The sequence below is a fragment of the Erinaceus europaeus genome, chromosome 13 (assembly GCF_950295315.1).
Source record: "Erinaceus europaeus chromosome 13, mEriEur2.1, whole genome shotgun sequence".
In the NCBI taxonomy this organism is placed as follows: domain Eukaryota; kingdom Metazoa; phylum Chordata; class Mammalia; order Eulipotyphla; family Erinaceidae; genus Erinaceus; species Erinaceus europaeus.
Genome location: NC_080174.1, coordinates 80,645,425 through 80,717,513, shown reverse-complemented (window position 1 = coordinate 80,717,513; position 72,089 = coordinate 80,645,425). Strand labels below are relative to the sequence as shown.

At 41.9% G+C, this 72,089-nt stretch overlaps 1 long non-coding RNA gene across 1 annotated transcript; it reads left to right on the top strand.

The window, feature by feature from the left end:
* Positions 1–44,597: 44,597 nt before the first annotated feature.
* LOC132542561 (uncharacterized) lies at positions 44,598–67,042 on the top strand. Its single transcript, XR_009553559.1, has 3 exons — positions 44,598–44,861; positions 61,686–61,782; positions 66,364–67,042. It is a non-coding gene; the product is annotated as an uncharacterized LOC132542561 (long non-coding RNA).
* The last annotated feature ends 5,047 nt before the right edge of the window (positions 67,043–72,089 follow it).

Here is a 72,089-nt window from a genome sequence, read left to right as displayed (position 1 = left end):
ATTATGCTATCTCCCCCACGTCTCTATTTTTAAGAAAGGAAAAAGTGTCACACCGGCACCAAACTCTAGTAGTAATCGTGGTGGCTATTGGTGAAAGAGGAGGAAGAGATGGAAGAGGAGGAGGAAGAGAAGGAGGAGGAGGAAGAGAAGGAGAAGGAGGAGGAAAAGGAAGAGGAGGGGCAGGAGCAACAGCTAGTTTTGTGGGCCACAATGAGCTCCAAATCTATCAAACACCTATTACCTTTGCATGAACCCACCATAAGTATGGTGGGTGACATAAAAATACACCATCCAACATCACCTAATGATTGCAGCATTCTCTTTACATCATGCTTGTTGTCCTGTTAATAAAATTGTAGAATAAGATGTTTTTGACTCTATGTGTGCACGGTTTCAGCCTCAGAGCTGCTTTTTTCCATTCAGGTGGAGGGGACAGAAACACAGGAAAAAGGAGAAACATTACCTCCAGTGTCATAGCACATCCCCTGTGATCCAGGACTTGAGCTGTATGTGACAAAGCACACGCCCTACCCAGATGACTATCTCTCTTGGTCTGTAGTGTAAATTTTAAACCCAAAGCTGGTTGGGCTAGTCGAGAGAGAGAGAGAGAGAGAGAGGGAGATGACCCAGGAACCAAGCTTGTGGAGGCAGGACAGTTCAAATCTTTATTCATCCGAGCTTCCCAGTGTCGAGTGGTAGCATATCTGGTTAAGTCATGTGGCGCAAATGGCCAGCATCAGCCTCTCTGTCTGCCTGCCCACCCTCCTCCAGGTTGGGACACAGAAGAGACAAGACAGAAATGGAAGTGGCTTGACAATACCATACATGGTTAGGAAGAGGGTGGAGAAAGGCAAAGGGGGGCAGGAATGGTATGGACCTCCCCAGCATTTGTTGCTAGGGGTTAAACTGGCAGGATTAGCAATACCCTGCAGGGAATTAGGAAGGAGACCTTTAGTCATTTGTAAGACAAAGCAGAAGACTGATATGTACATAATACAGAAGGGACATAGTATCAGGGAATGAAGGGTGGAGCAGGGGGAGCTGGCTTAATGTTTTAAGGAATGCCGGGCTCCCAGAGGCGGGAAGATGCAGGATGTTTTTGTGGGGGAGGGAAGACTTACATGGCCGCCAACCTTTTGAGGTTCATGATTCCCCCTTTTTGTTCAACCCCTCCACAGAGAGAGACACTTACCAGGTGAGCTCACCTCTCAGGTCAATCCCTGCCAGGCTCCACCACATCCCCACAACCTCCCTGCAGAAGCACCCTGTTCAAGAATGATAACTTGATCATGAGGATTAGGAGAATACATGCTAAGGTTTTCTATCACCCACAAGAAATCCCAGAGTGGTTTTTCCTGAAAGAAATTACAATCTGGGGGTCGGGTTGTAGCACATATGGTTGAGTACACATGTAACAAAGCACAAGGACCAAGGTTCAAGCCTCCAGTCCCCACCTATAGGAGGAGAGTTTTGCAAATGATGAAGCATGGATGCAGCTGTTTCTCTTTCTCCCTCTCTATCTCCCCCCACCGTCTTTATTTCTATTTGTCTCTATCCAGTGAATAAAGGTAATAAAAAAATTTTTTTAAAGGAAGTTGCAATCTAGTTTATTGCCCTATGGTCTAGAAAGATGGTGAAAGGAAGGAAATGGAACCATTCCCTTCAGAGTGTTTGTTTGTGTCTTCAGTGGTCTTCCAGTCTAAGAAATGAAAATTACTACTAAGCATTCTTGAAATGTATCAGTGAATCCCAACTGTGCAGCAAAACATCTTGAAGTCACCTACCTATTTCTCTCCAGTCACATATATCACACATTTAGGACTGCCTCCTCTTAATTTCCCACTTTCTGTTTCCTCCAAACCTTCTGGGACCCAACTGCAAGAGTATTTGTCTTTTTACTCCCAACTCCCTCTCACCTCTTCCTGGATTCCTGGATCTGTTTCTCCTGTGGCATTGATCTCTCTCTCTCTCTCTCTCTCTCTCTCTCTCTCTTTCTCTCTCCTTCCCTCCCTCCCTCTCTCTCTCCCTCTCCCTCTCTCCCTCTCCCCCTCCCTCCCTCTCCCTCTCCCCTCCCCCTCCCTCTCTTCCTCTCCCTCTCTCCCTCTCCCTTCCCCTCCCTCTCCCTCTCTCCCTCTCCCTTCCCCTCCCTCTCCCTCTCCCTCTCTCCCTTTCCCTCTCCCTCTCCCTCTCCCTCTCTCCCTCTCCCTCTCCCTCTCCCTCTCTCCCTCTCCCTCTCCCTCTCTCCCTCTCCCTCTCCCTCTCCCTCTCCCTCTCTCCCTCTCCCTCTCCCTCTCCCTCTCTCCCTCTCCCTCTCCCTCTCCCTCTCCCTCTCCCTCTCCCTCTCTCCCTCTCCCTCTCCCTCTCCCTCTCTCCCTCTCCCTCTCCCTCTCCCTCTCCCTCTCCCTCTCCCTCTCCCTCTCCCTCTCCCTCTCTCTCTCTCTGCCTCCAGGGTTATCACTGGGACTTGGTGCCAGCACCATGAATCCACTTCTCCTGGTGGCCATTTTTTCCCATTGTTATTGTTGTTGCTGTTGGATAGGACAGAGAGAAATCAAGAGAGGAGGGGGTGACAGAGAAAAATAGACACCTGCAGACCTGCTTCACAGCTTGTGAAGTGACCCCTCTGCAGGTGGTGGTGGTGGGCTCGAACCAGGATCTTTGCTCTGGTCCTTGTACTTGGCACTATGTGCACTTAACCAGTTGCACCACTGGCCAATCCCCTCCCCCTCCTTTTTTTAATGTTTTATTTATATTTATTTATTTTGGATAGAGACAGAAACTGAGATGGAAGAAGGGAGAGAAGGAGAGGAAAAGAGAGACACTTGCAGCACCGCTTCACCACTCATGAAGCTCTCCCTCCTTTTAAAGTAAATGAATTTTACTTTATTTATTTATTTATTTATTTATTTATTTATTTATTAGCTAGAGACAGAGTGAAATTGAGAGGGTAGGGGGAAGATAGAGAGGGAGAGAGACAGAGAGGCACCTGCAGCATTGCTTCACCACTCGTGAAGCTGTCCCCCTACAGGCGGGGACCAGGGGCTTGGACCTTTGTCCTTTTGCACTATAACATGAGTGCTTAACCAGGTGTGCCTCTGCCTAGCCCCGAATTTTACTTTGTAAAGCACCTTTCCAAACAACACTCCTATATTTTTGTGGCAGAAATTTAATGGACAGAATGGGGTATGGGGAGAGGCTTCACCAAGGTTGGAATACTCAGGAGAATGATTTGTTTTCCATGGCTTCTGAACAGCAGGCACTTTTAGCCCCTGTTGGCAAAGTCTCTTTCTGGTGGCTCCAATATTGTAAGCACTGCTTACCCTAAAACAGAAGTCTTCCTTTCTGTTATCTTCCCTTATCAGAGAAGCTTACTGCAAAATGATTTCCACATGCCTGTTTTTCCTTTCACTGATCTATGGCTGTTTTCTCTTATTGAGGGACAGGATAGGGAACAGGGGATCCCAGAAAGCAGGGACTCTTTGCATGGACACTGAGTTTGCACACGTGGAACTGGGATATACTGCACTGGGAACATGGGATCAGCGCAGAGTGGGAGGAGTTTGAATAAGGTAACCTCACCTGTTGGCTTCCTTGCGCCAATGGAAGCTGGCCCAGCTGGGAAGGAAGAGAAGATCTAAAAGAAGGGAACAATATGCATGGCAAGGCCCTTTTTGGGGGACATTATTTCAAAGGCCCTCTGGGAGCCTGTCCCCTGAGCTTTTAACTCACTAATTTCACTTCTGCAGGAATCCTGCTTTGGAACCTAATAAAAGTAAAATTTTAGAAATTGCACATCTGTCACACGTGTTCTTTTGAATCCTTTTCCAGAAAACCAGGGTGGGACCCTCAGAAAGGAACTCTCTCTCCCTGCTCCTCCATATTCTCTTTTAGTCGCAGAAAATTTGAGTCTCCTTTGCTTTGCTCACCCCGTGTGATTAGCAACAAAGACAATTTTCATTTATTTAGTGCTGTATTCTCTACCTTCCCAAGGACAAGTGTCCTGGACCATTAGCGCTACTCCCTGGAAAGCGGAATATCCTCTCTCTGTATTTAATATCTGTTGAAATGAGTCATCTATGAGAATGAATCCCTAGAAACTGTATTAATCCCTCCAACCAAGGATCAACTAGGTATCACTGAAGTTATGAAATCAAAGATGAAGAAATGACCAGGAAACAATCTTCCCCTGGCTGCAAGCAGATCTTTTGACTGCAGAAGGAAAAATTGGGAGAGGGGGTGAGAGACCATTCAGTCTCTCTTTACTTTGAAGGAACTGACCAGATGTGATTGGTCAGACTCAACCCCCAAACACTGAACAGCTAATCTGGCACTTGAAGAGTTAATCTGCTGCCACCTAGTGGCTCTCATCCAGCCTGCGAGGACCCCCTCATTCACAAATAAATAAGTAAATAAATAAATAACTAAGAGCCAAGAGTGAAGACAGCTGGGGTGGAGTTTCCTTGGTGAAGGAAACAAGGTTCCAACATGCTTTGTCTTTCCAACCCGGAGTACTAGTTAGGAGAGCTGGCTTTTTTTTTTTTTTTTTTTTCTTGAAAGTAGATTCTCTCTTTCTCTCCTTTAAAACTGGGGCCTGCTTCCTGGAGGCCGCAGTTCCTGAGGCAAAGCAGTAAGTAGTACAAGCTAGGATTTCTTGCAAGTTTTCCGCTGTGGGGTGCCACAACAGCTGTGACCCTGGCTTGATTTTGATGTTGACTTCAAGGGCACCGTCCCCGGCGGGGGGGAACATTTTTACCTCAGGAGCCTATTCACATTGGTAGCCTTGGCAAGGAAAGTTCCAGAAGCTTTGATTACACAAATACCTCTGCTAGGTACAGGCCCCCGTCTTGGCAACCTGGGGAGAGAGAATGTGCACATGGACTGATTAAACCAAACGACCCGTTTCCTTTGCTGGAGCTGAGGGCTGAGAGAGGGGGGTGCTGGGGGTCTTCAGCTTTGGAAATGATTTCCCCCCCCTTGGCTGTGTTGCCTGGAAACTTGGAGGGTTTAATTAGGACTGGGGAGGTTTTTGGCTTGGCAGCTGCCTCTGCTCTCCCCCAGGGTAAGAGAAAGAGAGATCCCTGCCCCGCAGGCCAGAGAGATGTCTGGAAAACTGAATTGTGTACCATGGCAGATGTGACTCTTTTGATTTCAGTTGATTTCAGTTAATAACTTTTAACCTTGTGAACCACAGAAAGCCTGCGTGTGGTTTACGAATCGTGCCTTGGAGCCTGGACAACTTACTACCTCATTGCCTCCATCCACTAAGGACTTCTCTTGGGAAGCTTTACTAAATATCCTTCTCCCAAGCAAGTACAAGAAGGACAGTTCTGGGTCAGTGTCTCCACGACTCTATGAGATTCAAGGAAGCAGTGAGACTGGACTATTCCAAGGCAGCACCTTACTCTATTAGGAAAAAATAGCAAGCAAATGAAAATGCAATATTTGTAATCCTTTACTAACCTCATTATCCTTGATATTATTTTTTTATATATATTTTATTTTGCCTCCAGAATTATCGCTGTGGCTTGGTGTCGGCACTACGAATCCACTGCTCCTGGCGGCCATTTTCTTCCATTTTATTCCGTAGGACAGAGAGAAATTGAGAGGGGGGGGGAGGAAATTGAGTAGGAGAGAGAAAGACACCTACAGGGGGTCCGGAGGTAGCACAGCGGGTTAAGCGCACATGGCGCAAGGACAGTCGTAAGGATCCCGTTTCGAGCCCCCTGCGGTGAAGCAGGTCTGCAGGTATCTTTCTCTCCTGTTCTCTATCTTTCCCTCCGCTCTCCATTTCTCTCTGTCTGACATCAATAGCAACAACAATAATAGCTACAACAATAAAACAACAAGGGCGACAAAAGGGAAAGTAAATAAATAAATTTTTAAAAAGACACCTACAGGCAGGATTCATTGCTTATGAAGCTTCCACCTGCAAGGGCCGGGGAGGGGAGCAGAGGGTTCAAACCCAGATCCTTACACAGGTCCTTGCCCTCAACTGGGTATACTACCACCTGACCCCTCATTATCCTTTATTAACCTCAACAGTGCCAATTAGTTTTTCTAACGTTCAAAGGTTTTGAAAGACAGAGGAAGAATTTTCTTTAACAGGTGTATATATGTTTGTATTTATTTATGTATTCAACTGCAAATATAACACATAAATGGGTTCCAGCTGTGAATAAATGACTCCATGGCAGGGTTTTCGACTGGTGGCAAGGTATATATGTCAGTCACTTCAATCCTTCTGTCCTTCCATTCCTTCTGTTCCTTTCTCCCTGCTTCACAAACGCAGGGCTTTCCTTCATAGAATGCATGGTAATGAACCATTGCATACTATGTGCATCAGTTCTCAAGGACTTCCATGACAGAGTAGGACAGATGAAAACAGCTTAGGAAACAGATATGTGTCTCACACTTTTGAATGTTAGACGTCCAGGACCAAGGTGTTCCCAGAGTTGATGTTTGTTTTTGTTTTTGTTTTTTGCCTCCAGGGTAATTGCTGGGACTCAGTGCCTGTACTACGAATCCACTGTTCCTGGAGGCTATTTTTTCCCATTTTTGTTGCCCTTGTTGTTGTTGTTGTATTTATTGTTATTGTTGTCATTGCGGGAGAGGACAGAGAGAAATCAAGAGAGAGGAGGGGAAGACAGAGAGGGGGAGAAAAAGATAGACACCTGCAGACCTGCTTCGCTGCTTGTGAAGTGACCCCCCCCCCCGTCCCCCACAGGTGGGAAGTCTGGGTATTGAACCAGGATCCTTACATCAGTCTTTGCGCTTTGCGTGGGCTTAACCAGCTGCGCTACTGCCAGGTCCCCGAGCTGATGCTTCTAAGGTATGTGAAGGAGGCGGTTGTGCAGAGGGAGCAGCTAACTGGATGATTCCCCAGATCCCTCCCATGAGTATTCTAGACTGAGAATCACAAGAGAGCCAGTCATGTTTCAAGGAGCTGAGAATTTATTAGGAGAAAGAACAGAAAAGAAGAAGAAAGTTTAAGCCATGCAGGCATGTAGACCCCCTAGAAAGAGAGATAAAGGTTCTTGCCTCCCAGGTCTTCTGGGTTTTATTGGTCCTTCAGAGGTCCCTAGCACTGCAAAAATGGTATCATCTGTTTTCCATCTACACCATGCCTCGGCCTCGCGTGAGCTTAATGTGCAGCTTGGCGATACGAGAATCCGGCATGAAGCCCAGCCAGTCTATCTTGGCGTTACTCTCGATCGCACTCTGTCATTTCACGAACATCTCATAAAAACTGCAGCAAAGGTGGGCGCGAGGAATCACATCATTGCAAGACTGGCCAGCTCCTCATGGGGTGTGAGCGCTTCCACACTATGATCATCATCTCTGGCATTATGCTATTCCACTGCAGAATACTGTGCCCCAGTATGGTTCCGTAGCCCCCATGTCCACTTGGTCGATTCCAAATTATATTCCTCCATGAGGATCGTTTCTGGAACCATCCGTTCCACCCCGGTTCCATGGCTGCCAGTTCTTAGCAACATCGCCCCGCCAGATATTCGTCGGGATGCGGCATCATCTAAGTTCATTTCCCACGTCTACGCTCGACCGGACCTGCCAATATACGCGGATATCTTCGCCCACCCTGTCCGACGCTTGATGTCTCGTCACCCAATCTGGTCCCCTACGCCTACACTGAACTTCTCTGTTCCAGTCTCTTGGAAACAGAGTTGGCAGTCAGCTGAGGTCAAGAACAAACACCTCATCACAGACCCCTGCAAGCGTCAACCCGGCTTTGCCCTAGCACGTTATGATCGGGCCCTCCTCAATCGCTATCGAACAGGCCATGGCCGGTGCGCCGCTATGTTCCATCGCTGGGGAGCCAGAGACGACCCGAACTGCCCCTGTGGCTCCAGACAGACTATGACCCACATAGTCAACGACTGCCACCTCTCCAGATTCAAAGGAGGTCTCGGAACTTTACATCAGGCTCAACCTGACGCTGTTGACTGGCTACGGAAGAAGGGCAACGCTAGAAGAAGAGTAGGAAGGGCAGGCCCTCAGGGCATGTGTTTCAGCCTTTGTTTTCTGCCACTCCATCAGCATTTTGTGACCTTTGCGATCAAAGGGAGGGACTTGCCTCTGTCCTTCTGGATTCCTGCAGGGTGCAGGCAGGGAGGGGTGCTGCTTTCCCTAAAATGCCCTTCAACAGCTCCATGCCTCTCCCCAACCTTTATTTATTTATTTTAATCTCTATTTATTTGATAGAGACAGCCAGATATCAAGAAGGAAGGGAGAGATAGACTGGAAGCTTTACCCCTGCAGGTGGCGACTGGGACGTGAATCCAGGTCCTTGCACATAGTAACATCTGCGCTCAATCAGATGCGCCATCACCCGGCCCCCTCCCCTAACTTTATGTGGTTTCTTGACACCCTTTGGTGCTCCTTGGCTTACAGAGTCTTCAAACCAATTGTCACCTTCATCTTTATAAGGCATCCTGTCTGTATTCAAATTTCCTCTTATTGTAAGGATCCTGATAATTTTGGGTGAAGATAAGCATATTAACCTTATATTAAGTTGGTTACACATATAAAGATTCTATCTTTAAATAAGGTCATATTTTGAAGTACTTTGGATAATTCAACCTTTAACATCACGTAAAGCAACAGTTATATGTATTTATTATTGTGTGGCACCCAGGAGGGAGTATCCCCCCAAAAAAACAATACTGAGATATATCATAGTATATATCATAGTATGATAGATCTACTTTCTTCTTTTCCTTTCTAAATCCACTGCTCATTTTCATTAATGTTATAGAAACACATACATGGGTGCCAGGTGGTGGTGCACCTGTTAAGCACACACAAGGGCCCAGGTTCGAGCCCTTGGTTCCCACCTGCAGGGGGAAACCTTCACAAGTGGTGAAGCAGGACTACAGATATTTCTCTGTCTCTCTCCCTCTCTCTCTCTCTCCTTCTCTTTCCCACTTCCCTCTCAATTTCTCTCTGTCTCTATCCAATAATAAATAAGTGAAAATTTAAAAAAAGAAACACATATATGAAACAGTCAAGTAACTTTATAAGACATATTGTGAAAACCACCTCCAGTGTGTCTTTCTCTCTTTGTTTCTTTCTTTCTTTTCCTTAATAGGACAGAGAGATTAAGAGGGGAAGGAGAGCTAGAGAGGGACAGAGAAAGAGACACCTGCAACACTGCTTCATGAAGCTTCTCCTGACAGCTGAAGACTCTGGGCTTAAACCCAGGGCTTTGCACATGGTAATGTGTGCTCTCAGCCAAGTGTCCAGACCCTCAAAAAATAACCTCTTTCAGCTCTTCTAATGCTGCAAATATTTAGCTGTAAATCTCCAAATAAATTTTATGTTCCTACATATTTTATTAGGGATTTAATACTGACCTACAAAATTATGAGATAATAGGGTATATATAATTCCACACTGATCCCACTACCAGAGTTCTGTGTCCCCATTCCCTCCATTGGAAACTACAGTAGTTTTCGTAGTTTTCCCAAGGTCACAGATATGGGTTGCCATATATATGCCCATTTTTTTTCCTATGGTCCTGCCTTCACTTCCTAAGTCACACCTATTACTTCTTAGTGTCCCTCCACTTTTGCCACCCCCCCACTTCTTTAGGGTTCATGAAGACAATGGATAGTTGTTATCATCACATTATTTGGTAACTGGGGGGACAAAAGGAGGACAAGCTCAGGGATTTGGTGAAAAACAATGCAGGGCTGAAATAGGGGGACAAGGGGAAAGGGCTTTACAAACAGGGAGAAGCCCCTCAAGTTCTCCTCCCCTCAGTTGCCACACAGCCATGTGACTCTTGTCTCATTGCAGTAAATAACAGCAGAGATTCATATTCATTTTCTAGAGAAAATATACAAAGGATTTCTAAACTGGATATGCCAGAGAAAGTCGAGACATTTGAGGACACTGTACCAAAGACTGAGGGATTCAAGGAATATTGATGGGCTAACTAAATATTTGGGCTCCAGAGTTCTTCCCATAATGGACTCTGAAAATACAGTCACCAAGACACTTTTCAAAGAGAAGATCAAGCAGAGTTCTCTGGGCCTCTGACAAGTCCAAAAGGCAAGGTCTGAATAAGGTTCCCAAGGCAACAGTCCAGTCCTAGGAAACAAACCCTAGGTACCAGTTTAGAGTCCATTGAAGAGCTCTGGGAGAAGGCCCAAGAAGATGAAATCAATAGTTATTGATGTGTTTGAATGTACTGAGAGACTTTTTACACAAGTGGGACAGAATTTGAATTACGTTAGTAATAAGTACCCAGGAAAAAGTGATCCTCCTCCCCCAGAAACAAAAACAAACAAACAAAAATACAAGACAAGTGTTCACCCTAGGTAAGGAAAATTATTGTGAAGTAAAGAAACGGTAGTTAGTATCCCACATAAAATGGCTACCCACACAGCATTCACCTACTCTTGCATAGTCATTCTGGTGTGAACATTAGATACTGAGCAACTAGCACTACACTGGGCAGATGGAATACTAGGCATGTAAGCGTGTGTGTGTGTGTGTGTGTGTGTGTGTGTGTGTGTGTGTTTGTGAGAGAGACAGAGAGAGAGAGAGAAGTGGAGTGGAATATACAGAGAGATAATCCTCATTTTCCATGTTGGGAAGCCAATAGATAATAGCTATAATTGAAAGATCATGTAGCTCAAGTTTGAGAGCTTTCTAGCCTTATTCTCAACTCTGACACCATCTTCCCAGACAATATTTTTAGTCCACCTGCAGGTTATCTATCAGGGTTCAGCAAAAATGAACAGTCTTGGACCCCTAGGAACACATCTAAAGTAGACCTCCTAGCTTCTTCCCACCTGATGACCCCTAATTTCATCATCTGTATTCCTACTTTTGGGTTCCTGTTTATTAAACAATCTTCCCTGCTTTATATTTTACTGCCTTTCAGCCAACAGACTGCAGACACTACTATGATGCTATGCCGACTTCCATGGGCAGACAACCTCACCAGTATATCCGGAAGTCTCACCTCTCCAGAGTCCTACCCTACTAGGTAGATAGATAGAACCAGGTTGAGGGTATTGATCAACCTGTCAATGTCCATGTCCAGCACGCTGACCTTTGAGAAACCTGTAATTTCTGACGTATGTGAAAAATGTTCTTTGTTTAACTCTCTATAAAAACCTGTACTCTTCTTCCAATAAACGAATGTTCGTACCAGGATATTCCCTGATGCCTCCTTTCTAAGTCACACAGCCCCTTGAGCTGGTGAGGGAGGGTCGGAGGCGTATCCCCTGCTTGGAGCCACTCTACATAAGTGCCAGCACAGAAGCCAGACTTCCCACTTTCTGCACCCCATAAAAGCTTTTGGGTTAAGACAGCAGGAACCTAACATTTCTACTATAGAGCCTAAACTTCCCCTAGTCCTGGGACCCTAGGGTAGGGCCCACTTTCCCATATGCTTCTCCTAATTCTTATCAAATAATATTGCATCCGCTGATGGCAACCTAATCAATGCAACGAGTGCCACCCCAGCATGCTTCACTTCAGTCTGTGTCCAGAGACTTCAAGTGTGGAATGACAACCCTTCAGCTTCATCACTCGGGTGAGACCTTTCCTTTCATAGTATTCTCTAATTCCATCCCAGGTGGTTCACTTCCTAATAAAGTCCCAAAACCTAAATATAGACCAGGTTGCAGGAGATAGAGCATATGTTCACACGTATCCATAAACTAGGGCAAATATATACCTGAAAGCAGTAGTACACTAGAGTTTGCAGTGAGTACCCCCCAACACTTCATCTCCACTATCCCAACCTTTGGGTCCATGATTCTTCAACAATTTGTTTGGCTTTGTATGTTAACTCTCTTTTCAGTCACCAGGTTCCAGATGCCATCAGGATGCCGGCCAGGCTTCCCTGGACCGAAGACCCCACCAATGCGTCCTGGAGCTCCGCTTCCCCAGAGACTCACCCTACTAGGGAAAGAGAGACTGGGAGTATGGATCGACCAGTCAACGCCCATGTTCAGCGGGGAAGCAATTACAGAAGCCAGACCTCCCACCTTCTGCAACCCACAATGACCCTGGGTCCATGCTCCCAGAGGGATAGAGAATGGGAAAGCTATCAGGGGAGTGGATGGGATATGGAGATTGGGCGGCAGGAATTGTGTGGAGTTGTACCCCCCCATCCTATGATTTTGTTAATGTCTCCTTTCTTAAATAAATAAATAAAACCCTTACCTCCACACACACACAAATAAATAAAATAAAGAAAAAGAAATAAAAAGGTAAGAGGGCTCTGAACTCCAGCTCCATCAGGACCCAAAGAGAGAGGGGGAAAAGGATGGACATTCGGATGTAGTAATAAGGTTAGTGTGTGGCTTGGAGGGGAAGAGCAGATTGGACCTGGTAGAAAAGGGGGGACAATTATGTACAAATGTAAACAGATAGTTGCAGAGATGATAGTTAACGCACATCTGCAACCTTGGGAGAACAGCGTAGACTGCAGTCAAAGGATTGGGGAGTCAGAACTCTGGTCATGGGAATGGTATAGAATTATACCCTGTTGATATGTAATTTTGTAAATCAAGATAAAATCACTAATAAAATTTAAAAGAGAGAGAGAGAGAGAGGAACTATAGCACCACTCTGGTCCGTGTGATGCTCAGGATTGAATCAGGAAACATGAGCATGCAAGTCTGATGCTCTATCAGCTGAGCCATCTCTGCGGTTGCTCTTTGAACTTTCCTGAGAACTTGTTGGGAGGTTCTAGCAGGGGAGCGCAGCTACTCAGATACCCTCAGCTGAAGACCAGGTCAAACTCTATGCAAGGATTTCTGTTTTCCACATAACAGCTCAACCCCCTCTAGGTCCTCCTCTGCCATCATGTTCCAGGACCTGAACCCCACCCCCACCCCAGAGTCTTTGACTTAGTGCAATACACCAACCCTCACAACTTCTTTTAGCTTTCTTAATTACCTTTCTTACACGTCTATGCTAGACATCAGGAGAACTGAATCTTTTTCACTTCCTCACATCCTAACCCTAATACTAAACACCAGGATTGACACATGGGGATTATTCAATAGATACTAATTTAATCCATTGTGCTTTTTTGTTTTTAACCTTAAATTGTTCCAGTCTTTGGCTCTTACCCTCATCCCAGCATATACTTATTCAGCATCTTCTGTTTTGAGAGGAGAGACCATCTGATAAATATTGAATGCATTTTTCCTGAAGAGATATTTTTGTAAGTCCCTTCCTGGAAAACTGAACTTGGTGTCATGTCCTTTGAAGAAACTAGCTCAGGATACTGGAGCTGGTGACCAGAGGTCTCTCAATTTATTCTGCTGACTTCAAAAGCAGATGATCCAATCCTCGACATTATAAGGAGGAATAGAAAGGCTTATTTTATTGAGTATTCATAGGCAATCAGGGACGTTTGTTGTAGTTATAAAGTTAGCAGTCCATATGTGAGTTCTCATAAAATAAACAGAACAGAGTTCTCCATTACAGAATTTCTCTTTCAGGAAGACACATAAAGGTTGCCTCAGATCTTTTCTCATTGCTTTACTTACATGAGAAAGTTATTTGAATATATCCCCTTGATGCCATAATTGAGAGTTTGAAACGGAGACTGTTTGCCTCCTCTGTAAAGCAACAAGGGTGAACTGTGACCTCCAAGTTCACTCTGAAAACACTGTGACATCATTCATTTCTTTATGAGAGTCCTTTGCAAAAACCTCTAGGTTCCAGCAAATACATTGCTCTTGAGGAAATCAAAGTTTTACTGCAGGGGTTTTTAAAAATATAAACACCTTTATGAACTTGGCAAAGAATCAGGTGAAGAGTAGTATGGGTTTGCAAGCTGACGACAATGGTACCATTTTTTTTTAATTTTCAAAGATATTTATTTATTATTGGATAGAGACAGAGAGAAATGGAGAGGAGAGAGGGAGACAGAGAGACACCTGCAGCCCTGCTTCACCACTTGTGAAGCTTTCCCCCTGTAGGTGGGGACCGGGGGGCTTAAACTTGGGTCCTTGCACACTGTAATGTGAGCACTTAACCAGGTGCACCACTGCCTGGCCCCAATGGTACCATTCTAAAGAGTTCAAGGGCCATTGCTTCAGTGCTCATCACTGAACAACAGAGGGACTAGAAGGGCTGAAATCTTCAGTAGCTGTTTAGCAATTCTGTGGTTTTGCACAGGGGAAAGATGAGCTAATATCTGCTTAGATGTAAATGACTAACTACCTTAAGCTTCAAAATAAATACATAAAAGAACTGATATGTGGGGGGCTGGGCGGTGGCACACCTGGCTGACCACACATGTTACAGTGCACAAAGACCTGAGTTCAAGTCCCCAGTCCCCACCTGCAGGGGGTAAGCCTCACAATTTGTGAAGCAGTGCTGCAGATCTCTCTCTCTCCCTCTCCCTCTCCCTCTCCCTCTCCCTCTCCCTCTCCCTCTCCCTCTCCCTCTCCCTCTCCCTCTCCCTCTCCCTCTCCCTCTCCCTCTCCCTCTCTGTTGGGACTATGTGTAAACTTGATAGAGCTTAGGGAAAACTACCCCCATCCCTGGATGGAGGTCTGAGAAGATACCCTCTTGGTGAGTCTCTCTCAACCGAGGTGAGCAAAAGGGGGGAAACTCAGACTTAGTTCTTTCCTTCCTGACTCTCAGGCCCACAGAAACCCCAATACTTCTCCCCATTAACTGCAGGCCACATGGCCGCCTACTTTAAGATTCACTTACTCAAAGTCACCTTCTGATCACAGAAGAACACACCTTATCACACACTCCTAGCAGTGTCCTTTGATATCCTCAATTTGCATCAAACCTTGCTTATCTTCTCTCTATTTTGCCTTAACTGGTTCAACCCCTCTCCTCCCCTCAAACGCCTTTGGGTAATTAAATGCCTGCATCAGGAGACTAATTATCTTGACCTTTATGTATCTGCATCAATTCTTGTCATGCCAGCCCCCTACCATAGGGGCAAGCCGACCTTTAAGAAACCTGTAATTTCTGACATATTTCAATAATAATTCCCTTTGTTTGGTTTTCTATTTAACTCATGTCCACCTGCTAATAAATGAGTTCTGAACATGCTGCGGAGCTCCCCGGTGTCTTTACTCTAGAAAGAACCAGTCCGTTACCTTTCCCCTGGAGATCACCCCACCAGAGACCCCCAACACCTCTCCCCCTCCCTCTCCCTCTCTTTTTTTTCTCTCTCTCTCTCTCCTTCTATACCTCCCCTTATTCTCTTGATTTCTGACCTATATCTATCCAATAAAGATTTAAAAAAACAAAAAAGAATCTCAAAAAAGATATTTCATATTATTTTTCAGTAAATATTTACTCCCCTCAACATATCACCATAGAGCTTCACCTCTTCCCCCTGCTGACGTTGAGTTTGATCATGCAATTCACTTTGGCCAGTGAAAATTTCACAGATATGACACTGCTGAATGTGCTTTAGAGGCCAGGTGGTGGTGTACCTGGTTGAGTGCACATGTTACTGCACACAAGTACCCAGATTCAAGACCCCCAGTCCTACCTTCAGGAAGGGAAGCTTCACAAGTGGTGAAGCAGTGCTGCAGGTGTCTCTCTTTCTATCTATCTAGCTTCCACCTCCTCTCTCAATTTCTCTCTGTCCTATCAAATAAAAATGAACAAATAAATAAAATGAAGAAAAAGAATGTGTTCTAGCTTTGATCTGGTGCACAGTGACTCTCTGAGATGCCCTAGGAACACTGTCCATTGAGCTTAGACTTCAAAATAAATGAACAGAAGTGGAGAAAATACTAATTAAATCACAGCATCTCCCACCTGAACTCAGAAGATCATAGTTGACCAGTGGACCTTGGAATATAAGAATAAATTCTTGATATTTTGAGCCGCTGAGTTTTGAAATCATTGCTATACAACTTAATTGTGAGTGAGCTAATACAGGATGTAGTGTAGGTGCCCAAAATATTCTGGCATTGTGGCTAAGAGTATGGTTTCCAAAATTTGGTGTCTCTAGTTTTAAGTTTCTGTCATTTACTAGATGGAAAACATCATCCAGTCTACTGATCTTTCACGGGGCTCAGTTTTCATCAGCAAATGGAGATAACTGTGGAAATCAACTTCATAATATTTCTGTGTGGACCAAATGAGAAAATGCAGACCAATCAGCTAAGGTATCTGGGGCATAGAGAGGATCTACCATATGTGTTTATTATTATTACTACTACTAACAACACTAATAGTAAAGCTTACCGTTTTGTCAATTTACATTAGGAAACATAATCTAATTGAATTTTTTTAGGGAGCAGAAAAATAACTCATTGAGTAGGGGGGTTGCTTTGCTATGTGCACAACCCAGGTTCAAGCCCCAGTATCACAAGGCACACGGAAGATGGTATAGCATTGAAAGAATCTTCAGTGATATGGTCTCTCTCTCTCTCTCTCTCTCTCTCTCTCTCTCTCTGTGTGTGTGTGTGTGTGTGTGTGTGTGTGTGTGTGTGTGTCTACTTAAAATTTAAAAAAAAAGCTAACTCAGAGTAGTGAGATCACACATGCAGGATATCCTTGTCTGGAAAAAGAAAGTTCTCCCTACAAAACTGAATATCAGGGCTTATTTGAAATTATCTGGTAAAGAAGAACAAAGAAAATAAGTATCTTCCTACATCATTCATAAGTTCCATATATTTTTGCCACCAGGGTTCTCTCTGGGGCTTAGTACCTGCACAACTTTACTACTCCAGCACTTTTGTTGTTGTTGTTCTTTTTAAAATAGAAGGTAAGAGACATAGAGAAGGAGAGAAACACTAACACTGCTCCACCAGTCATGAAGCTTCGTCCCTACAGGTAGTGACTAGAGACTTGAAGCCGGGTCGTCATACATGATGGCATGTGTAGTCTACCTGGCTACAGGAGGTATACTTCCTACTAAGTAAGTACAGTTTTAAGTGCTTTACAACAGTTTCACAAATTTGGTCTCCCTTGATGGTTGGGATTTATGGTTCCATATCCATATCCATATCCACGTCTGTGATATGTTTGGGCATGGGGTCACATAGCAACAGTCTGGTCTTGCCGGGCTAGCTTCGCGGACGGGAGAGAGAGACGACCAGGGACTCATGGCTGAGTGGTACGCAGTTTAGTCTTTATTTATGTGGAACGCAGTGCAATCTAAGCTGTCTCTAATCACAATCTTGTCCTTATATATCCTGAGGTGGAAGAGTCAGGTCCAAAGATAGGGGCTGGGTAGGATAGGGGCTGGGGAGAAGGAAAAAGCTCGAACCAGTGAGGATTAAACCAATGCCCTGGAGGCAGGGCAGTGCTTAGTTAACAGTGGTTATGTAAACAGAATACAGTGTTAAGCAGGGGGGATTAAACCAATGAAACAGAAGGGATCTTAGAAGCAGAATTTAGAAGCAGACCCACAGGGTCTGACTCTGTTCTTTTCATTGTTGCTGCCCACCAGGACCTTGTGTCTGCATGTTTCCACTGTTCATGGTGGAAACAAGGAAGACTGCAAGGAACCCTCCTCATTGTCTATAAAATCTGTGTTTCTCCCCGTCCTGGAGAACATCTGGAGCTTTGCTCGTTTTCCTTCATGCTTCCTTATCCACACCATTTGATTCTGTGTCTGCTGACCTCAACCAAATCAACGCAACCAGTGCCACTTCAACATGTTTCACTTCAGACTGTGTCCAGGGACACCAGGCCTGGGATGTCAACCCTCCAGCTTCATTACTCTGTCACCAAGTTGCAGATGCTACCATGATGTCAACCTCACTTCCCTGGGCAGACGGCCTCACTGGTGAGTCCTGGAACCTCATCTCACCAGATCCCCGCCCCACTAGGGAAAAAAATAGAAAGCAGGCTGGGAGATATGGATCAACCTGCCAACATCCACATCCAGGGGAGAAGCAATTACAGAAGCCAGACCTCCCACCTTCTCCACCCCATAATGACCCTGGGTCAATACTCCCAGAGGGATAAAAAGAATAAGAAAGCTGCCAATGGAAGGGAGGGGATATGGAATCCTAGTGGTGGGCATTGTATGAAATTATACCCTCTAATTCCACAGTCTTGTCATTCAATATTAAACAGTAATTAAAAATTTTTTTTAAAAAATAGAAGCTCAGCTAGTATGAGATAAAAACACACACACAGAGAGAGAGGAAAGACACCACAGCACTGCTCCGTAAGTCATGAATGAACCTTGCCATGCATGATGCTCCCGTGTGGTGCTGAGCCCCACCCACTATAAGGTGTGTGCTGTACCCGGTGAGCTGTCCCCTGACCTTCCTTGGAGCTCACACCTAATAGCACAATGCTGCAGTACTCTGTCTTCCTGTACTGAACACACACTTATTAGGTACTAACTATTGGCAGTATTAGGCACTAGCAGCAGAGAAAAATTAAGCCAGGGCCCTGCACTCAACGGCAATCACGGTTTGTTTCAGTCTGCTATCGACTGACAGAGTTACAAAGGTCATGCAGAGTACTTAAAAAAAAAAATTCTGGATTAAAAAAAAGATCTAGGTAACATTCGACTTTAGTGGGGTAAAGGTCATAGCTGTGGGGAAAGAAAAGTAAGGATTTTCAGCTTTTGGTAACCCAAAAGGTGTGACTAGAGAGAGCTGTGCAGACAGAACAAAATGTAATTCAATGTGGAAATGTCACATGTGGAATAAGAACAGAGTAGCAGCAAACATAGAACAAAGGGTGATTAATTGGAGTTTCAGAGGTGATAGAGAAAGATAGATGTGAGATCTGGGCAGGAGAGATAGCATAATGGTTATGCAAATAGACTCTCATGCCCGAGGCTCCAAAAGTTCCAGGTTCAATCCCCTATACCACCATAAGCCATAGCTGAGTAGTGCTCTGGTTCCTCTCTCTCTCTCTTCCTCTCCCTCCTTTCTCAATTTCTCTCCATCTTATCAAGTAATTTTTTAATTAATTTATTTATTTAATAATGATCAACAAGACCATAGGATAAGAAGGGTACAACCCCATACAAAGTTTCTGGCTTTCTGTAATTGCTTCTCTGCTGAACATAAGCATTGCAAGTCAATCCACACTCCCAGCCTGTTTCTGTTTCTCCCTGTGGGGCTTGGTTCTGGAGAGGTGGGATTGCAGGACACATTGGTGAGGTCATCTGCCCAAAGCTGTAAGAGTGAATTGAAATCATATAGCACTGCTGCATCCTGCAGACTATGAGCTAAGTGAAGGCTTTTCTACTAGGGCACAATATGGATGGATATGTTTTGCTGGGTTTGGAGGTATTTTTTTTTTAAGTTACTCATGAAGAACTAGGTTGAGGATAGATTAAAAAAAAAAGGCAGAACAGGGAGAGTTGGGCAGTAGCACCCTGGGTTAAGCGCATGTGAGGCAAAGCTCAAGGACCAGCGGAAGGATCCTGGTTCAAGCCCCCGGCTCCCCGTCTGCAGGGGAGTAGCTTCACAGGTGGTGAAGCAGGTCTGCAGGTGTCTATCTTTCTCTCCCCCTCTATCTTCCCCTCTTCTCTCCATTTCTCTCTGTCCTATCCAATAACGACGACATCAATAACAACAATAGTCACTACAACAATTAAAAAAAAAAACAAGGACAACAAAAGGGAAGGGAATATAAATAAATTTAAAAAAAATTTTTTTTGAAAAAAAAAGGCAGAACAGGAGGTCAAGTGGTGGCACATCTGGTTGAGTGCACACTGTTACAATGCGTAAGGACCTGGGTTCAAGCCACCGGTTCCCACCTGCAGAGGGAAAGCTTTGCTAGTAGTGAAGCAGTGCTACATCTGTCTCTCGGTCTCTCTTCCTCTCAATCTCCCTCTACCCTCTCTATTTCTGGCTGTCTCTATCCAATAAATAAAGATAACTAAAAAATTAAAAATAAATAAGTAGACAGAACAATGTCAGGCTGGCTTCGTGAGCGGGAGACAGACGACCAGGGACTCATGGCTGAGCTGTACGCAGTATCTCTTTATTCACGCATAACGCAGCACAGTCCAAACCAAGCTAAGCTAAAACTAAACTAATATATTTGCCAAGTAGAGTGTAAACAGGATGTGACATAGAGAGGGTGGAACGAAAAGTGACTGGTGCAAATCAGGGTGTACTACGAGAGGGGGCGGAGCAAAAACACATCATGAACCAGTGGGGATTAAACCAATGCCCTGCAGTGGTTATGTAAATAGAATACAGTGGTTATGCAGGGGGGATTAAACCAAATGAAACAGAAGAGGTTTTTAGAAGCAGAATTAGAAGCATACCAACAGAACAGCAGAGAGGAAGTTATTTCAACTGTTCAGACAAAGGACTATGGACTAGGACAGGGTGTGCAGAGGGAGAAGAAATTAGCATCATACACAGCATGAGTGTTTCTCTCTCTTTAAAAATGACTAATCTTTACAGCCTCAGGCAATATAAATCAGATTATATACACAATAGAATATTACTCATCTATAAAAAGAAATAATAAAGCTTAGAGACAGCTCACTAGTAGAACACACACTTTACCAAGAGGGAGAGCCCGGGTCCAAGATCCCCCACAACACCTTATAAGAGAACCCTGAAGAGCCGCAGGGAAAGCTTCAGGAAAGAAAGGTGAAGCAGTGCTGTGCTGCCTTTTCATCTCTCACATCTCCATTTTTATCTGGAATGTATTTATTTACTACCACCAGGGTTATCACTGGGAGTCAGTATCTGCACAATGAATCCACCACTCCTACGGGTTACTTTTTCTTTCTTTCTTTCTTTCTTTCTTTCTTTCTTTCTTTCTTTTTTTTATTGTGTTAGAGACAAAGAGAAAGAGGATGAAAGAGGGGAAGAGAGAAAAACAACCACAACCTGCGTCGTCATTCATGAAGCTTCTCCCGGAAGGTGGGCTTGAACCTTAGTCATCATGGATGATAACCCTTGAGATTTATCACTATGTCACCACCCAGCCCCCCAAAAAACAAAAAGCAGTCAGCATCTAAGCAACAACATAGAAGGCCCTAGAAGCTCTTACACTTTGCAAAATGAAGCCAGACGACTTTTATGACTTCATTTCTGTATGGTACATTGAGGAACAAATGAAAAAAAAAAAAAATTTAGCCTATAAGGGCCAAATTAATGATTATCAGAAGGGAAGGAAGATGGGTAAATTGAATAGGAGGGATCAATTCTGGGATGAATGAACTTCATGTGTGATATGTACAGATATTGACTTAGAGTGCTGTGCATCTAACATTTTTGTATTACCACACAATTTTACTTCAACAAAAATATAGAAAAATGTATAAAGCCAATTAAACTCATTTTTAGTTACTCATATTTGAATTCTGGATGTACACACTGTTAAATTAAACATAGAAAGGACATGGAAGACCTGAGACGTCTTATCCCTCCTTTCTTCCTTTTTATTTTATACAGATTCTTTTTTTTCCCTCCCTCCAGGGTTATCGCACTACAAATCCACTGATCCCGGCGGCCATTTTATCCTTCCTTTTCCTTCTATTTTATTTGCTATGACACAGAGAAATCGAGGGGGGAGGGGAAGATAGAGAGGAAGAGAGAAAAATACCTGCAGACCTGCTTCATGTCTCCAGAAAGGTTCCAGCAGCAGGTAGGGAGTGGGATCGAACTCAGGTACTTGGCACAGGTCCTTTCAAATAGTCCTATGTGCTTAACCAGATGCACCACCACCCGGGCCCCATCTGCAGAATTTCTACTAACGATTTCTAAACTTGTGAAGGCACTTGAGCAAGGGGTTTAGAACTTGGACAGTGTTCTAAAGACCACTCAGGGTTTTAAATGTCTATCTCCTTGACAATCCTATAAAACAGGCATTACTGTTCCCATTCTACAGAGGCTAAAATTGATGTTCAGGGATTTTTACAAGTCTAAAATTAAACGTCATGTCTTGCATCATATAAGACATTTGAATTCATTGGGGAAACTGACGATCCTTCCTAGCGACTGAATCCACATGGATCCCAGTCACTTTCAAAGCCATTGACTGGCTACGGAAGAAGGGCAAATGCTAGAAGAAGAAGAAGAAGAAGACATTTGAACCAAGGACTACATAATTCTAAAACTTGTGCTCTTAATCACTGCCCTATGCCCCATAAACAATTCTTTGGTATTGTTCATTTCTATTATATGTTAAATTTCTTACACATGGGAGTCGGGCGGCAGCGTAGCGGGTTAAGCGCACCTGGGGCAAAGCGCAAAGGCCAGCGTGAGGATCCTGGTTTGAGCCCCTTCCTCCCCACCTGCAGGGGAGTCGCTTCATAGGTGGTGAAGCAGGTCTGCAGGTGTCTGTCTTTCTTTCCCTCTCTCTGTCTTCCCCTCCTCTCTCCATTTCTCTCTGTCCTATCCAACAATGACGACATCAATAACAACAACAATAATAACTACAACAATAGAAGTAGCAAGGGCAACGAAAAGCAAATAAATAAATATTTTTAATATCTGTTATCTATATGTATCCTTGACCTAGGAAACAAATGAGTATCAGGAAGGGGTTGAAGACAGAAGGAAAATATTAGAAATTATAAAAATTACAGTGAGTGAACTCAACTTATAAAATGATTCAAGTAACTTAGATTGAAAATATAAGAAAAGCTCTTTCTTTCTTTCTTTCTTTTTCCTTTTTCTTGAGCACTTGAGAGATTTGTCAAGTAATCCCAAGTCTCTAACTCTGCTAGAATCAACACATTTACCAAGTCACGGGCATTATACCTAGCATGGTACTGGAGAAATAATCACTCCATGACTCAGAGCAGACAAAGGAAAAAGCCTAGGACTCTGAAAGAGATAACACAGTTGGAACTTCTGACTCTACTGTTCACCTGTCTGTGACCTTGGACCAGTCACTACACTTAGGGGAGAGGGAGAGTTTCGTTCCACTATTGGAAACAACCTTGTACACTCAAAAGTCCTTCAACCTTTTTTTGGGTTGTTTTGTTTTTTGTACTTGGCTTACAAGATGCATTTGAAGGAAAATAGAAGAGCAGTTAGCCTTTGACAAGGCCCTATGGTAATAAAACACCTTCAATTGCCAGGACTAGTTTAGCAATCATTTGGCCTCTTCTGAAACAACCTCCTAACTATGTAGGGGGGTTGGGGGGATCATTTCTTCTCCTCTGAAGCCTCACACTTCAGTGAGAGAAAATAGACTTTGCAGGGAGCTGGGAGCAAGGACCGGCGTAAGGATCCCGGTTCGAGCCCCCGGCTCCCCCACCTGCAGGAGAGTCGCTTCACAAGTGATGAAGCAGGTCTGTAGATGTCTATCTTTCTCTCCCCCTCTCTGTCTTCCCCTCCCCTCTCAATTTCTCTCTGTCCTATCCAACAACAATGACAACAATAATAGTATAATAGTAGCAACAACGATAAACAAGGGCAACAAAAGGGAAAAAAATAATAATGGCCTACAGGAGCAGTGAATTTGTCTTGCAGGCACCAAGCTCCAGAGATAACCCTGGAGGAAAAAAAAGAAAAGAAAAGAAACTTTGCAATTTCTCTTTTTTTTTCCCCAAAATGCTACATTTGAAGTCTTGCAGGATGTTTAACACTTGTTTTAGAAGACCTGAGGCACTTTAAAGCTGAGTTACTTCTTTCTTGATCCCTCCTTTCTTTTCATCTTCCCTAAAGAATCCCCAATGATGATTTTTAAACACATTTTTTTTTTTAGTTTGGGTAGTGCATAGTTTACTCTGAGGCAAAATAATTTGAACAATGATTGGATTAGCACCCCGTTTTCTCAGAGCCAGAGACTGGCAAATAGATTTTTTGCATCCCACTTCGGGCAGAGAAGGTGGAGGGGATCGAAAGGGTGGGAGGTGGGGGCTGAAGTCACTGAAAGCAAAGTTGCTTTTTTTTTTTTGCCATTTTAACTCCACAGTGAGCTTTCCTGCAGCTATCATTTCGGCTTCCAGAGGATCTGAAGGAGCAAGTGTTGAGCCTTGCAACAGTGCAATCCTCCGCTACCTTTCGGCTCTAACAGTCAAGATACCTGTCTCCAGAGAACCAGGCTCCAAGCAGAGACGATGGCATTCCTGAAGTGCTGTGGCCTCAGGCTCTGCCCTCCAAAATAAATGGCTCTCTTTTCGGCTTCACACTACCCATCTCTCTCTCTATTAGCACGGGAGCTGACAGATTGGTTGCAAAAGCTGCAACTAATATTTTTGAGGGCATAAAAGATGATTGTGCTAGTTCTAATTCCAGAGCTGATCTTTTTAGCAGATTTGATGGATGACTCGCCCTGGTGGTCAGCACCTCCTGTATATTTTAGGTAGAATGGTTTCTTTTGACACATACTTTACAGAGACATATGTGTATCCTATTTTAATTAATGGAAGAAATGATTCATTCACAAGTGAAAGATTTAATTAAATAAAGGGTCAGCATGGGTCGGCCATGAATTGCAAAATACCTCTGATGTTTATTAAACTCTCCACCACCTTGTCATGCTGGCTAGGGTGGTAAAGGCAGGCCCTGGAAATAGATGAAATGAAGTTTCATTCATTCATTCAGTAAATATTAATTAAACCCCTACTGTGGTCTAGGTTGTATGCTAGGCTCTGCAGTTATAGCGGTGAGTAGGCAGGCAAGGTTTTCTGTTGTTTGTTTGTTTGTTTGCTTGTTTTTCCCTCCTGGCCACTGTAATGCAGTAGGGAAACCCAAGAAAAATTTAGGATCAAATATATAGAGCACTTTTATGTCGTTCCATGATTTATGAAGGAAAGCATTGATTGAAGGCTACTCAAATTTGTAGACAGTATTTAATTTTTTTTAATTTTTTTATTTATAAAAAGGAAACATTGACTAAACCATAGGATAAGAGGGATACAACTTCACACAATTCCCACCACCAGAACTCCGTATCCCATCCTCTCGCGGATCTTACTATTCAAAACTTTAGTGCCATGTATGTTTGACTTTGGAACATATATCTGAAGCCAAGTCCAGTACATGAGCTGTCTTAGTCCTGAAAGCAACAGCTATGATGTTCAGGGAATATTGGAGAAATTTGTTCCCTCTCTTGGCAGCCCCTTCTGCGTAGGTATGCCTGAGACTTTCACATAAAGAAAAATCTGGCTCTCCTCACCTCTCCCGGATCAACTAGGAATACCAAAGGAGACCACCCGGACCGAAACAAGACAGGACTAGAATGACCACAGGAACCCAGTAAATCACCCATGAGTACAAACACGCGTGGCTGGTGACAGAGAGGAGAGAGGGGCCTAAGGAGAGATTAAGTGGCTGCTAACAGTTCAACAGTTTAACAGTGGAGACACCACCTCCAGTCTGCTCCACAACAAGGGGACAGCTGAAGTGCAACTCTGAGTCTCCATTGGTACTACCCTCAGAATCTGGAGCAGCAACAGGGAGGGACACCAGGGGACAGAGATCTAACCGGGAAACTCAGGAGAAGACCTATACCTCGATGGCATAGCTGAAGGGCTGTGAAAGTCTCTTTGCATAACCACTAGAATATCTCTGCCACACCCTGCTTAATCTCTTGGTCAGGAGTCAGTGATTAAGCTAAGAAGCCTATTGATAGTTTAAAAGCCCTCAGGCTCCCATAGCCTACAGGGAAGAAAAAAAAAAAGAGGCTTTTCCACCACTGAGCTCCAACTCAGGGATTGAAAAAACTGCTAACATATATAAAATGGTTAAAACAACAAGAAAAAATATTGGAGACTCGAACCAGGACAAGAGTCCAGCTAAAAGTCCTCCAGCGGGTGAAGCACAAAACAACGAGTTCAACATCCAAACATTAGCTAAGGAAATAATAATAGGAGTGAGTAAAGAATTTGAAAAAAATTGTAATCAGAAATGCAGGAACAACAAATGAGAAAATGGAAGAAAATTCTAATTATCTCATGGTTATTAGAGAGCTGAAAGCTGAAATTGCTGAGCTAAGAAGGCAACTAGCTGAACAAGCTAAAACAGTATCAGAGCAGGGCAACAAAACAGATGAACTCCAGAAAGCAGTAGAGGGCAGAGAGAATAGAATCTATGAGGCTGAAAACAGAATTAGCAAGATTGAGGATGAATTAGAGACAACTAAAAAAGAAGTAAGAGATCTCAAAAAGAGATTAAGAGATGCTGAAAACAACAACAGAGTCCTATGGGATGACTTCAAAAGAAACAATATACGCATTATTGGCTTACCAGAGGAAGAAAGAGAAGGGGAGGAAGAAAGCGTTCTCCAGGCCATAATAGCTGAAAATTTCTCTAGTCTAGACAACACCAAAGACATAAAGATTCAAGAAGCCCAGAGGGTCCCAAACAGAATTAACCCAGACCTAAAGACACCAAGACATGTCATACTTAGATTGGAAAGGAATAAGGATAAAGAAAGGATCCTCGGGCTGCAAGAGAAAAACAAAGAGTCACATACAAAGGAAAACCCATAAGATTAGCAGCAGACTTCTCCATACAAACACTACAGGCCAGAAGAGAATGGCAAGATATCTATCGAGTGCTCAATGAGAAAGGCTTTCAGCCAAGAATACTATATCCTGCTAGACTGTCATTCAGACTAGATGGAAGCGTCAAAACCTTCTCAGACAAGCAACAGTTGAAGGAAGCAACCATCACCAAGCCTGCCCTGAAAGAAGTTCTGAAAGGTCTCCTATAAACAACCAGACCACCACAAATAGGACATATATCAAAACACTCTAAAACTCTACAAGAATGGCATTAAAATATCTTTGATATCAATAAATGTCAATGGCCTGAATTCACCTATTAAAAGACACAGAGTAGGAAGATGGATTAGAAAACACAACCCAACAATATGTTGTCTACAGGAAACTCACCTAACTCAACAAGACAAACACAGACTTAAAGTGAAAGGATGGAAAACTATCATTCAAGCCAATGGCCCACAAAAAAGGGCAGGAACAGCTATTCTCATATCTGACATGATAGACTTTAAAATAGATAAGATTAAAAAAGATAGGAATGGACACTACTTAATGCTCAGAGGATCAGTCAATCAAGAGGACTTAACAATTATTAATATCTATGCACCCAATGAGAAGCCATCTAAATACATCAAACTTCTACTGAAGGAGCTACGGCAATATATTAACAGTAACACAATCATAGTAGGGGACTTCAACACCCCACTATCTCAACTTGACAGATCATCCAGGAAGAAAATCAGTAAAGACATAAGGGAGCTAAATGAAGAGATAGATAAACTAGAACTATTGGACATTTTCAGAGTCATTCATCCCAAGAAACTGGAATACACATTTTACTCAAATCCACATGGATCATTCTCAAGGATAGACCATATTTTAGGCCACAAAGACAGCATCAGCCAATTCAAGAGCACTGAAATCATCACAAGCATCTTCTCAGACCACAGTGGAATTAAACTAACACTTAACAATCAACAAAAGATTATTAACAGTGCCAAAATGTGGAAGCTCAACAGTACACTTCTTAACAACTTCTGGGTCAAAGAGGAAATCAAGGAAGAAATCAAAATGTTTCGAGAGTTCAATGAAAATGAAGACACAAGCTATCAAAATATTTGGGACACAGCTAAAGCAGTCCTAAGAGGGAAGTTCATAGCTAGACAAGCACACATTAGGAAACAAGAAAAAGCACAAATAAACAGCCTGATTGCACATCTTAAAGACCTAGAAGAAGAACAACAAAGGAATCCTAAAGCAACCAGAAGGACTGAAATCACTAAAGTTAGGGCAGAAATAAATAACATTGAGAATAGGAAAACCATACAAAAGATAAATGAAAGTAAATGTTGGTTCTTCGAAAGAGTAAACAAAATCGACAAACCTTTAGCCAGACTCACAAAACAAAAAAAGGGAGAAGACCCAAATAAATCGGATAGTAAATGAAAGAGGAGATATCACAACAGACACTGCAGAAATTCAACATATCATGCGAGGCTTCTATGAATAACTATATGCCACCAAGCTAGAGAACCTGGAAGAAATGAATGATTTCCTAGATACCTACCAACTTCCAAAACTAAGTAAAGGGGAAGTGGATAACATGAACAGGCCCATCACAGCTAATGAAATTGAAACAGTTATCAAAAATCTTTCCAAAAATAAAAGTCCTGGACCAGATGGTTTTACAAATGAATTCTACAAAACTTTCAAAGAAGAACTAATACCTCTACTTTTAAAAGTCTTCCAGAAGATTGAAGACACTGGAATACTCCCTGCCAGTTCTATGAAGCCAACATCACCCTGATACCAAAAGCAGACAGGGACACAACCAAAAAAAAAAAAACTACAGACCAATATCTCTGATGAACATAGATGCGAAAATATTGAACAAAATTCCAGCCAACCGGATACAGCAGTATATCAAAAAGATTGTTCATCATGACCAAGTGGGGTTTATCCCAGTCATGCAAGGTTGGTTTAATATACGTAAATCAATCAATGTGATCCACCACATCAACAAAAGCAGGACCAAAAATCACATGACCATATCAATAGATGCAGAGAAAGCCTTTGACAAAATACAACATCCCTTTATGATCAAAACACTACAAAAAATGGGAATAGATGGAAAATTCCTGAAGATAGTGGAGTCTATAGATAGCAAACCTACAGCCAACATCATACTCAATGGTGAAAAACTGGAAGCATTTCCCCTCAGATCAGGTACTAGACAGGGCTGCCCACTATCACCATTACTATTCAACATAGTGTTGGAAGTTCTTGCCATAGCAATCAGGCAGGAGCAAGGAATTAAAGGGATACAGATTGGAAGAGAAGAAGTCAAACTCTCCTTATTTGCAGATGACATGATAGTATACATGGAAAAACCTAAGGAATCCAGCAAGAAGCTTTTGGAAATCATCAGGCAATGACATCAGTAAGGTGTCAGGCTATAAAATTAACATTCAAAAGTCAGTGGCATTCCTCTATGCAAACACTAAGTTAGAAGAAATTGAGAGGATTCGACTTCCGGAGGCGGAGCTACGAGCAGCAGATCACTTTCTCTCCTCTCCTCTCCTCTCCCGGATCAACTAGGAATACCAAAGGAGACCACCCGGACCGAAACAAGACAGGACTAGAATGACCACAGAAACCCAGTAAATCACCCATGAGTACAAACACGCGTGGCTGGTGACAGAGAGGAGAGAGGGGCGTAAGAAGAGATTAAGTGACTGCTAACAGTTCGACAGTTTGTCAGTGGAGACACCACCTCCAGTCTGCTCCACCAACAAGGGGACAGCTGAAGGGAGGAAAGGACTCCCCAGAGACTCACCAAGTACAACTCTGAGTCTCCATTGCTACTACCCTCAGAATCTGGAGCAGCAACAGGGAGGGACACCAGGGCACAGAGATCTAACCGGGAAACTCAGGAGAAGACCTATACCTCGATGGCATAGCTGAAGGGCTGTGAAAGTCTCTTTGCATAACCACTGGATTATCTCTGCCACACCATGCTTTATCTCTTGGTCAGGAGTCACTGATTAAGCCAAGAAGCCTATTGATAGTTTAAAAGCCCTCAGGCTCCCATAGCCTACAGGGGAAAAAAAAAAAAGGCTTTTACACCACTGAACTCCAACTCAGGGATTGAAAAAACTGTTAACTTATATAAAATGGTTAAAACAACAAGAAAAAATAATGGAGACTCGAACCAGGACAAGAGTCCAGCTAAAAGTCCTCCAGAGGGCGAAGCACAAAACAACGAGTTCAACATCCAAACATTAGCTAAGGAAATAATAACAGGAGTGAGTAAAGAATTTGAAAAAATTGTAATCAGAACTGCAGGAACAACAAATGAGAATATGGAAGAAAATTCTAATAATCTCATGGTTATTAGAGAGCTGAAAGCTGAAATTGCTGAGCTAAGAAGGCAACTAGCTGAACAAGCTAAAACAGTATCAGAGCAGGGCAACAAAATAGGTGAACTCTAGAAAGCAGTAGAGGGCAGAGAGAATAGAATCAATGAGGCTGAAGACAGAATTAGCAAGATTGAGGATGAATTAGAGACAACTAAAGAAGAAGTAAGAGATCTCAAAAAGAGATTAAGAGATGCTGAAAACAGCAACAGAGTCCTATGGGATGACTTCAAAAGAAACAATATACGCATTATTGGCTTACCAGAGGAAGAAAGAGAAGGGGAGGAAGAAAGCGTTCTCCAGGCCATAATAGCTGAAAATTTCTCTAGTCTAGACAACACCAAAGACATAAAGATTCAAGAAGCCCAGAGGGTCCCAAACAGAATTAACCCAGACCTAAAGACACCAAGACATGTCATACTTAGATTGGAAAGGAATAAGGATAAAGAAAGGATCCTCGGGCTGCAAGAGAAAAACAAAGAGTCACATACAAAGGAAAACCCATAAGATTAGCAGCAGACTTCTCCATACAAACACTACAGGCCAGAAGAGAATGGCAAGATATCTATCGAGTGCTCAATGAGAAAGGCTTTCAGCCAAGAATACTATATCCTGCTAGATTGTCATTCAGACTAGATGGAAACATCAAAACCTTCTCAGACAAGCAACAGTTGAAGGAAGCAACCATCACCAAGCCTGCCTTGAAAGAAGTTCTGAAAGGTTTCCTATAAACAACCAGACCACCACAAATAGGACATATATCAAAACACTCTAAAACTCTACAAGAATGGCGTTAAAATATCTTCAATCTTTGATATCAATAAATGTGAATGGCCTGAATTCACCTATTAAAAGACACAGAGTAGGAAGATGGATCAGAAAACACAACCCAACAATATGTTGTCTACAGGAAACTCACCTAACTCAACAAGACAAACACAGACTTAAAGTGAAAGGATGGAAAACTATCATTCAAGCCAATGGCCCACAAAAAAGGGCAGGAACAGCTATTCTCATATCTGACATGATAGACTTTAAAATAGATAAGATTAAAAAAGATAGGAATGGACACTACTTAATGCTCAGAGGATCAGTCAATCAAGAGGACTTAACAATTATTAATATCTATGCACCCAATGAGAAGCCATCTAAATACATCAAACTTCTACTGAAAGAGCTACAGCAATATATTAACAGTAACACAATCATAGTAGGGGACTTCAACACCCCACTATCTCAACTTGACAGATCATCCAGGAAGAAAATCAGTAAAGACATAAGGGAGCTAAATGAAGAGATAGATAAACTAGAACTATTGGACATTTTCAGAGTCATTCATCCCAAGAAACTGGAATACACATTTTACTCAAATCCACATGGATCATTCTCAAGGATAGACCATATGTTAGGCCACAAAGACAGCATCAGCTTATTCAAGAGCACTGAAATCATCCCAAGCATCTTCTCAGACCACAGTGGAATTAAACTAACACTTAACAATCAACAAAAGATTATTAACAGTGCCAAAATGTGGAAGCTCAACAGTACACTTCTTAACAACTTCTGGGTCAAAGAGGAAATCAAGGAAGAAATCAAAATGTTTCGAGAGTTCAATGAAAATGAAGACACAAGCTATCAAAATATTTGGGACACAGCTAAAGCAGTCCTAAGAGGGAAGTTCATAGCTAGACAAGCACACATTAGGAAACAAGAAAAGGCACAAATAAACAGCCTGATTGCACATCTTAAAGACCTAGAAGAAGAACAACAAAGGAACCCTAAAGCAACCAGAAGGACAGAAATTACTAAAGTTAGGGCAGAAATAAATAACATTGAGAATAGGAAAACCATACAAAAGATCAATGAAAGTAAATGTTGGTTCTTCAAAAGAGTAAACAAAATCGACAAACCTTTAGCCAGACTCACAAAACAAAAAAGGGAGAAGACTCAAATAAATCGGATAGTAAATGAAAGAGGAGATATCACAACAGACACTGCAGAAATTCAACATATCATGCGAGGCTTCTATGAACAACTATATGCCACCAAGCTAGAGAACCTGGAAGAAATGAATGATTTCCTAGATACCTACCAACTTCCAAAACTAAGTAAAGGGGAAGTGGATAACATGAACAGGCCCATCACAGCTAATGAAATTGAAACAGTTATCAAAAATCTTTCCAAAAATAAAAGTCCTGGACCAGATGGTTTTACAAATGAATTCTACAAAACTTTCAAAGAAGAACTAATACCTCTACTTTTAAAAGTCTTCCAGAAGATTGAAGACACTGGAATACTCCCTTCCAGCTTCTATGAAGCCAACATCACCCTGATACCAAAAGCAGACAGGGACACAACCAAAAAGGAAAACTACAGACCAATATCTCTGATGAACATAGATGCGAAAATATTGAACAAAATTCCAGCCAACCGGATACAGCAGTATATCAAAAAGATTGTTCATCATGACCAAGTGGGGTTTATCCCAGGCATGCAAGGTTGGTTTAATATACGTAAATCAATCAATGTGATCCACCACATCAACAAAAGCAAGACCAAAAACCACATGGTCATATCAATAGATGCAGAGAAAGCCTTTGACAAAATACAACATCCCTTTATGATCAAAACACTACAAAAAATAGGAATAGATGGAAAATTCCTGAAAAAAAAAAAAGAAGAAGAAATTGAAATCCAGAAATCAGTTCCTTTTTCTATAGCAACAAAAACAATAAAATATCTAGGAGTAAACCTAACCAAAGAAGTGAAAGACTTGTATACTGAAAATTATGAGTCACTACTCAAAGAAATTGAAAAAGACACAAAGAAGTGGAAAGATATTCCATGTTCATGGGTTGGAAGAATTAACATCATCAAAATGAATATATTACCCAGAGCCATCTACAAATTTAATGCTATCCCCATCAAGATCCCAAGCACATTTTTTAGGAGAATAGAAAAAATGCTACAAATGTTTATCTGGAACCAGAAAAGACCTAGAATTGCCAAAACAATCTTGAGAAAAAAGAACAGAACCGGAGGCATCACACTCCCAGATCTCAAACTGTATTATAGGGCCATTGTCCTCAAAACTGCTTGGTACTGGAACATGAACAGACACACTGACCAGTGGAATAGAATTGAGAGCCCAGAAATGAGGCCCCACACGTATGGACATCTAATCTTTGACAAAGGGGCCCAGACTATTACATGGGGAAAGCAGAGTCTCTTCAACAAATGGTGTTGGAAACAATGGGTTGAAACATGCAGAAGAATGAAACTGAATCACTGTATTTCACCAAATACAAAAGTAAATTCCAAGTGGATCAAGGACTTGGATGTTAGACCACAAACTATCAGATACTTAGAGGAAAATATTGGCAGAACTTTTTTCTGCATAAATTTTAAAGACATTTTCAATGAAACGAATCCAATTACAAGGAAGACTAAGAAAAGTATAAACCTATGGGACTACATCAAATTAAAAAGCTTCTGCACAGCAAAAGAAACCACTACCCAAACCAAGAGACCCCTCACAGAATGGGAGAAGATCTTTACATGCCATACATCAGATAAGAGTTTAATAACCAATATATATAAAGAGCTTGCCAGACTCAACAACAAGACAACAAATAACCCCATCCAAAAATGGGGGGAGGACTTGGACAGAATATTCACCACAGAAGAGATCCAAAAGGCCGAGAAACACATGAAAAAATGCTCCAAGTCTCTGATTGTCAGAGAAATGCAAATAAAGACAACAATGAGATATCACTTCACTCCTGTGAGAATGTCCTACATCAGAAAAGGTAACAGCAGCAAATGCTGGAGAGGGTGTGGGGTCAAAGGAACCCTCCTGCACTGCTGGTGGGAATGTCAATTGGTCAACCTCTGTGGAGAACAGTCTGGAGAACTCTCAGAAGGCTAGAAATGGACCTACCCTATGACCCTGCAATTCCCCTCCTGGGAATATATCCTAAGGAACCCAACACATCCCTCCAGAAGATCTGCGTACACATATGTTCTTGGCGGGACAATTTGTAATAGCCAAAACCTGGAAGAAACCCAGGTGTCCAACAACAGATGAGTGGCTGAGCAAGTTGTGGTCTATATACACAATGGAATATTACTCAGCTGTAAAAAATGGTGACTTCACCGTTTTCAGCCGATCTTGGATGGACCTTGAAAAATCATGTTGAGTGAAATAAGTCAGAAACAGAAGGATGAATATGGGATGATCTCACTCTCAGGCCAAAGTTGAAAAACAAGACCAGAAAAGAAAACACAAATCGAACCTGGAATGGAATTGGAGTATTACACCAAAGTAAAAGACTCGGGTGGGTGGGTGGGGAGAATACAGGTCCATGAAAAATGATGAATGAAATAGTGGGGTTTGTATTGTTAAATGGGAATCTGGGGAATGTTATGCATGTACAAACTATTATATTTACTGTTGAATGTAAAGCATTAATTCCCCAATAAAGAAATAAATTATTTAAAAAAAAGAATAAAAAAAAAGAAAAATATGAATTCAAATCCTGACTTTTCAGCGTAATTAATCATTTTCTGGCTAGAGTGTTATTTGCTTTTCAACCCTCAGTTTCCTCTCTCACAATGAGCAATAATAGCATATTAGCTATTGAATCGTTATGAAAAGAAATAAACAGGGTGCTGGATGGTGGCTCACCCCTTTAAGCCTTCATAATACTATGTGCAAGGACCCGGGTTCAAGCCCCCACTCCCTACCTGCACGGTGAACACTTCACAAGCAGAAGCAGGTCAGCAGATGTCTCTCTTACTCTCTCCCTCTCTATCTCCCCTCCCATCTTAATTTCTCTCTGTCCTATCCAATAAAATGGAAACAGAAAGAAAAAATGGTTGCCAGAAGCAGTGGATGTGTAGTGCTAGCACTGAACCTCTACAACAATCCTGGAGAAAAAAAAAGTCATACCCAATGTGTGGCATTAGTGTTATCCAACCAGCATTTATATTTATAATTTTTCTTCTTATTACATCATGATCACGATTATCATTTTCCCCCCCAGGGTTATCTCTGGGGCTCTGCACCTGCATAATTCTACTACTCCCAGCTAACTCTCTTTATTTTCATTAGCTAGAAGGTAAGAGACAGAGGGAGAAGGAGAGACACCACAGCACTGCTTCACAACTTGTGAAGACTCCCGTGTGGTAGCCAGGGACTCTAGCCTGGATCCTTGCACATGATGAACTCTGTGCTCTGCCGGAGAAGCTATTTCCCAGAACCCTACATTATTATCAGGAGTACTATTTTCCCTCTTTTCTGGAAGTTTCCCCAATCTTCTTTCCTTCTGGTTCTTCACCTTATATTCTTATCTTCTCCTTACTTATTTTCGGGAGTTGGGTGGTAGCGAAGTGGGTTAAGCTCACATGGCGTGAAGTGCAAGGACCAGTGCAAGGATCCAGTTTGGGCCCCCGGCAGCCCACCTGCAGGGGCGTCGCTTCACAGGTGGTGAAGCAGGTCTGCAGGTGTCTATCTTTCTCTCCCCCCCTCTGTCTTTCCCTCCTCTCTCCATTTCTCTCTGTCATATCCAACAATGATGACATCAATAATGACTACAACAATAAAAAACAACAATAAGGGCAACAAAAGGGAATAAATATTTAAAAAGTACTTATTTATTTTCAAATATTTCATTTTTACTGACTATATATGAGAGACAGTGAGTTTCACATAAGAGAGATAGAGGCCAGAGCATCACTCTGGTATATGTGGTGCTGGGGATGTAACCACGCAAGTCCGTAACTCTATTTCCTGGTTGCTAGGTCACAATTTCTAGAGCACTAGACTTGTCTCATATGTAGTTTGTGCTAAAATTAATAATAATAAATAATAACTGCTGAATGAATGAATGCTCTTTCTATTCTTTTTGGTGGGGTGGGGGGTTGAGTTGATAATAAACATTAAAAAAAAAAGGTCTATCAAAGTGTTATTCCTGTACCACTGGGAATAAAATCTGTGTTCTTTATCATGGTAAACAGGACTGCACACGTCTTGCCCTTTGTTTATCTTTCCAGACTCAGTCACTACCATTTTCCCCCAGTTCTCAGTTTACCTTGCTCCAAATGCTCTTCCTCTAGAACTGCTCATGACACATCCTTCTAGTCTCTACTCAAATATCTTCTCTTCCAAGAAGCATTCTCTGGCCACTTACTTACTCATTTTCTACCTCCTTGCTCTGTTTAATTTTCACTCAATGTATTATTGTTGTTGGACATTATATGATAATGATTTATATTTTTTTGTTCATTTCTTGCACTTAAGGCAGATGAATTCCTGAGGGCAGAAACCTCAACTGTTCTTCTCTGTATCTAAGTCATATTGCTATTGAATTGATCAAGTAAATGAAGGGCCCATTTTCCGATTTCCTAGGAAATTTGCTTATAAAAACTATGCATATAGTTAATATAATGGCACTCAATATATAAGAAGCTATGTCCTAAGCCAGATAGAGAAGGATAAATGTGGTCATACATCTATAAAGAACTCCTATAGCTCAACAAAAACAACCCATTAAACAAGTGGGCAGAAGATATGAATAGATGGCTTTCTAAAGAAGAGATTCTCACGCATGACCCCCGGACATATGCAGAAATGTTTTAATTCACTCATAATCAGAGAAATGCAGATTATAACCACACTGAGATTCCACTTCACACCTGTGAGAATGGGCTTCATCAATAAAACAAGAGAATTGTTGGGGAGGATGTGGAGATCGAGGAACTCTATTGCTGGTGGGAATGTAACTGGTGCAACCACTATGAAGAACTGTATGGAGACTCCTTAAACAAATACAAATGGAAATGCCACATGACCCAGCAATATACCCAAAAGATATAATAACACTGATTTGAAGGGATATATACACTATCCTGTTTATAGTGGCTTTATAAACAATAGCAAAAACCTGGAAACAATCAAAATGCCATTCAACAGATGACTAGGTAAAAATGTTATGGGACATACAGTCAGCAGAGTATTATACAGCAATAAAAAGGGAGCATATTGTGTTCTTTGGGATAAAGTGGATGGAATTAGAGATTAAGCTTAGTGAAGCAATTAAGGAGGTGAAGGACAAGTATAGAATGGTTTCACTTGGGGGTTGGACAGTAGCTCAGCGGGTTAAGCACACATGGCATGAAGCACAAGGACCAATGGAAGGATCCCGGTTCGAGCCCCAGGCTCCCCACCTGCAGGGGAGTCGCTTCACAGGTGGTGAAGCAGGTCTGCAGGTGTCTGTCTTTCTCTCCCCCTCTTTGTCTTCCCCTCCTCTCTCCATTTCTCTCTGTCCTACCCAACAATGATGACATCAATAACAACAATAATAACTACAACAATAAAACAACAAGGGCAACAAAAGGGAATAAATAAATTATTTTTAAAAAAGAATGGTTTCACTCATATGCAGAACATAGAGAACTGAATATATAAATGTATATATATCAACCTATTTTCAGGATTGTAGGAATACTATGGTAGTATCTATGGGGATGAGAATGGGGATGAGGACACAGATTTTGATGGTGGGAGTGGTGAAAAAAACAAAAAATAAATAAATAAAAAGAAGGATGAATATGGGATGATCTCAGTCATAGATGTTAAGAAATAAGAACAGAAAGGGAGGGTGGAGGTAGATAGCATAATGGTTCTGCAAAGAGATTCTCATGCCTGAAGTTCCCAAGTCCCAGGTTCAATCTCCCATACCACCATAAGCCAGAGCTGAAGAGTGCTCTGGTAATAAAAAAAAAAAAAAAATGAATAAAGAAATTAATTATATTAATAAAAAAAGAATAGAAGGGGAAATACAAAGCAGAACTCAGGCTGCATTTGCTGTACTGCACCAAAGTAAAGGACTTTAAAGTGGGGGGGAGGGGCTTTCACATCCTGGTGGACAATGATGGAGCAGGGCCTAGCTGGAGAGAAAGTTTACACATGTATCAACAAATGTTTACTGTGAACCATTAATCCCCCCAATTAAGAAAAAGTCATCTCTGCCCCTCCCCTTGTCATAGGCATGGATGAAGGAGGTCACTTGGTTAGTGTGCTGCTTTGCCACGTGCATGACCCAGATTGGTTCAAGCCCAGTTGCGGTCTCTTTCATTCTCTATGCTCCTCTGCCTCTCAGTCACCATTGAAAGAAAGAAAGACAGAGGGGGAGAGAGAAAGAGATAGTAAGATAGTAACAGGCTGGAGATATGGATCAACCTGCCAATGCCCAAGTTCAGCAAAGAAGCAATTAAGAACCCAGACTGCCTGCCTTCTGCAACCCCAATGTAGGAGAACTGTTACGGGAAGGTGACCAGAGGTCTCTAAAACCCAGTTCCATCAGGACCCAGAGAGAGGAGAGGAAAAAAGGAAAAAACATTCAGAAGTAGTAGGAGGTACAGTTATAGCTTAAAATGGAAGAGAAGTCAGGACCATAGGAAAAAAAGGGGGGGGGATATAGATAGACAGAAAATTATAGAAATAATAGTCAATCCACATCTATGACCTTGGGAGAATCACTGTAGTTTCCAGTGGAGGGAATGAGAACACAGAAGTCTGGTGGTGGAAATGGTGTGGGATTGTACCCATGTTATTTTGCAAATGACTAATAAAAAAACAATTTTAAGTAGTTTGTTACTTCTGTTCTTAAAGCCAGCAACATAGAATTTCTTGTGTTTTCACATGACCTCGTTCAAAATATCAGGAAACTTGGATGTTTCGTTTGGCGTCTCTCACTTGCTGAGAGCTGAATAACTGCAAATAAGCAGAGTCTCCATTTGCTTGGGACAGTAAGCAAGAACCATGAACAGCACAATGTTGTCCTGGAAGAGGTGACCTTGGTTAACTCTCACTGGAACGGAAGAAAGGCAGGGCCTGAAAGGTCTCTTTCCACCCTCTGAGTCTGGGTGTGCCTTTTACACAGCACTGCATGGTGTGGGGCTTTGCTGCGGTCATCTGGAGCATTTGTCCCGGAAGTCTCTCCAAAAAGCCAAACAATGCCGGCTGTTCTGGCAAGGCCAGGCCTGACTTACTCAGATTCATGTTTTAGGAGAGGTACTTCAGGGTAACAGAACTGGCTCTCTTTCTACCATGACCACATCAACCCTGATTTCCGTTGTATGAAAATTAAGATTCTAAAAAATGTTACCATACCAAATTGTATGTGGCCTTGGTTTTATAAACAAGGTGTTGTTTTTTTTTTTAAGTCTGTGGAAACTGTAATAAAGGCCAAACCATATGTCAACTCAACTTGGAAAGAGGATTCTTTCTCAGCATGAGGTCTTATTCTTCCCTGTAAGCAGATATTCCTAAAATTTGACTTCACGAGCTCCATGACTTAACAAGTGAGTTCTCAACTCTCATTTTGAAACCATGGCTGTTTTTGTTTGTTTGGTTGGTGGGCTATTTTTTGTTTGCTTGTTTTGTTTATTGTTTTTTGTTTGTTTTTGAAAGGAGAATCATCAGAACCACCGAAAGAGTGTCAGTGATTGACATTCAGTCAAGGGAATGTTTCTGGAATGAATCTCTGTTCCACTGGTGAGGGCAGAGACTTTTTCGGTGAAGAATGTCACACACAGGGGTCTCAAATATCTCACAAGCAATAAAAATACTTGGTGAAGATTCACATCATGGGATGCCAGATCAATTCCTTTCTTTCGAAAAGAAAGAAAGAAAGAAAGAAAGGAAGAAAGGAAGGAAAGAAGAAAGAGAGAAAGAAAGAAGTCCCTTGCTTTCACATGCTTTATTTCTTTTTGTTTGTATTCATTTAAGATGTCACTGATTTTGAAACACTGATTTTGAAAGCTAGCAAGGGTAACAATATTAGTGAAACAACTATGTTCTAGGAGAAAGTGCAATACATTACTATTTATATCCATGGCAAACCACAAAATACAGATGAGTACACTTGTATCCAAGATATTTTGAGCTATCTGCAACAATCCTAGGAGGACAGACCCCATTAACAACTGATTCCAGGGGCGTGGGGGGGGGGGGATTTGTGTAGTGTGTTTTCATCCCAGATTCACAGAGCAGTGGTTAAGACACTACCTGGCACTTTTAAATCTATCTCTGTAACTTGCTAGCTATGCCTCAAATTTCTAATTTTTCATCTATAAATTAGGAATAATAATAATATGCTTATCTGAAAATGCTATGAAGATCAAGTGAAATAAGACTTCTAAGCTCTCCCCCCAGAAAACAATTTTTTTCATTTTTTAAAGTGTCTTTATTGGGGAGATTAATGTTTTACTATTAACAGCAACTACAATAGTTTGTACATGTATAACATTTCCCAGTTTTCCACCTAACAGTACAACCCCCCCCCCACTAGGTCCTCTGCCATCCTGTTCCAGGACCTGAACCCTCCTTATGAACCCGAGTCTTTTACTTTAGTGCAATACACCAACTCCATTCCAAGTTGTGCTTAGTGTTTTCTCTTTTGATCTTGTTTTTCACCTTGTGCCTGAGAGTGATATCATCCCATATTCATCCTTCTCTTTCTGACTTAATCTCACTTAACACGATTCCTTCAAGCTCCATCCAAAATGGGCTGAAAATGGTGAAATCACCATTTTCAATACCTGAACAGTATTCCATTGTGTATATAGCCCACAACTTACAGCCACTCAGCTGTTGTGGGACACCTGCATTGCTTCCAGGTTTTGGCTATTACAAATTGTGTTTCTATGAACATAAATATACACAAATCATTTTGGATGGGTGTGTTGGGTTACTTAGGATATATCCCCTTGGGAGTCAGGCGGTAGGTAGCTCAGTGGGTTAAGTGCACTTGGCACAAAGAGCAAGGACCGAGTAAGAATGCCGGTTCGAATCCCTGGCTCCCCACCTGCAAGGGAGTCACTTCACAGGTGGTGAAGCAGGTCTGCAGGTTTCTATCTTTCTCTCCCCCTCTGCCTTCCCTTCCTCTCTCCATTTCTCTCTGTCTTATCCAACAACAACGACATCAACAACAACAATAATAACTAAAACAATAAATAAATATTTTTTTAAAAGAATTGCTTTAAAAAAAAGACAAGGATCAATCCCCTGGAGAGGAATTGCAGGGTCATAGGGTGGGTCCACTTCTAGCCTTCTGAGAGGTCTCCAGACTGCTCTCTGGATTGAACCAACTGACATTCCCACCAGCAGTGCAGAAGGGTTCCTTTGACCCCACAACCTCTCCAGAATTTGTTGCTGCTATCTTTTCTGATATATGACATTCTCACAGGAGTGAGGTGGTATCTCTTTGTTGTCTTTATTTGCATTTCTCTGACAATCAATGACTTGGAACATTTTTTCATATATTTGTCAGCCTTTTTGGATCTCTTCTCTGGTGAATATCCTGTTCATATCCTCTCTCCATTTTTGGATGGGGTCATTTGGGTTTTTTCTGTTGTTGTTGAGTTTAGCGAACTCTTTATATATTTTGGTGATTAGCCTCTTGTCTGATGTATGGCATGTGAAGGTCTTCTCCCATTCTGTGAGGGGACTTTTCATTTGCGTGATAGTTTTGCTGTGCAGAAGCTTTATAATTTGATGTAGTCCCATTGGTTTATTTTTGTTTTAGTATTCTTTGTAATTGGATTTGTTTCACTGAAGATGTCTTTAAAATTTATGCGGAAAAGAGTTCCGCCAATATTTTCCTCTAAGTAGCTGATAGTTTCTGGTCTAACATCCAAGTCCTCGATCCACTTGGAATTTACTTTTGTATTTGGTGAAATATAGTTGTTCAGTTTCATTCTTCTGCATGTTTCAACCCATTTTTTCCAACACCATTTGTTGAAGAGACTCTGCTTTCCCCATGTAATAGTCTGGGCACCTTTGTCAAAGATTAGGTGTCCATAGGTGTGGGGGGTTACTTCTGGGCTCTCAATTCTATTCCACCAGTCAGTGTGTCTATTCATGTTCCAGTACCAAGCAGTTTTGATTACAATGGCCCTTTATTTATTTATTTATATTTATTTCCCTTTTGTTGCCCTTGTTGTTTTTCATTGTTGTAGTTATTATTGTTGTTGTTATTGATGTCATCATTGTTAGATGAGACAGAGAGAAATGAAGAGAGGAAGGGAAGACAGAGAGGGGGACAGAAAGACAGACACCTGCAGACCTGCTTCACCGCCTGTGAAGCGACCTCCTTGCAGGTAGGGAGCTGGGAGCTTGAACCCGGATCCTTATGCTGCAGGTCCTTGCACTTTGCGCCACGTGAACTTAACCTGCTGCACTACCGCCTGACTGCCATTACAATGGCCCTATAATACAATTTGAGATCTGAGAGAGTGATGCTTCCAGTTCTGTTTTTTCTTCTCAAGATTTTTTTGACAATTCTTGATCTTTTCTGGTTCCAGATAAACATTTGTAGCTTTTGTTCCATTCTCCTAAAGAATGTGGTTGGGATCTTGATGGGGATAGCATTAAATTTGTAGATGGCTAGTAAAAAAATATTATAGCAAAATATCTCAATGAATTTCATAAGAGAACAGCTGGGATTTCTCTAAAGAAAGAAACATGACTATCTCTGAAGGTTGGTGATTACACATGGATAACTAGAACAGGGGAGGGAAAGACTTAACCAGAGGGGTCAAGTGGTGGTGCACCTTGAATGCAAAATGTTACAGTGTGCAAGGACCCAGGTTCAAGACCCCAGCCCCCACCTGCAGGGGGAAAGCTTTGTGAGTGGTGAAGCAGTGTTGCAGGTGTCTCTATGTCTCTCTCCTTCTCTATCACGTTCTCCCCTCTCAATTTCTGGCTGTCTCTATTCAATAAATAAATATAATTTTTAAAAAACTTTTAAAGAGAGAGAGACTCAACCAGAAACACAGTGCTGCATTGCTGTGGGTGCCATTATCTGTAATTGTTTCCAATCCAAGCAGCAGATTTAAAGAGTCCATATGGAACCACTCAGAAACTGATTGGCTTAAGAAAAGGAGCTTGGGACTGCTGTTTGGAGTTGTAGCAGCTAGAGGCTCTTAGTCCCAGAGGACTATAAAGGGAAACCATGGAACGCAGCACTGTACCCTTGTGACAGCAGGGAAGCCAAACAAACTCTAACGTGTCCTAGCTGCCATTGAGACCCTGGCAAACGGAATTAGACTGCCCTGTGGCATCCGCATCATGTGTGTTTTTGCTTTCCCTCTGAGCAATATTTTTTTAGCTAGTTAAGTGTCTAAAATGTCTCAACCTGTAACTACGTGGAAAAACTCCAGTTTGTACTCTCATTTTCCTTATTTAAAGTGTTGAGTGAAACTAACATTAGGAACATTCTTATCAGAAAAGCCATCCTGCCTGATCCACTGAATAAGAAGATTCAGGAGCTTTTGGAGTGACACTAGAGTGTATAAAGGGAGCCTTGACTTAAGTGAGCTTTGAGCCTGTGGCTCTGGGTGAACCAGTCTGAACAGTATGACCTTTCTCTTTGCGGCTATCAATTGGCTAAGTCCTCAAGTATGAAGTTACTGAAGAGTTTAGTAGACTAATCTCCTTGTTTCCGTGTGTGTGTGTGTGTTGTTGTTGTTGTTGTTGTTGTTGTTACTGCTGCTGCTGCTGTCGTTTTGTTTTGATTTTTACTGAGTCAAGATAGGTCATGTCTTTATTTTGCTTCCAGGGTTACTGCTGGGGCTGGGTGCCTGCACTATGAATCCACTGCTCCTAGCAGCCATTTTTTTTTCCATTTTGTTGTTGTTGTTGTTATTGTTATTGCTATTGCTTTGCTGTTGTTATTGTTGCATAGGACATAGAGAAATCAAGAGAGGAGGGGAAGACAAGAGGGAGAGAGAAAGACAGACACCTGCAGATTTGCTTCAACGCCTGTGAAGTGACCCCTCCCTGCAGGTGGGGAGCAGGGGCTCCAACTGGGATCCTTACGCTGGTCTCTGTGCTTTGTGCCATGTGCACTTAGCCCCGGTGCACCACCACCCAGCCCCCAACAGGATATGTTTAATAAGCAAATTTCATGTCATTTTGAAACATTTTCTCATTATAAGATAAATATTCTACTGAAAGTTGCTTCTCCCCATTTAAACACAAGTCTAATCCTTCCTCAACATACAAGTGAAAGTCACAGCATTTTTATATACTAAAAACAATGCAAGGTTCTTTGCATCAGAAACAATCCTGCTTGAATCCACTTAACTCATATAAATATTTAGCAAGGTCAGCAAAGATGCTGTGAAAGTTTTTCCTTTCAATTATTTCTTAAGGTCAGTAATCTAAAAATCACTAATAGCATGATGTATTTCTACAGCAAGAGATAACTACATAAATAAAGCTATAGCAAAAAAAATTAATTCACACTGTCTTGTTCATGTGTTCTTTTTAAAAATTTTTTATTATCTTTATTTATTTATATTGGATAGAGACAGCCAGAAATCAAGAGGGAAGGGGGGGAGTGGTAGAGAGGGAAAAAGATAGACATTTGCAACACTTCTTCACCATGTGCAAAGCTTTCCCCCTGCAGGTGGGGACAAGGGGCTCAAACACATGTCCCTGCACGTTGAAACGTGTGCACTCAACCAGGTGTACCACCGTCCAGCCCCTACATGTTTTTAAGTAGTTAAGAAAACCCGGAAATCTTAAAGGTCTCCATTGAAAAGAAAATGTAACCAAAGAGCTAAGACCAGGCATGACCCAACCACCAGCAGAGAAAAAGGAACTCTATCAGAGAAGGGGGGGGGGGGAAGATGATGGGGGAAGGATAAAGTCAAGTTTTGGCAGAGCTCTTGCATTTATAAAGGAAAAGCCTGGGATTTCAGAGATTAGGAATTGGGTACAGCTTGCTCTATAGTTATTGGGAATTATTTCAGAAGGTCTTTCTGTTCGTGAGAAGTATGGGGCACAGGATAGAAAAGGGAAAGATAGGCAAGCCAGCGGGGGGACTAGAAGAACTCTTAAAAACAAGTTTGTTGACTACCAGATGGTTTCACTCATCTGTGGAATCTACAGATCTGATTCACATGAACTTGCCAAAAAAAAAAAAAAAAAGAAGGAGAAGAAGAAGAAGCAAACTGTTTCTAAGACTTGCGGGAACCCTGGTGGTTATCTTTGAGAGGTAAGAGGATGAGACAGAATTTTGGTGGTGAGTATAATTGTATATATTGTAATCCTACAATTGTTGTATACATTGTATAGTTGTATACATTGTAATCCTACAATCTTGGAACATACTATTAGTAACAAATAAAAACTAAATTAAAAATAAAACAAGTTTGTTGAGCTGAGAAGATAGTATAATGGTTATGCAAAAAGGCTTTCATGTCTGAGACACCAAAGTTCCCAGGTCACAGCTGAGCAGTGCTCAGGAAAAAGAGAGGGAAAAAAATTAATTTTGTGGGTACAGTTTGCGGCTGAGTTTGAAGGCATGGGGTCCTGAGTTTGATGCCTGGCATCCCATGTGCTGAATACTGGAGTGATCCTCTGGATCACTCTCTCTCCTGCTCTCCTTCTCACTCGCTTGCTCTATCTCTCTCCATATATATAGAGAGAGTGTTGGTAAATAAATAAAATTCTTTTTTTATGGTTTTTTTAATATATTTTTATTGTATTTATTTATTGGATAGAGACATCCAGAAATCAAAAGGGAAGGGGATGATAGAGAGAGAGAGAGAGAGAGAGAGAGAGAGAGAGAGGCACCTGCAGCCCTGCTCCACCACTCAGAAAGCTTTCCCCCTGCAGGTGGTGACCGGGGGCTTGAACCCGGGTCCTTGCACATTGTAATACATGCGCTTAACCAGGTGCTCCACCACGGGCCCCAATAAAATTCTTTTTTAAAAAAAAGTATAGTTTTGTCTAAATTTTCTTTAATCTATCATTATTGCTACATCTTTCATTTGTCTTACCAAATCTTGGTTTGTGACATATACCAGAGCCTTTGACAATCTTATATTTATATTTATATACATCTATGGATGTTTGCATATAGATGAGAAAAAAAAAGAGTTAGAATTCTTTTGAAGTCAATGCCAAAGTGAAACAAAATAACCAGCTATGACATCGGGGCCTGGAGAGGTTACTCAGTGAGGAAAAGTTTGCCTCACATGCATGCACTTCACAGACTGACCTCCAGCTTTGCATAAAATGGTAAAGTGACTCTCTGGTCTCTCTTGATGATATAGGGGAAATTAATTTTTATAAGAAGGCAGAATAAAAAAAATAAGAAACGCAAGGTCAGATTCAAAAATGACTCCAAGTTTATGGTCTCTGAGAATTTGCACACATGTTGGGGAAAAATAAATAGAGAATGAGATGTTCTGAGATTAATCTTAGGGAGATGTCAAGAGGCAAAGATGCATCAGATAATACTTGTGTTATATAATCATTCACATTCTTTTTTAAAAATATGTATTATTATTAATACTATTATTATTGATTTAATAATGATCAGCAAGACTATAGGATAAGAATTCCACACAGTTCCACCACCAGAGCTTCACATCCCATCCCCTCCATTGGAAGCTTTCCTATTCTTTATCCCTCTAGAGTATGGACCCAGGGTCATTATGGGGTGCTGAAGGTGGGAGGTCTGGCTTCCGTAATTGCTTCTCTGCTGAACATGGATGTTGGCAGGTTGATCCACACTGCCAGTATGTCTCTAACTTTCCCTAGTGGGGCTGGGCTCTGAAGAGATGGAGTTCAAGGACACATTGGTGAGGCTGTCTGCCCAGGGAAGTCAGGTTGACATCACGACCTGATGGACCTTGGTAGCTGAAAAGCATTAAGATATAAAGCAGAACAAATTGTTTAATAATCAGGAATCTATAGGTAAGAATATAGCAGATGAGAATCGGGGTCTTCATGTTGGAAGGATCTAGGAAACTTTTTTAGGTCTATTCCAAGGGGCCCATGACTTTACTAATTTTTGCCTGAGCCCAACAGCCAACGTGCAGATGGGTTAAAGGTATTGTCTGGGGAGACAGTGTCAGAGTTGGAAATAAGACTAGAAAGCTGGATCAGGGCAGAGGGTAGCTTCCAAATATGGGAAAATTATGTAAATACCGTTAACTATAAACCCCACTGATCTGATCTAGAGCCCATATACAGCACAGAAGCCTATGTAACCTCTGCATCCCTGTAGGTCTGAGCCCATATTCCATGGTAATAGCTAAGAACATTCTAGGCTGCATCCAATTTAGGACCAGTCTTCAGAGTATGTTGACGAAGCCTCCCTTCGGAGAGTGGGGCAGTCTCTACCATTGTTGTTTAACCTTGAGGGCAACGTCCTGTAGAGGCCCACAGAAGGGTCCATCATGTTCCTGATGGAGATGAGCAGTGATGGTGGAGAGAGGGATCCACTAGGCACATTATGTCTGTGTGGGAATCCCAGGCTTCCCTGACTAGGGCCCCGGATGATGGGGTAGCCTGGTAGTCAGCTCTGTCTTATAGTGATGCTGGGGACTGAGCCCAGGATCTTTGGTACCTCAGGCATGAAAGTTGCATTACCATTATGCATAATATGGCTCTTCCCAAATTTCAAGTTCTAAATGCCCAACTAACTGGGTATAGGTCATTTTGATTATAGAAAATTAATTTATTCTACACATGAACTTGCAAAAAAAAATTAAGTGGCCATGCAACCTCTCAGACTCTGTGAGGACTATCTATGGTGGTTATCACTGGGGTAGGTGGGGGTGGAGAGCTCATGGTCACAGAACTTTGATTGTGGAACTATATCCCTGTAATTTTGTAAGCCGTTATTCAATCACTAATTTAAAAAAACAGGACAACAAGAAAACAAGTTTATTCTATAAATAAGCTAATAAAATTTGGCATGAGTAAGTAGATATGATTAATGATGAGACAAAAAACAGAGAGGCATGAAAATGAGGAATACCTCATGTTCAAATCATGGTAGAAAGAGGATTCTCTGAGGGAAATTGTAAAAAATAAGAAGAAATTTGTAGACAGACTTGGGTAGAGAAAATCCAAGATAAAACCATTCTATATTGAGTCTATACCCAATTCTATATAGGAATAAAAATGAATTAATACCATTTTATTATTTCCCTCTACAAGCAGATACATAATTTGTAAATACAGTTAGAAACGGTAATTACAGAAAACATCGCACATGGTCTTTAATATTTAATTAGTCTCCCCAGTGGAAATCAACCACGTAGAAAAGAAATGCTCTCTCAATAGGTTAATATTAATTACTTAACAGCCCTGACATTGCTATTTATGGAATACTTATGAAGCAAGCATTCATGAAGTGGAAGCATGTTCATCTGTCTACTGGGAGGCTTACAACATTTTTCAAAGTGTCAAATTCACTTTGTGCTCTGCCTCTTTATGTTGTGAAAATTTGAAATTACTGTTGATTTGAAGGCTCTTCAAAAGGCTCTTTTTTTATCCCTAGCTGAGAAAAAAAATTAGAACAGATTAATATGGTATTCGTTAAGTATGTCATTTTTCAATCTTGCGAAAGGAAGATGATAACCATGTGAGGAAAATAAATCTTACACAGTGGGAGAAGGAGAGGTAACAACATCAGCACATGACAGTCAAATAACACAAAAATTAAACAAAAAAACTTTTGAAGTTAGCAACCAGTACTAAGAGGAACTAGAGGAGGAAGGTGAGTAACGAATATAATTCTAAGAATGTCTGAAAAGATGTCTCATTTATAAAGTAACTTTTTTCAAAACTACGAGTGTGTGGTACCTATGATTATAGCTCCAGTGCCTGGTCATCATTCATTCATTCATTCACTTATTCATTCACCCAGCAATGTACCTTGAATATCTATTTTGTCCTACCATAACAGGGTGTTAGAGACTATAAGAAGGCGGGGGAGCAGGAGGTGGCATACACTATTAATACATATATTACCATGCACAAAGGCCTGGGCAGGGGGCACTTCACAAGCCATGAAGCAGGTCTATAGGTGTCTCTCTTTTTCTCTCTTACCTTCTCAATTTCTCTCTGTCCTATCAAATGTAATAGAAAGAAGGAGGAGGAGAAGGAGAAGAAGATAGCCACCAGGAACAGTGTTAGTTCCTGGTGGCTATCTTTGTAGTGTTAGCACCAAGCCTCAGCGATAACCCTGGTTACAATAATATATATACACATATATACATATATATAATGAGAAAGTTCAATCTTTGTCTTAGGGCTTCAAAATCCAGTTGCAGGGCATAGGGCAACAATTGCAGTTCTCTGTGCTGAGCAAACCGAAGAGAGAAATATAGGTACAACTAGGACTCCTAACTGGGAAAATGGTTCATAGGATTTCTTTGCATGATGCCCCAGGTTCAGTCCCAGGCACTGCATATGCCTGAGTGGTGCTCTGCTTCTCTCTTTCTCATAAAATAAATGTATTTTTTAAAAAAGCAGGAACCCCATGAATATATTTGGTCCATACTCCCAGAGGGATAAAGCATAGGAAACCTTCCAGTGAAGAAGAAGATGGGATATGGAACTCTGGTGGTGGGAATTGTATGGAATTATACCCCTCTTATCCCATAATCTTGTTGATGATCATTAAATCACAAAAAAAAAAAAAAAACAGGACTTTTTAGGTAAGAAGTGATCACTTTAATATACAACTATATATTGAAAAAAATTAATGTGTAATTCAAAATATTTTCCTTCCCTAGCACCTAAAAATCCCTTTACCCAATCATGTCACAGGAGCTTGTGTGTAATAGTAAAAGATATGCTAATCTCCAAGCCAGTTCCAATTCCGGCTCTGCCTCTAGCAGCCCTGAAATCCCCAGCAAGTCCGACAAAGCCTTAGAGTCTCAGTGGCCTCTTCTGTTGAATCAATGCATTTGTCCTGATGATCTACAAGCTACTTGCTGAGTTTGACAGTCTAAGAAGCCTCATTTAAAATGCAAATGTTCTACTCAAAGAGTGACTGCATGAAGTCAATGGAACTTTATTGTGCATTAGTTAATTAGATTTGGTAGTCAGTCACCTTGCAGAGTCCTGAGAAAAAGGGACTCAGGTAGGATTCATCTCAAATATGGGACAATGTATCCCCCATATTTGATTTAGGTAGGAACAGGAGATCTTGGCAAATGGAGGCAGAGAAAAGCACTCAGTCTAGAGGGAATATGTCAGGAGAAAAGTAGAACCACTTTTTTTTTTTAACATATTACAGCAAAATTGTGGGGGGTTTTTCCCACCTTTATCTTTAGAATAAAATGTAAGCTTAAAACATGTTAAGGTGATCAAAGACTGTAGTCACTCTAGATGATATAAGGACTTAGGGCAACTGGTTGAAAAGGGTTTCTTAGAAATATATACTGGGGGCTTATTCGTGTTACATTTGAATGAACCACTCTTAGTGGGACTGAATATTTATTTAAAATGAAATATGCATACAAATTAGTTTCTGCCAATTAATACACTCACAAAATTTTAGAAGACAGCTATGGAACTGAGGCTATCTTCTTATTCCTCTTTCTGTTAAAAGTCAAGCAAAGTCATGGAAATATGTGTCATTGAAAAGCAGTTTTGGGGGACGGGCAGTGGTGCACCTGGCTAAGTGCAGATAGTACTATGCACAAGGACCAGGGTTCAAGACCCCGCTCCCCTCTTGCAGCAGGGACATTTCACAATTGGTAAATCAGGTCTTCGGGTGTCTATCTCTCTCTCTCTGCCCCCCTTCTCAATTTCTCTCTGTCCTATAAAATAATATGGGGGAGGGGAGTGGCTACCAGAAGCAGTACATTCTTAGTGCTGGCAATAACCCAGGAGGTGAAAGAAAGAAAGGAAGGAAGGAAGGAAGGAAGGAAGGAAGGAAGGAAGGAAGGAAGGAAAGAAAGAAAGAAAGAAAGAAAGAAAGAAAGAAAGAAAGAAAGAAAGAAAGAAAGAAAGAAACCACAACAAGGCTACAACAACAAGGGCAACAAAAGGGGGGAAAAGTGGCCTCCAGGAGCAGTAGATTCATGATGCAGTCACTGAGCCCCAGCAATAACCCTGGAGGCGAAAGAAAGAAAGAAAGAAAGAAAGAAAGAAAGAAAGAAAGAAAGAAAGAAAGAAAGAAAGAAAAGGAGAGAAGGGAAAAGAAAAGGAAAGAAAAAGGAAAGGAAAAGAAGAGAAAAAGGAAAAGAAAAGAAAAAGAAAAACAGGTTGGGGGACAAGAGGGGCTGTGCAATGGGCAATATTCAAGGGTAGGCAGTGATGGCCTCACTCAGTGTTTGGTCACACCTACACGCGTGTAAAGTTTCAGTGGTGACAGAAGAAGTAGCTTCCTGTATGAGTACCGCGGGCTAACCGATTGCGCCACTGGAGCTCCAAGAAGTAGCTTCCTAACGACAACAACCCAGTCTCTGAATAGCATCTATGATGATTTAGATTTTACTTAATAGTAACAGTGATAGTTTCCTGATTCCAATCATTTCCTTTTTTTTTTTAATGTACTTTTCTTTCTTTCTTTTTTTAAGTCAAATCCAGCAGTGGTGGTGGGGCTGTTTACCAACTTTAATGACACTAGCGTTAATAGTTTTTCTGATAACCCACTACCTTTGGACCAGCCTTTGATGCACTTGTCCAAATCACTTTATTGGAAGAAACAAAGATTTCTAAGCCGGTAGCAATCATGTTAGTATAATTTCTTACCTTCTACTAATAGGCAGCTACACACCACACCTACCACCAATTTAAGCCTGCCTCTGCCATTGTGTTCTGGTCCCCCAACACCCTCTCAACCCCTTTTAGAGTTCTTGACTCTGTTACAATAGGTCACAGCTAGTCTAAGTCTCCCACTGTGTTTACCCTTTCTGTAACATTCACCTATGAATGAAATTACCTGACTTATCCCACTTAATGTCATTCTTTTCAGGTCTGTACAAGCTGTGACAAAAGAGAAAATGTCATCATTTCTTAAAGTTGAGTAGTACTTCATTGTAGATACATACCACAACTTTTATAACCATTCATCTGCTGTTCTACATTTAGTCCAGTCATTTCTTAAAACACTGAGTGTCCTTGATAATGTACTTTAAAAAACAATGAAGGTGTTTCTATCTCCTATAGCCATCCTTAATTAAGCCCAAATATAGCTTGTGATATTGGAAGTAGCTATAGACAACTGACCCTCACCAAGGATCTAGGTGTGGTTACATAATTGGGCTAGATTTGAAGGCAGAGATGATTCCGTTTCCATTAAAAAGTGAAAATTGGCGGTCCATATTGCTGCAAATAAAGTCATTTAAATTATTAGATTTTTTTTTGAAAGACCTAGATTATTTGCCCTCCGAAGGAAAGCCCTTGGTGGAAAGGGGCAGGTAAAGATATGGGCTAGGGTAGACATTTCTGAAAGTGGAGAGTTTTAAGAAAGGAGTCATATGCTCAAGTCTTTACAATTCTGCAAATTCTGAGTACTTTGACTTGGCATTAACGCACAGAAGCTAGAGACCCCAAGTTCAATGCCTGGTACTGTCATATGCCAGAGCTGAGCAATGTTCTGATATTTTCCCCCCTACCCTTACCTCCCACCCCCAAAAAAGAAGAAGCACTTCAATCTTTAAAAAACTATTTAAGCTGGTGACAAAATTATAGGCTTGGAAAGTTTCTGTAACCATCATCAATCTCCGATCTCTTAGAGTCAGGGGGTGAGGTGTGCGTGACTTGTCCTAAAGTAGTTACCCAGGGTTGGTCCTATGAGCTCTGAATTAGAGATTAAATTAAGTTAATAGCAACACCAGGTCTTTGGGTCTCAAACTGATGTTGACAAGGAAGGAGTGGATTGTCAAGAAGTAAGGTGAGACTGTCTGGGCAAGTTCAAATGAATATGAGATTCTGGATCTTCCTATCTGCTGAGCCTCACCTGCTAGAAGAAGCAATTCTTCATCTCTATCCAATAAAGCTGGTACAACCTTGTGAGGATACCCTAAAATAGCCTTATCTGAGGGATTTACTTTCAGAAAGAGGCCAGTTTGCCTCACATTTCACCTGAATAATTTTCATTTTATTTCAGCCTACAAAAACAGTTATGTCCCATGTACCCTCAGAGGAGACAAGTAAAAAGAGTTTGCCTATTTAAATACTTGCAATTTCCTTCCTATTTATGTATTTACAAACCTGGGGGCTGGGCAGGGCTACATCCTGTGAAGCATACATGCTGTTATCCACAAGGATCTGGGTTCAAGCCTGCAGCTCCCCCCTGCAGCTGGGAAGCTTCATGAGTAGTGAATCAGTGTCATGGTTGTCTCTCTTCCTCTTTTCCTCTCTATCTTCCCTTCCTATCTCGATTTCTCTCTGTCCTATCAAATAAAATAAAGATTAAGAAAAGAAAAAGGAAAAAAAATAGAAACCTAGGAAGTAAGTATAATAATGGGTTCAGGATGGATGGGTTACAGCAGTGAGAAGCAATTACTTTTTTCACAAGAGATTTTTTAAGTTTAGCAATCTAATTCAAGAGAATATTTCTTTATGCTCAAGTGATCCATTGAAATCTGATTTCAACAGAGAGGCCTGTCCCCATTCAAGGTTGGAATGTGAAAATGTCCTTGATGTAATGTATAAGAGATTTAACACACAAACACACACACACACACACACACACACACACACACACACCTTAGGAGACGATATTGCTGAAGGGAAATTATTATATATGAGCTGCTCCTCTTAACAGTCTGTGTTTACCAAGAGGGTCCCAAGACTCTTCCCTTCACTGAGACTCAGAGAAGTGAATATGAGTTCGAAGCATCAGCACTCTGAAAATGCTGTAGTACCTACCCGCCCACCCTCTGTGAGAGATGCTGCTACTGAACTAGGAATTGAATGCAGTGCTCCTGATAGGATTCGAGAGAGCAAAGGCCAGATGGTAACACAAACTGGTGGCCACATAAACAGCATGAAGGCAATGACAGTGTGAATGGTTTGACCCTCAAGAATGAGATTACTTATCATGGAATTCCTAAGATTGAAGCAGATAAGCAGCCTAAAAGTCAAGTAGGAAAAAAAAATCTGGAAAATTGAGAAACTGATGTGAGTTTCTTTAAAAATAACAACAACAGGGAGTCGGGCAGTAGCGCAGCCGGTTAAGCGCAGGTGGCGCAAAGCACAAGGACGGGCAGAAGGATCCCGGTTTGAACCCCGGCTCCCCACCTGCAGGGGAGTCGCTTCACAGGCGGTGAAGCAGGTCTGCAGGTGTCTGTCTTTCTCTCCTCCTCTCTGTCTTCCCCTCCTCTCTCCATTTCTCTCTGTCCTATCCAACAACGACAACAACAACAATAACTACAACAATAAAACAACAAGGGCAACAAAAGGGAATAAATAAATAAAATAAATATTTAAAAAAAATTTTTTAATAAATAAATAAAAAATAAAAATAACAACAACAAAGGCTCCTTACTCAGAAACTGTTCTGTGATGGCTCAGCTAACCCACTGACAATAGAAACCTGGTCCCCAGGAGATAGGACCCTCTGAAACTGTCAACTCTTTCTTTACTTCCTTAGGAAAAACAAAGTCATTTGTCACAGTCACCATGCTCTAGGTCAAAGGGAAATACCCATTTACTGGGCCCAGATTCTTGGCTAACATCAACCTTTAGTGACAACAAAAAACAAGTGTGACCCTCTAGTAAGAGTTAGAATTTGGACAGTCAAGTAATACATGCAGTTTTGACCAGAACCCATCTTGCAAAGACCAAGAAGGTCCACGAACCCATTCGGTGGTTATTGTCCTAGTCCAAAATTCAAACTTGTCATAACATTTTGGGAAGTGGGATAATCTATATCCATTCCATTATCATGAAGCAAAGTGACAAGAGAAGTGAATCAAAAGCTGTGTCACACAACTGTGGTGGTGATCTTTGGGAGGTGGAAGGGTGGGGATACGATCTTTGGCAGTGAGTGTGGTGTGAAACTATAATCTTACAGTCTTGTGATCTACTACTAATCACAAGTTAAAAAAAAAATGAAGCAAGAAACAGTATCAAATCTCTAAGTGATACAGGAAAATCGCATTGAAAGTCTTGAAAAAAAAAGGAAATGGTGGTAACTGTCTTGGATCTTGCTGAATTCTTACACAAAAATATACAGAAAAAACTGGCGCATGACCAGTATTTACAATAAAACTAGATGGGAAGATATTGCCACGACTCCCAGACTACAAATAAGCAGGGGAGAAAAGAACAAGTACAGTAATAAGATCTTCATGTTATTGGTATCTGTGTTTGAGTTTCAACAAATGGACTTAAACTCCCTGAAAAAGGTAACAGATGCTGACTAAAAGTGTAGGAGGCCAATTTGAGAAAAGCAACAGAAACTCCAGTAATGGGTAAGTGTAAGGAGTTAGGAGTCAGGCCTAATGAAAAAGGGGGGGTGGGGCTGACATTATTCAATCTCCCTGAACTCTTGAATTTAAACTGTCAGAACTCTCTTTCAAGGCAGAAAGAACCCCAGAAGAGGAAACTTCTGCCAGTCTGCCAGTACAATTAAACTTGAGCAGGGTAAGAGCAACAGGGATCAATGCAAAAGAAGGTATCAGAGTGTAGGTGGGGCAGAGAGCCAGAAAAACCACATAAAACCAGTCACCATGTTTATTAAACACTACATACAAACAACAGAGGAGAGACCACCATAAGGAAAATTTATCGAAAACAAGTCTCCTTTTAAACATGGCTCCATAAAATCCAACTTTACATCCAAAAATGAGTAACAAGCAAAAAAAAGTATTAAGACCAAATCTCATAAAAATTTACCATTAAAAAAAGAAGAAGAAGCAGAATAATACCCCTGTAAACAATGAAATCATGCCTGAAAGACTCACAAAGACTAATAAAACTGTAATATACGATCTGAAAGTAAGCTTAAAGGTATTAGGAGACTGGGACCAGGTGGTGGCACACCTGGTTGAGCACATATGTTACAATGCACAAGGACCCAGGTTTGAGACTCTGGGTCCCACCTGCAGGCGACCAGCTTCACTAGTGGTCACGAAGTGCTGAAGGTGTCTCTCTAACTCTCTCACTCTCTTCCCCTTTCCTATCAATTCCAGACTGTCTCTATCCAATAAATAAATAAAGATAATGGAAAAATTTTTTAAAAGATATAAGGAAACTCATATAATATAGAAGAAAATACTATTAGAGTACAGCTAGGAAAAATTCCAAAGTGGTATGATAGGTCCCAAGGAAAATTGTTAAAAGAAGGGGCTAGCAAGGGCCAGAGGAATGTACCTGAGCCTAGAACCTCTCTGACACCATAACCTGAACTAACAAAACCATTTCCACCAGGGACAGGGAGGGGCAACAATTAGTTCTCACTGGAACAGAAATGTGTTCAAAGTCTGATCTTACCTTCTTTAACTGCAGGAAAGTATCACCGCCATACTATACCGTAAACAAATAATAATTAGGAGCCCAGTAAGCCAGCACAGTGGATAAAATGTTGAAGTCTCAAGCCTAATGACCTGAGTTCCTCCTCTGGCATTGCATGTGCCATTATATTATAATTTTTATATTATAATATACATAAATATATAATTTTATATTGTATATTTAATTCTATCTCCCTTCCCACTCCCTCTCACTAGTTAATAAACAAAATTAAATCTTTAAAAATACAAAGAAATAGGGAGTTGGGCTGTAGCACAGAGGGTTAAGCGCAGGTGGCGCAAAGCACAAGGACCGGCATAAGGATCCCGGTTCGAACCCCGGCTCCCCACCTGCAGGGGAGTCGCTTCACAGGCGGTGAAGCAGGTCTGCAGGTGTCTGTCTTTCTCTCCTCCTCTCTGTCTTCCCCTCCTCTCTCCATTTCTCTCTGTCCTATCCAACAACGACAACAACAATAATAGCTACAACAATAAAATAAAAAAAAACAAGGGCAACAAAAGGGAATAAATAAATAAAAATTAAAAATAAAAATAATAATAAAATACAAAGAAATAAATCTTAAAGAAAACAAAATAATCAGTTGTTCCGCCAGCCTGTACAGAGGTAGAGTGCTGAACTTGTATATATGAAGTCTGAAATCCAATTTCAGGATTGCACACACCAGAGTGATACTTGATGCTCCGGTTCTCTCTTCCTTTCCCTCCTTCTCCTCCACCTGCTCTTCTTCCTCCTTCATCTTCCTCTTCCTTTCCTTCTTCTTCTTCTTCTCACTCCTGCTCTCCCTCCTTCCTTTACTTATGCTAATAAATAAAATAGATCTTTAAAAAATAAAAATAAATCAGATATTGATCTTTTGGGAGAGATATTCAAAATAAGAAGGCAAGGTATAAAGTACCATTTAAAAAATTTCTACAAGCAGTCTGGAGAACTCTCAGAAGGCTAGAAGTGGACTTACCCTATGACCTGGAAATCCCTCTCCTGGGGATATATCCTAAGGAACCCAACACACCCATCCAAATGGCTTTGTGTAGACCTATGTTCATAGAAGCACAATTTATAATAGCCAAAATCTGGAAGCAACCCAGGTGTCTGACAACAGAAGAGTGCCTGAGCAAATTGTGGTCTATAAACACAGTGGAATACTACTCAGCTACTAAAAATGGTGATTTCACCATTTTCAGCCCATCTTGGAAGGAGCTTGAAAGAATCATGGTAATTGAGATAAGTCAGAAAAAGAAGGATGAATATGGGATGATCTCACTCACAGACAGAAGTTGAAACACAAGATCAAAAGAGGAAACACTAAGCACAACTTGGAATGGAGCTGGTGTATTGCACCAAAGTAAAAGGTTCTGGAGTGGGGGATAAGGTTCAGGTACTGGGACATGATGGCAGAGGACCTAGTAGGGGTTATATGTTATGCATGTACAAACTATTGTATAAACTGTTGACTGTGAAGCATTAATCCCCCAATAAAGAAATAAAATTTTAAAAGTTACTGAGCCATGATACTACTTTAGAAAATACACAATATTGTTAAAACTCAAATTGCCACCCAGAGAGAGAAGAGGAAAAAAAGAAGGACATTCGGAAGTAGCAATAGGTGGAGGTGTGACTTTGAAAGGAAGAGAAGGCAGAACCATAAGAAAAAATGGGCAAATACATCAAATTATAGATAATTATAGAAATGATGTGGTCTGGGAGGTGGCACAGCAGATAAAACATTGGACCCTCAAGCGTGAGGTCCAGAGTTCAATCCCTGGCAACACATGTACCAACGTGATATCTGTCTCTCTCTCTCTCTCTCCTCCTATCTTTCTCATTAGTAAATAAATAAAATCTTATTAAAAAATGAAAGAAAGAAAGAATAGTCAACCCATATCTGTGACCATAGGAGAACTACTGCAGTTTCCAGTGGAGGGGATAGGGGATAGAACTCTGGTTGGGGGTGGGGGGTGAGGGGTGGAATTATACCCCTGTTATCTCATAATTTTGTAAATCAATATAAAATCACTAATAAAATAAAATTTAAAAACTCAAATTGCACTTTCCACATACAAAATTTTATTGAAACACATTCAGGCCTGTTCACTTACATGCTGTTGTTTGTTTGTTTGTGTGTGTGTTTTTTCCACTACAGTGACAGAGTTGAATAGCTGTGCAAAGTTAAGAACCTTCTCTGTCCTTGTAAAGAAAATGTTTGCCAACCTGACTTCCCTGGGCAGTCAACCTCGCCAATATGTCCTGGAACCCCACCTCCCCAGAGCCCTACTCCACTAGCGAAAGATAGAAACAGGCTGGAGGTATGGATCGACCTGTCAATGCCTATGTCCAGGGGAGAAGCAATGACAGAAGACAGAACTCTACCTTCTGCACCCCATAATGATCTTTTGTCCATACTCCCAGAGGGATAAAGAATAGGGAAGCTTCCAATGAAGGGAATGGGATATGGAACTCTGGTGGTGGGAATTGTACGGAATCAAACCCCTCTTATACCACAATCTTGTCAATCATTATTAACTCACTAATAAAAAATCAGAACCAGGGGCCAGGCAGTAGCACAGCAGGTTAAGTGCACATGGCACAAAGCGCAAGGACCTGCATAAGGATGCTTGTTTGAGCCCCAGGCTTCCCACCTGCAGGGGGGGGGCTCACTTCACAGGCGGTGAAGCAGGTTTGCAGGTGTCTGTCTTTCTCTCCCAACCTCTGTCTTCTCCTTCTCTCTCGATTTCTCTCTGTCATATCCAACAACAGCAGCAGCAGCAGCAATGGCAACAATAACAATAATAACAAAAACAAAGGCAACAAAATGGAAAAATGGCCTCCAGGAGCAGTGGATTCATGGTGCAGGCACCAAACCCCAACGATAACCCTGGAGACAAAAAAAAAAAAAGTCAAAACTATATAATTGTAATAGGGCCGTTTCTACAGATTGATACTACATTTATTATAGTAAAGCATTTATTGTGATTGCAGAGGGAATTGTTGACTTAAATACTGATTCTAATGATAAAGCCTGACCTGTTTTTAGTGAAGCTATGTTTTAAAATCATAAACTGATGTTTATGAAGGAAACCAACTTTTCCCAGAGAGGAATTGCAAACTTCCTTGAAATAATTGTTTCATTAAATTAGAAACATTGATATAATTTTATTATTTAACTTCAGCACTCTAAAGTGCATGGTTCCATTTTATCTACTATTCATCTAGACTCACCACATGTTCATAACTGACTCCCCTTTATTTTCTGTTACACTCCAGAAATTCTTTATATTTAACTTTATTATAGGCAGGCAGAACCTGGTCCCTATTAGAGTGACAAAGACTGTTTCCCTAATTACTGGACATAGATAATACATTTATTCTGGCAGTTCCCATGCTACTCAGTCAGACAAGATTCAATAAAATAAAAGCTGATTTGCCAAAACTCAGATATTTGTTAAATGAAAAAAAAAATTAAAATGCTATGGGCACTTATTAGCATAAGTGCCTGCAGTCACATTCTATTTTTTGATGTCTCCAGCTTTCAGGGAGACTTCTTGCTGGAAGCTCTATTTAAAAATTACAGAGGGATTACCATACCCTCATATCTACCTGATAGACAAAAAACAAGAAAGGCAAGTGGGCCATTTTAGAAATCACAACTTTTAACCTAATTGCTATTTCCAAAGTAAACCTAATGGTACTGCAAAGAAGACGAACGTCTCTAATCTAATCTTGGCAGCGTTGTGATTTCAAACTGCTAAGCCACACGGTAGAGTCACTTCTCCTTTGTGAGGCTTGCTGATCTACCTTCAAAACGAACGTTCCCTGTGCCTTGGTTACGTACTGCTGACACTCCTGATTGATGAATTATTGTCAAGGACAAAATGAGACTCTTGTTTTTCACCAAAGTAATGTTTCCCCAGAAGAAATGCAGATTTAGCACGATGACATTTTTTGTTAACAAGGAGGACAGTCTAATACAAAAGATGAATACGATGATACCAGATTTGGGGATAACGGCAAGCTGACTTGAATCAAGGGTAAATAGATGCAAGTTTTCCAGATCTTAAAGTTGTCTTTTAAGGAAAAGGCCAGTGCTAACTGATTGTTTTTCAGAAGTTAAAATGGCACTCAGCCAATTGGGTTGGTTTTTTTTTTTGCCCTTTACAGAGATCATAAAAAGAGATACTTTGAACCCAACCAAAAATGTCACTCCTAGAGAAAATTATGTACGGATGCCTATGAGAACCACATTACATTAAAGTATTTTCTATTTTGTTTTAATCTCCCCACATATGAACAATTTTCTTTCTCTATGGATCCTTGTCATCTCATCTAGAATGTAGACCAGGAAATGTTAGTGAGTTTATTTCAACAAATGAAATGATTTATATTTCACAGATAATTCTCAGAGATGAAATGTACATTCTCTTGACCCAAGTATGTTACCATTTCCTGGGGCTTAATTTACAAACCTCACATAGTATTTTCATAATAGTGGTCCATACTTAATCCTAAAAATCAGGAAAAGGGAGCACATAAAAAACAAAGATGTGGGGGCCAAGCAGTGACATACCTGTTTAAGCATACTCATTACAATGCACAAGGACTCAGTTTCAAGGGGAAACCCACCTGCCAGAGGAAAGCTTCACAAGCAGTGAAGCAGGGCTGCAAGTGTCTCTGTCTCTCTCCCTCTCTATCTCCCTAGCCCCTCTCAATTTCTCTCTGTCTCTTTCCAATAATAAGTACATAAAAATATTTTTTTTTTAAATGTGGGCCTGAGTAGTTGACTCAGTGGTAGGATATACATAGACTTTTATGTGTAGACATAGCATAATGGTTATGCAAAGAGACTCTCATGCCTGAGGCTCCAAAGTCCCAGGTTCAATTCCCTGTACCACCTAAAGCACGAGCTGAGCAGTGCACTGGAAAAAAATAAAATAAAATAAAATAAAGAGTATCAGTCAGAGAAAACTCCAACTGCTGTTGAGGGACAGGCATTCCAACATTTTTATTAGATGCCTGGCTGCAAATTCTGACACCATAGCATATGGGGAAGCTGTTTTCTAGTCTCTCTCAACAATGAAAGCAAGGCTTAATAAAGAAAGACAAAAGATTTGACAGAAATAGGAAAAGTAATTATGTTGTGTCGATTCTGAATGTTGCTTTTATTTTATTTACTTATTAATTTATTTGCCCCCCAGGGTTATCACTGGGGCTTGATGTTTACACCACAAATCGTCACTGCTGGCAGCCATTTTTTTCTTTTTTATTTATGATAGAGACAGAGAGAAATAGAAAGGGAGTGAGATGAGTAAGAGAAAGGGAGAGAGCAGAAGGCACTGAATCACTGCTCCCTCACTCGTGAAACTTCCCCTCCTTGCAGGTGAGGACCAGGATTGAGTCCAAGTCCTCAGACATGGTAATTTGTTAGCTCTACTGGGTTCAACAAGACCCAACCCACTCTGGTTTTCTATATTTGGAAGGTTTCATAATTTGTAATTGTCATCGTGAAGGAGAAAAGTTTAAGGAATTACTGGGTGCTCAAATAGTAACAGAAGACATGAAGAAAAATTGCTGTGCTTTCTTTCTTTTTCAGGGGTAGTAAGTTGAAGAAAACTCTGAACTGCTGTTGCTTTAGAAGGACAATGATCTAGAGGGTCCCTGAGAGCAATATTCCTATTCCACTGAAGGAGGTGAGCCAAGATACTTCTAAGCTCTAGAGAACCTTTAACACAGGAAGCTATTTATCATAACAAGCTTGGTTGATACTGTTCCCCATACTGAACCAATTAGGTTCGCCTATTTCGTCATACTTCATAACTTGGGATGATAGGTTTCCAAGTATGGTACAGTGTAGTAATTGAATTTTGATCAAACACACATGGCCCATAACCCAGTATGTGAAATTTTCAGAACAGTTCACAGCTTTTAAATATCCAGTCAACATGTTGCCAAAAGTACAGGATGTACTTGATGCAAGGGGAGAGGGGAGGGCCCAGTCTTGGTAGAGCTGTAAAACAAATATTTTTGTTCATGCGTTCTTCTTGGTTTTCAAATAGCAGTGGAGAAAGGCTGTGGGATATCATATCATAACTCCAGTCTTCCTCTTGCTTGCACCATGTGCATAAACATCATTGCAACTCATTTCTGATCACCCTTTTTTTTTTTTTATGTCCAGGGTAATCGCTGGGGCTTGGTGTCTGCACTATCACCCACTGTTCCTGGAGGTCATTTTTTTTTCCTTTTTGTTGCCCTTGTTGTTCATTGTTGTTCTCATTATTGTTGTTGTTATTGATGTCGTCGGTGTTGGATAGGACAGAGAGAAATGGAGAGCGGAGGGGAAGACAGAGAGGGGGCGAGAAAGACAGATATCTGCAGACCTGCTTCACTGCCCGTGAAGTGACCCCCCTCAGATAGAGAGCCAGGGGGGTTTGAACCGGGATCCTTATTCAGTTACTTGAGCTTTGTGCCATGTGAGCTTAACCCGAAGCGCTACCACTCGACCCTTCCACCAGTGTTTTCATATGGCAGGCCTCTTATACACGACCTACTATCATTTCTCACTACCCAGAGTATTCCTTGACGACCTATTCTAGCTCTTTTGAACAAAGGGATATGATCTTGTCCTTCAGTAATCAACTACGTATGAGGAGAAAGATCTAAATTCTTTTTTTTAATCAAAATTTTTAATTACAATCTGTGGTGATTGAATACGGAGGAAAAAATTCGGAGATGTGGGGGCCGGATGGTAGGGCAGTGGGTTAAGAGCGCATGGCACAAAGCGCAAGGACTGGCATCAGGACCCAGTTCAAGTCCCCGGCTTCCCACCTGCAAGGGTGTCACTTGGCAAGCGGTGAAGCAGGTCTGCAGGTGTCTAGCTTTCTCTCCCCTTCTCTGTCTTCCCCTCCGCTCTCCATTTCTCTCTGTCCTATCCAACAGCAACAGCACTGGCAACAACAACAAGGACAACAAGGGCAACAAAATGGTAAAAATAGCCTCCAAGAGCAGTGGATTCATAGTATAGGCACCGAGCCCCAGCGATAACCCTATAGGCAAAAGGAAAAGAAGAAGAAAGAAGAAAAAATACAGAGACATGATTTATTTGTTTGTTTGTTTGTTTATTTATTAGATGGAGAAAGAAAGAAATTAAGGGAGGAGACAGAGAGGGAAAGAGATAGAGAGACACCTGCAGCCCTGCTTCACCACTTAACAAGCTACCTCCCCGCAGGTGGGGACTAGGGGCTTGAACCAGGGGTCCTCGAGCACTGTAATGTGTGTGCTTAATCAGGTGTGGCACCACCTGTCCTCCAAGGCCCCATTTATTCAGGAGAAATGGAGTGAAGAAGAGAAGCAGACAACACGTCCCGAAGGAAGTACTATCACAGTCTACTTCTGAAAGATGAAAAGAGGTGCCAGAGATTGAATGAGTAGTCCCAGAGGAAGTAGTAAGCACACGGACACGTCTTAAAGTGTAACAGGTTTTGGCACGTGAGAAAGAAGGTGAAAAAGTCAAGGAGGGTGGAGTGGAGGCAGACCGCACAAGGCCATGTAACAGAATATGCTAAGTCTGGTCACTGAAAGATGGTTGGCCAGTGGCGTGAAACATAAGGACCGGCGTAAGGATCCCGGTTTGAGCCCCCGGCTCCCCACCTGCAGGGGAGTCGCTTCAGAAGCGGTGAAGCAGGTCTGCAGGTGTCTGTCTTTCTCTCCCCCTCTCTGCCTTCCCCTCCTCTCTCCATTCCTCGTTGTCCTATCCAACAACGACGACATCAATAACGACAACAATAATAACTATACAATAAAAACAACAAGGGCGGGAGTCGGGCTGTAGTGCAGCGGACTAAGCGCAGGTGGCGCAAAGTACAAAGACCGGCATAAGGATCCCGGTTCGAACCCCGGCTCCCCACCTGCAGGGGAGTCGCTTCACAGGCGGTGAAGCAGGTCTGCAGGTGTCTATCTTTCTCTCCTCCTCTCTGTCTTCCCCTCCCTCTCTCCATTTCTCTCTGTCCTATCCAACAACGACAACAACAATAATAACTACAACAATAAAACAACAAGGGCAACAAAAGGGAATAAAAAAAATATATAAATAAATAAAAATAATTTAAAAAAAAACAACAAGGGCAACAAAAGGGAATAAATAAATATAAAAAAGAAGAAGAAAGTTGGTAGGCCAGCGAGTGGCATGGTGAGAAGCAGATAAGACAAGAAGCAGATGTGTCCTGGGAGGTTAAGTCAGCAGCAGAGAGCAGGCCTTGCATCTGTGAAGCTATGGGTTTGATTCCCATCACTACATATAATGGCCCTCTCTCTCTCTCTCTCTCTCTGATATCTCTCTTTTTTTGTTCCCTTTCACCCCCCCCCCCGAATACACATACATAATTTAAAAGAGATGTAAGGGGTTGGAAAATATCATAGAGTACACACCTTGCTGTGTGAGGCCCTGGGTTTGAGTGCTGGTATTTGGAGCACCACGGGTAGCCCTGGGGGAGTTCCATGGATATGCAGCAGTGTCATGGAGTCTCTCGGCTCTTTCTACCTATCTCTTCCTCACTTGTCTGGAAAACAAAACAAAGCAAAGCACATCCAAAGAGTGAAAAAGTGGATCAGGAAAGCTACTCAGCAGAATCTCACAAGAAAGAAATCCTGAGTTTAGTCCCCAGTGCCTCATGCTACCATGAATAAGGGCCCAGGTTCAAGCCCTTGGTCCCCACCTTGGGGGGGAGGGGTTGGGGGGGAAGCTTCATGAATTGTGAAGCAGTCTGCAGGTGTCTATCTCTCCCTCTTTATCTCCCTCTCCTCTCTATTTCTCTCTGCCCTATCAAATAGAAAGGAAGGGAGGGAGGGAGAAAGGAAGGAAAGAAGGAAGGAAGGAAGAAAAAGAACAAAATGAAAACCTTTACCCATGTGTCAGTACTGCCATGTAAGCCATTGTTTCCATAATAAAATAATTTAGAAGAAAATAAAAGGAGAAGCAGAAGAAAGACTGGCTATAAAGACTTGGCAATGACTGGGTTGCAAGGAGACGGTATATAAAATGGCTAAGAACGGAACAGTGGCAGAGATGTAAAACAGTGAACAAATCTAAGAGAGATTTTGCAAAAGAAGTGAGGTGACCTAGTCACAGCTAGACTTGGAAAGTGAGAGAGAGGGAAGTCCCAATGCTATTTCCAGATTTCTAACTTTTCTTTCTCCAGTTTTTTTCTTTGTGATTAATAGTAGGTTACAGGATTGTAAGACTGAGGCACATACTTCCACATACCCACTGCCAACATCCAGATGTGTACAATGATCATCTTAATGAATAAATACAAGCAATTTGTTTTAAAAAACAGAAAGCAATAGGAGAACTATGTCTCCCTCATAGGCTCCTACATCTGCAGGAAGATTTTGCCCTCATTGACTTTTTTTAAAAATATTTATTTATTCCCTTTAGTTGTCCTTGTTGTTTTGTTGTTGTAGTTATTGTTGTTGTTATTGATGTTGGCGTTAGATAGGACAGAGAGAAATGGAGAGAGGAGGGGAAGACAGAGAGGGTGAGAGAAAGATAGACACCTGCAGACCTGCTTCACTGCCTGTGAAGCATCTCCCCTGAAGGTGGGGAGCCAGGGGCTAGAACCAGGTTCCTTACGCAGGTCCTTGCGCTTTGTGCCACATGCACTTAACCCGCTGCCCTACTGCCTAACTCCCATCCTCATTGACTTTTCTAAAGATTTTTTTTAATGTTTATTTATTTATTTCCTTTTTGTTACCCTTGTTGTTTTTATTTTTGTTGTAGTTATTATTGTTGATGTGATCATTGTTGGATAGGACAGAGAGAAATGGAGAGAGGAGGGGAAGACAAAGAGGGAGTGAGAAAGATAGACACCTGCAGACTTTTATGGAAGTAGACACATTCATCAGTGCTGGGGATACAGAAATTTCTCATGAGCAAGCACCCACCTATGTACTTCCTCACCAGAAAGAGAAGGGGACCTCATGGTCCAGGAGGTGGTGCAGTGGATAAAGCATTGGACTCTTGAGAATGAGTTTCTGAGTTCAATCCCTGGCAGCACATGTACCAGAGTAATGCCTGGTTCTTTCTCTTTCTCCTATCTCTCTCATAAATAAATTTTTCAAATCTTCTTAAAAGAAAAGAGAAAGATATCTCGGAGGCATGAAAATAAAACTTTGACACAAGCTTTAAAATTGTATCTTCATCTACAAGATTCTAGCCTTTAGGTTCATGATTAGTCAACAATTTGTTCAGCTTTGTATGTTAACTCTCTTTTCAGCCACCAGGTTCCAGGTGCTACCACGATGCCAACCAGACTTCCCTGGACAAACGACCCCACCAATGTGTCCTGGAGCTTTGATTCCCCAGAGCCCCACCCCACGAGGGAAAGAGAGACAGGCTGGGAGTATGGATTGACCTGTCAACGCCCATGTTCAGCGGGGAAGCAATTACAGAAGCCAGACCTTCCACCTTCTGCACCCCACAATGACCTTGGGTCCATGCTCTCAGAGGGTTAAAGAATAGGAAGGCTATAAGGGGAGGGGATGGGATACAGAGTTCTGGTGGTGGGAATTGTGTGGAGTTGTACCCCTCTTATCCTATATTTTTTGTCAGTGTTTCCTTTTTTTAATATTTATTTATTTTCTCTTTGTTGCTTTGTTGTTTTTCATTGTTGTAGTTGTTGTTATTGATATCGACGTTGTTAGATAGGACAGAGAGAAATGGAGAGAGAAGGGGAAGACAGAGAGGGGGAGAGAAAGATAGACACCTGCAGACCTGCTTCACCGCCTGTGAAGCATCTTCCCTGCAGGTGGGGAGCCGGGGACTCAAACCAGGATCCTTACGGGTCCTTTCGCTTTGCACCACATGCACTTAGCCTGCTAAGCTACTGCCCGACTCTCTTGTTTCCTTTTTATAAATAAATTTTTTTAAATTAAAATAAAATTTTATCTCTAGTTCAACAGACACTATCATGGGTGTGTTAAAATAGAAGAACCTGAAAAAAAAATTTCCCTTTGAAAAATTTTTAAAAAACAAAAAAAACAAAGCATGTGTCTTTATTCATATACCAGATTTTCCTTCAGCACCCTCAGTGTGACAGGAGCAGAAGTTAAGTAAGATGTGTTGCCTGCCTTGGCAAAGAATATATTTTTATCGGGGGAGAAAAAGGCATAACAAATATGTGTGATACAGTCTAGTAAGATGCATGGATCAAGCGATCGAGATAGTTCACAGATGACAGGATTATAAATTCTGTGTGTGGGGGGAGGGTTGACACATGAGCATGGATTTGAAAGTCTTTGGAGAAGTTGCACTTGAGACAAATGTTAAGAGTTTTGCTGTGGTCTGGGAAATGGCTCCGTCGGAGAGCACAGAATTTAAATGCATCAGGTCCTGAGTTTGATTCTTGGGGTTGCAGGTATCAGAGTGGTCTCTTCTCTCTCACATTAAATCAGATAAGTAAATACATTTAAAAATACAAGAACACGAAGCAAAGATGAGGTAAGGAGAGAAATGTAGAGAGGAGGAAAGAGAATGAAGCAAAATGTAGAGAATCTAACTGATTCAATGTATTCAGGGTTAGGGTCCTCTGGGTGAAGCTGTGTGATTCATTTGGAGATGGCTCAGTGTGTCCAGCACATGTCTCCTATCTGTGAGGCTCTATTCTATCCCCACACGAGTCAAATAGCAGAGCGAAGCTCTGGTACCACTGTGTGTGTGTGTGTTTCTCTCACTCTCACTCTCTCGCTCTCCTCTCTACAAAATTATATTTTATTTTAATAATTATTTAGTGAGAGAGATACAGAGAGAGGGAGAGAGAAACCAGAGCACTGCTCAGCTTTGGCTTATGATGGTGCTGGGGACTGAACCTGGGACCTTGGAACGTCAGACATGAAAGTCTTTTGCATAACCATTATGCTGTCTTCCCAGCCCAAAGATTTTTATTTGTTTGGTTTTGTTTTATGTTTCCAGAGCATCGCTCAACTCTGGCTTATCGTGATGCTAGGGATTGAACCTAGGGCCTTTAGTGCATGACCATTATGCTATCTCTCCAGCTCCAATTTGTTTAATCATAAGATTCCAGATGGGAAAAGTTATCCTTCCCCCTCCAAAGCCTGGAAAAAACACCGCCAGCCTCATCTGACTCATCTGCTTTTCCTGTTAGAGAATTCTAAAATCATGTGGATCCGAAGCAACAATGGTATCTCGGTGGGACTACTGCCTGAATGTCGTCCTTGTTTCTGTGAGCTTTGGATTTAGCTACTGATGGGCAGGTGGTCCTCTCTGCCACGGTCAGTCCTGTGATATGGTCCCTTTCACAGGCCTCCTCTTTCTCAGGTGGCTAGAAAGCGGAACAAGGCAGTGCTTCTGTGGGCTGGAGGACAGGGACTATGGAACGATGATGACATTTAGTGTCCACGTGGCCAACTGATGGTAGAGCTGCATTTGTACAACAGCCAGGCCTAGTGAGGAGACGCCACCAAAAATAAAGTGTGTGTAGGTGTGTGTGTGAGTGTGTGTGTGTGTGTGTGTGTGTGTGTGTGTACATGTGCTCGCGCCAATGTGTGATTTTTAAATTTTAATAGCTATCCAGACAGTCCTTAGAGAGGGAATTGGCAGCTTCAGCCTGGAGGCTGCTGCCCCACCTGTCTCCAGGCACTGCAAACACAGCTGTGTACAGGGAGACAGTCATAGCTTCCAAGGAAAGTAATCATGCAGACTGGGGGGAGAATGGGGTGCTGGAGGTGGGGGGGTATCTTTTTTTACACCCCTGCTTAGGACAGGGCCTACCTAACAACTACAAAACTCAGCTAAGAGAGCATGATCAATTAAAACTGAATGTTATAAAGAGTAGGTCTCGTTCAAGACCCAACTCCGTGGCCAGTTAAAAAATATATTTTTGGAGAAGGCCACACCATTTCGTCTAAGGAGAGAACAAGTCACCACACATTTCTGGCATCACGCACATGCCAGTCTTTCCTTCCCTCCAGACACAGCATGAAGACAATTTATGCATGGTCGTGGGTCATAGTTCCTCACACAGGACGCAGAACTTCCTGGGACAGTGCCTAGAAACTGCTTTATCTGTATTTCTTGAGGCTGAAAGGCACAGGCGTTTTGTTTTTTGGTTTTTTTTTTGAAGTTCAGCTCTTTGGAGAAGTCAGCAGAGCCTGATCCAAATGTTAGCAATTCTAGAACAGTCGGGGGGTTTGCTGCTTCCCCCCCCCAAAGCGGGAGATGGTGGGGCGGGGAGATTCAAAGAGGGAAAGAAACGACTTGTTTCAGAAAATGAAAACCAAAACAAGGAGGTATTTTCAGTATCATTTTAATCATAAAATAGCACGAATGCGGTTGATGCCTGCGTGCTACCCAAACGTCAATTTGAATACCACTGAACGCTAGTTTGAAAATTTCCATTTTTGTCATTTGCTTTTCTTTGTTAAGCCAAGACTGGAGAGAAACCTGGCAGCCATCTCCAAGTCTGGCACGATTTCACCTCAGACGCACTCGGTTGGTTTGGATGTTGAGGGAGGCCACACAAGAGAGACAGGGAAGGAGTGAATGAGAGAGCTGACAAGGGAGCCCTCCCTGCCACCTCACAGCTAGGGCATTTGGCTCCACCTACAGGACTCACAAGGCAAACCAATCTGATACCTCCAGGTGCTCAGACATGACAGTGAGGTAGAGCAGTCTTCCTGCCCAGACAGCTTACCTTGTCAGCAGCATGTGGTGGAAGTTGGAAGCTAGGACCCTGAAGATTCCCACCATCAAATCAAGACATTCTTAGTAAATTTAGTTCAGGGATTTCTATTTGAAGGGGCCCGGGGCCGGGGGCAAAGGGGGAATCAGTCTTTCTCTTACTAACAAGTGGGGTGTCTTTCCAGACCTCCATCCAAGGATGGGAGAGCTCCGCAAAGGGGGAATCAGTCTTTCTCTTACTAACAAGTGGGGTGTCTTTCCAGACCTCCATCCAAGGATGGGAGAGCTCCCCTAAGCTCTGCCAAGCTTTCACATAGTCCCACAATGTTTAGGTTACATAATCCAGCTCTTGTATGGAGTCAGAAAGGAGCTGAATTCCAATATTGGCCTCACTGTTGTAAGCCATCACCACAGGTGAGCGTCTGGAGCTTTCAGTGGGGAAGTAATGACAGAAGCCAGACCTTCCACCTTCTGCACCCCACGATGACCCTGGGTCCATACTCCCAGAGGGAGAAAGAATAGGAAAGCAATCAGGGGAGGGGATGGGATACGGTGGTGGGAATTGTGTGGAGTTGTACCCCTCGTGTCCAATGGTTTTGTCAGTGTTTCCTTTTCATAAATAAAAATTTAAATTAAAAAATTGTAGCTCACCAGGTGTCCTGAGGATAAATCAGCCAATGCATATGAAGAGCTTAGGGAAGTCCAACATGTAGTAAGTCCTTGGTACTAGCTCAAAGCTATAATTAACGTTATGATCATTATTGTAATATGATTCATTTCTAATCCTTTCAGAGGTCGTGGCTGTATTGTTTCCACTTTTTTTAGATGGGTTGTAGTTAGAATCTGAATCTTCAGCCCTCCGGCTTACATGGGATCTGTCCCTCTGACATCATGCAGTTGGAGTCTCATTCACAAGAAGGCTCCTCGCCTTTTAATTTGGAAACTGAGCTGTTTGCATCAAGACCTTTCTTCACAATTGGTAGAGAGCATTGTTGCCTAAAACATCACGAGGAAACATAGTAACTGCTTATTAAGCACTCTGGATAAGTAGATATGTCAGCTACTGGGTCAGAGACATCTGTGTGGCTAAAACAAAGCACCTGCCTTAGAAACCTGGAAGCCCAAGTGTTCTGTCCTTCAGCCTTTAAGACACGAACTCCTAAGTCTAGCGGCCAGCTGGCATCACTTCCAGCAACATATGATTTTTGGAGTAAAGCAGAATGATCAGCTGCCTTAGCCCGGACAGAACAACATGTAAGAGAATCAGTCGACCCCGTGTGTCCAGCAGGCTATCTACAGCAAGACAGAGTAATTGTCTTGTCTTAGAAAACAAACACCAGAAAGACTCAGGCAAAGTTGCTATTTTTAATGGCCACTAGGCCTGTCCCTGGGGCCTAGTGCCTGTCCTGCTCCCTACAGTCTTTTTATTTTTTTTCCTCTCCTCCCCTCTCCTCTCCTCCCCTCTTCTCTCCTCCCCTCTCCTCTCCTCTCCTCCCCTCTTCTCTCCTCTCCTCTCCTCTCCTCCCCTCTTCTCTCCTCTCCTCTCTTCTCCTCTCCTCTCCTCCCCTCTTCTCTCCTCTCCTCTCCTCTCTTCTCCTCTCCTCTCCTCCCCTCTTCTCTCCTCTCCTCTCCTCTCCTCTCTTCTCCTCCCCTCCCCTCCCCTCCCCTCCCCTCCCCTCTCCTCTCCTCTCCTCTCCTCTCCTCTCCTCTTCCCATCTCTTCTTTTTAAGCCAAAGACCTGCTCAGCTCTGGTTTATGGTGGTGCAGGGCCTTGAACTGAAGACCTTTGATGGCTCAGGCTGGAAAGTCATTTGCATAACCCTTATGCTGTCTCTCTTGCCCCCTCTTTTCCTTCCCTTCCCTTCCTTTTCCTTTCCTTTTTTCCCCTTTCATTTTTTATTTGCTAGGATAGAGAGAAACTAAGAAGGGGTGGCTAAAGCAAGAGAGAGAGAGAGAGACATCCACAGCACAGTCATGGAACTTTCCCCTGCACTTGGCAAGCAGGGTCTCTACCCTGGGTCCTCACACCTGACAATGTGTACACTCAACCAGGTGGGCTACTGTCTCATCCCTGGGGTCAGGAAACTTTAACTCCAGGCCAGTTTTATCACCAACAAATGTGTTGAGCTCTGGTGGGGTGGAGAAGACTGTCTCCAAGCCTCTCTTTCTCATCTACAAAATAAGGACCCCAATGGTGCTAACTAATGGTGCCCACATTGGAGGTGGACATTCACCTAGTCTAGATGGCTCAGCTACTAGTCATTAACAAAATGTCTGGCAACTCATTTAAAAACACTGACTGAT